The 71,923-nt window shown below is 38.9% G+C and overlaps 4 protein-coding genes across 13 annotated transcripts in view; 3 read left to right on the top strand and 1 right to left on the bottom strand.

Moving 5' to 3' along the window:
- The window catches only part of LOC105041070 (cytosolic sulfotransferase 12), a 16,622-nt gene extending 13,144 nt beyond the window's left edge, over nucleotides 1-3,478 (top strand). The window contains exons 2-3 of one of the 9 annotated variants that reach the window (XR_003800297.2): nucleotides 1,463-1,829; nucleotides 3,090-3,106. Coding sequence is in view for 5 of the 9 variants with exons in the window: in XM_010917862.4 (XP_010916164.2) it covers nucleotides 3,195-3,365 (171 nt within the window). In the remaining 4 variants the exon portion in view is untranslated. Of the gene's footprint in view, nucleotides 1-1,388; nucleotides 1,971-2,016; nucleotides 2,954-3,020; nucleotides 3,045-3,089 lie in introns of those variants that run through there. The other 8 variants (XR_003800299.2, XR_831334.4, XR_003800300.2 and 5 more) reach the window with 8 other exon arrangements.
- A 12,402-nt stretch (nucleotides 3,479-15,880) lies between these two features.
- LOC105041071 (14-3-3-like protein) lies at nucleotides 15,881-19,698 on the top strand. Its single transcript, XM_010917864.4, has 6 exons — nucleotides 15,881-16,050; nucleotides 16,658-17,080; nucleotides 17,183-17,261; nucleotides 17,857-17,979; nucleotides 19,238-19,354; nucleotides 19,460-19,698. Exons 2-6 carry the CDS (start codon nucleotides 16,674-16,676, stop codon nucleotides 19,517-19,519), a joined length of 786 nt encoding a protein of 261 aa, XP_010916166.1. The 5' UTR covers nucleotides 15,881-16,050; nucleotides 16,658-16,673; the 3' UTR covers nucleotides 19,520-19,698.
- A 3,875-nt stretch (nucleotides 19,699-23,573) lies between these two features.
- Nucleotides 23,574-44,947, top strand: LOC105041072 (protein CASP). The gene is made up of 19 exons (XM_010917865.4): nucleotides 23,574-23,792; nucleotides 28,372-28,482; nucleotides 28,696-28,874; nucleotides 29,145-29,294; nucleotides 31,272-31,360; nucleotides 31,534-31,643; nucleotides 31,776-31,870; nucleotides 33,501-33,553; nucleotides 33,828-33,993; nucleotides 35,946-36,038; nucleotides 37,431-37,559; nucleotides 37,865-37,984; nucleotides 38,264-38,344; nucleotides 41,404-41,508; nucleotides 41,598-41,741; nucleotides 41,835-41,936; nucleotides 42,815-42,894; nucleotides 44,419-44,511; nucleotides 44,607-44,947. Exons 1-19 carry the CDS (start codon nucleotides 23,711-23,713, stop codon nucleotides 44,677-44,679), a joined length of 2,055 nt encoding a protein of 684 aa, XP_010916167.1. The 5' UTR covers nucleotides 23,574-23,710; the 3' UTR covers nucleotides 44,680-44,947.
- A 657-nt stretch (nucleotides 44,948-45,604) lies between these two features.
- Nucleotides 45,605-62,138, bottom strand: LOC105041073 (ubiquitin receptor RAD23c). 2 transcript variants are annotated; one of them, XM_010917866.4, is made up of 12 exons: nucleotides 61,947-62,138; nucleotides 59,750-59,911; nucleotides 58,133-58,186; nucleotides 54,311-54,393; nucleotides 54,106-54,168; nucleotides 53,457-53,628; nucleotides 50,534-50,668; nucleotides 50,380-50,445; nucleotides 50,256-50,303; nucleotides 50,058-50,167; nucleotides 49,889-49,967; nucleotides 45,605-45,994 (listed from the first exon to the last, which is right to left on the bottom strand). In XM_010917866.4, exons 1-12 carry the CDS (start codon nucleotides 62,010-62,012, stop codon nucleotides 45,878-45,880), a joined length of 1,155 nt encoding a protein of 384 aa, XP_010916168.1. In that variant the 5' UTR covers nucleotides 62,013-62,138; the 3' UTR covers nucleotides 45,605-45,877. The 2 variants fall into 2 exon arrangements, with proteins under 2 accessions (XP_010916168.1, XP_073110408.1); XM_073254307.1 differs by lacking the exon at nucleotides 45,605-45,994 and adding an exon at nucleotides 49,764-49,799.
- Between the last annotated feature and the right edge of the window lie 9,785 nt (nucleotides 62,139-71,923).

Here is a 71,923-nt window from a genome sequence, read left to right as displayed (position 1 = left end):
CGATGGCAGAGCCCGGCTCCCGTAGGAGTCCGGGCGGAGCCGTTCTGCTGTCGATGGAGGAGCCCGGCTCCCGTAGGAGTCCGGGCGGAGCCGTTCTGCTGAGGATTTCGGCTGCGGGTGTTTTATACCCAACAGATACTATTTTCAGATACTGTCATTTGCGTCCTGATATTTAATCACAGTCCGATATCTATCATTATTCAAATTTGAATCATTTTATTGAAAGCAAATGATCTGTTCCATTGGGATGCTATCTCGATGGCAAACTCTTAGCTGTTTGACAAATCAACGTTCGGTTTATGCAACCCAGTGTCATTGGAGATAAATAATTCTTTGGAATGGGATGCACAACAAGAAGAGTTTGGGCTGTATATTTTGGAAGAAAGAATAATTGATCTTTTTTCATGATATCAGCATTGAATCACGTTTTGCATAGATTTAAAGAGCTCTAAACTATCTCATCATCCGCAACTATTGTGCTACCCAACGATGCACTCACGCAGAGGATGGGGACTTGGTCTTTCCTGCAGGACCTTTCCAACTGTCACGGGGTGAGTGTTTTCTTACTCAAACACCCGTGCGGCACCCCAACATACCACACACCAAGACCAGCCCTCTTGAGTCCTTTCCTCGGACATACCAATAAGCACGCAGCAGTCCAGCCACACAGCCAAGCTTGCACCTCTATGTCCCTACCTGGCAATACTGTTGTACTGAATACAGATGACACCCTCAAGTGCCCATAAGCAATCCGACCCCTCGAATCAACTGCAATGCTCATGCGCACCTCCGTGCCATAACCTAGACTCTTTTCAAGAGTGCTCCGAAGCTCAACACCTCTGTGTCAACTCTAAGGCTTTGCCCCTCAAGCCAAGCACTGCTCATCCCAGATGTCTTGATCCTTAACATACCCTCGTACCAGGACATAACCACTGTGTCACTGATTCGCAATCCATCAAGCTGCCCTTCAGTACTACACATACCAAATCCACATAGCACGACCATGCAACGCCACTACTATGCATGAGGCTCGGACAAATCCATCTTTAATGCAACCGAGCTAAACTACCAAGCTGACACGACCTGCAGCTCCTCCAAGCTACAGATGATCGTACACATCCGAATCTTCTGGTGTTCGACTGTCCAAACTTCTCCCACAAGTTCTTGTGCCACGATCCCGATCTTACATCCTTAATATGCCTTTCCATCCCTGATCATATCGCTTGACAATATTCATGGTCTGTTTGTCCATCACTGTGCATTACCATAATTTTGAGGATACATAACCACACTATCCAACATCTTAGGTCCATAATCTACTCACATATTGAGCGCTACTACGATATCGACATCTAAATCTGTCTCATCAATTAAATATATTTGGTCAGATGATAAATACATCAAATCGGCTTCTTCTCGACACGATCCTCTCGGCCATCTATGATTTTTGGCCATCAATCAGGGTTATTTTCGTGATTTTGTTCTAGCGGGACGAACGGAAGGCGCCGGTGAGATCCTTCTCGTCGATGGCAGCGCCGCCCTCGGTTCTCACCACCATGGCGATGAAGATGGAAGAAGTATGGCGACGCTGCCCTTAGTTCCGACCGCGATGGCAATGAAGAAAGGATGACGTCGATCAGATTCCTGTCGGCCATGGCGACGCCTCTCTCGGTTTTCGCCGCCATGGCGATTAAGAAAGGAAGACGTCAGCGAGATCCCTCTTGGAGTGGCGACGCCGCCCTCGGTTCTCCCCGCCGTGGCGATGAATCTGGACTTTTCTTTCTCGTAACCGTTGGTGATTTTTATTTCCTCCACCTTGGAATCACCTGGTAACCCACTCCCCCCTTCTCTGTCTCGTCTCTCTTTCTTCTCAGTTTCTGATCTATGACCATGCTTTTCTTGAGGTTTTGTTTTGATTTATTGAATCTTTTCTTATTTTCAACTAATTTTTGCGTGATAAGTCGCCGATATCGAGTTCTTGAATGGTTCTTGAATGAATCTTTTAGTATATCTTAGATGCATTCCAGAAGCGTTGAGCTGGTTTTGATTAAGTACTGCCCGTTGCCAAGTTGCATCCAAGGAGACCAAGAAGAGATGAGATCGGGCATAGTTTGGAGTTTGATGTTTTTACATGGTTCGGAGTTCTTTCCATCGATGATCATCAACTAAGCGGGCATGTCTTCTTACACGTTTTTGGGGCTATCTGTGGACGAGATGCAATCATGATGAGGTAAAACAGGATCAGGTTAGAGTAATTTTGGTCTTCTTGCACGCTTCTTAGGGCTACCTGTTGACGAACTAACCGTTCTTGCACAGATTTGCAATCAAGAAGTGGTAGGGAAAACTCTCTAACCTAATATGTCAATTCGAATAGTTGAGCAGCAATCTCCGTTAAAAGCTACGTGTGATAATATGTAATTGGAGAAACTGCCCTCTAGAAGCTAAGCGGCGGGTGGGGTAGTATGTCCCTGAGGAATAAGAGGTAGGAGAGCATCCGTGATTGAGTCATCTTTTTCTTTCCCCTGCCCTGTTTTTGTTTATTAGCATTCAGTATGAAGGACTCATATATTTAAGTGATCCTTGCATCTCAGTGCTTCTTAACCGTCCAGACAATCTTTTGTTTTCCTCTATTCACGACTACTGCTATTCCTTTCTAGTGACATGTTCCTTTAAAATGAATTCTCTTTGTATTGCTAATTTTTGACCCCATTATTTAATATCTGCAACAACTTTAATTTGTATCAAGGATATCTTGTTTATGATATACTGTGTGTCTCCAGAACTGTAACTAACTGAATTTTAACCATTCAGTTCTTACTATTATGCAATTTATGGTCATGTTATTCACATAGTGAACAAAGCTGGATCAGTTTAAGATACTGTTTCATATCTCAATAACCACTACCAGGCTTTTTTAACCCCATTTAAGTATCTAACAGACTAACACCCTTCTGCTAGATAATGGACCAATATATGCATATAATAACTAAAACATCACTGAATGCAATTATTTGGTTTAGATGTTATGACATCTTATGAGAATCATCAAATGTTTCATGGTGTTGCTGTGGAATTTGAATCTGCCGCAGACGCGCGCGCGCACAGATACTCCTCTCAGATGCTTCTTATGCTCCGGTTCGCGTGAGTTGTAAATATATCCCAGCACGGACTGAAACTAGTCATCTCTTTTCCAGGAAGAGCCAAGTCCCATGCTTTCTTGCGAGGCTCGCTGTACGGGTATGTGCCGGTGTGCCATATTATACTGTTGCCGAACCAAGGCTTGCCATAGGAGGTGTATCAAATCTCCACATAACCGATCCCATCCCCACATTGGATGTACTAACATTGTATCAACATGTTATTGATATGGGATCCGGCACCTAGGTAGCAGACCTTGCTTTCTACTCTAGCATGGCTCCGTGCTGCAAGAGGTTGCTTTTTAATTATGAGATCCTGAGTTGAATAACATCTGTCAAATTTTATAATAAAGTTAAAACTTGAGGATTTGGCAAATGGTATTTAGAAGTTCTTGATGGAAGTGCTGGATGGAAGTTCTTGATGTTTTGGAATGCTTCGAATGTGTTAAGTAACCGTTCATCATTTTGTTTTTTGGTAGAAATATTCTTCACTATAAATGTTTCTATCCATATTTGGATATACCCGGTTTAAGGCTTCGTACAAAAAGCATTCATTCCAGGATATTCTTCTCTTAAAAGAAAATTAAGGTGTGAAGATTGAGATTCTAGTTAGCCATCTGAGACTAACCTTCCAAGATTTGTAGAACCCTTTCTATGCTACCTCATGTGCAAATATGTCAATTATGTGACTGAAGTTATCTATGCACGACAGTTATGAATATTTTGTGTTGAATTTGAGATAATAGATCTTAAATTGTGAGTATTACTTTGTTGGTTTAGTATGTATTAATAGGTTAACACTGTGCATGCTCGTGGGACCCTATCCTAAGGGTGTGCGGTGGATTATCATGCTCCTAGTTATGTGCCTATCCGATTCGAGACATGATAGAATCATTTTGGAAGATTGGATTTCTTATCATGTCTTCTTCCTACTTTGATAGCTGAAAACTAGATACAGAGATTTGAAGGTGAGAAGGCTTTAGAGGAAGTCGTGGAGAATGAGGAATAGGGTGAGATGAATTTGTATGAGATAAGTAGCGGAGAATAAAAATGTTCCAATTTTGTCGAGCCAACATGCTACAATTTTAGAATTCTTTTACTTGTCTAATGCCTGCAACATTTGTATCGTAACTAATGTATATTAAGTTACCACATGTATTTTTTATATTCTTTTCTTCAGTGCTCTCAGAGATGGATTCGTAGACAAAACTTTTTCGCTTGTTTGTGTTTAAGAGAGAAAGGGAGAGATATAAAATATAGCTAGCCCATCAATTTTTACTAAAGAAATAAGATTGCTCAATCAAAAAAAGAACAACCTAGATCATTACATTTATGAGGTCAATCTAAGTTTGAATTGTACTTAAACTCAATGTCAAGTACCAAAGTGCTCATCCAAGTTTGGCCTGATTCCAACTTGAGCTTAGCTAGGCCACGTAGCATGCACTTGATTTTAGTGAGTAGCACAAGTCTTAAAAAGCACAGCCAATCAACTAGGGGATGTGCAAATCCATGGCCATAGCAATGGCGGTGGGGAAGGGGCTGGGGCAGTGGGAAGAAGTGACAGATATAGGGTTATTTGGGAGGGGGGGATGATGGAGAGGATACCGATATTATGGGCAGTGATGATAATAGCAAGTGCTAGTATTAATAAGACAGATAAAGAGAAGAAAGAAAGAGAAAAGGAAGACAGAAACTATACGATCGACTTGGTTTGTTCCTCTTACAAATAAAAAGGAGAGAAGGGAAGAACCATAACAGAGGTGAGAGGAATCAAAATTGAGAGAGGTGTGAAGAATAGGTAGAGGAGAGGCAAACGAAAGGAAAGAAAGGGGAAGGGCTTCAAAAAATAGGAGAAAGACTTATACAAAAAAAGGAAAAGAAAAGAAAAAGAAGAACAGAGACTAAAAGGACTTTATATTTGAAATAAATTATTGATGAGAAAAGGATATTAATAGTATGATATAAGTAGTTGTTTATAACATGTTTATTATCCTTGAAACATAATCAAGCTGAATCTATATAATTTTGATTGATTCGAATTTGACCTGAATTTATATATGAATTTAGAAATTGTGCCTGATCGACCCGTCTCCTATGTAGGTTTTACCTAGATTTGGGCGAAGTGGGCTGTGTAGGTGGAAGAGTGGTTTGATTTATATGATAGATAGGCTTATGGAGACTCCATAATTATATGGTGTAACATCCACCGATCCTTACAAGTTGTCCTTGCCTTGACACATTTGGAGATGCAAAACTAAAAAGGACAAATGTGCTTCGTAAAGGTCTCATAGATTGAATCGTATGCATTGTATGGTTTTTAGTTGTTTGAGTTTTCCTGAACTTGCAAACCTGAAATGAATCCAACTCTTATAACTGATCGCCTATGTTTTCAGTGAATATGCTGCACTTCACGCCCTAAACCATAATAGTTTTTTTTGGTAGAAAAACCATAATAGTCAATGTGAAGCTTCTGTGTTAATTGCATATATTAATTAGAAGAACAGTGTTATTTAAAGGGCACATATGCTTAAAAACTTGGAGCAATGCACTTTAATGAATCATTGAGCATATCCAACTGTCTATTTATGTACCATGAGGTACCTACAACTTAAATTGTACCGATGGAGAGCTAATTTGCATTTTACGCACGTATTCGAAGAAGAGTGTTGGTTTGAGTGGTCAAGCTCGAAGGTTGTGTGGCTAGTTGTAGTGTAAAAGATAGTGTACGATGATCTATACTTTGATGGAGCATTGCTTGTAAGGATTAATTTAAAACTCTAAAACTTTAGAAACAAAACTCGGCCATTTACTGTTCTATCATTTCATATTTAGTTTTGACACAATCTCTGTTTTTTTTTTTTTTTAATCACTTGCAAATGTATAGCTAGACATGTTTTTGCGCGTAGTCGTGCTTCTCCTTGCACAAAACGGTACCTATTTTTGAGACAATTTGCACAGGCCAGGGATTGAATATAAAATGACTACTCTAGTTGCCTAGAATAAAATTTTCAATCATTGGATGCTAAACATAAAATGGAAAACATTCCAATAGGCAGACATCAATATTTTGCTCTATAAACAAAACTCAGTCATTTACTTTACTATCATTTCATATTTAGTTTTGACACACCCTTTTTCTTTAAATCACTTGCAAATATATAGCTAGACATTTTTGTGCACACAGTCTCTGTGCAAAATGATACCTATTTTTGAGACAATTTGCACAAGCCAGGGATTGAATATAAAATGACTACTCTAGTTGCGGAGAACAAAATTTCTGATGATTGGATGCTAAACATAAAATGGAAAACATTCCAATAGGCAGACATCAATTTGCTCAATAAAAATGTAACATCAACTAAGATACACTTGATAGTATATTTTCATTTCATTCATGTCTTCGAAGATTCAAATCAAGTGACGGAATGGCTAGCAAGTTATATAATGGGCAAAGTATTTTTGTTTAGAAAGATGTTTTACCTCCAACACTAGCTTTTCTTGTTAAAATTGAATTTTCTATTTTCTGATAAAACACTGTTTACATTTTTTTTTTTTTTTTGTAGAAGCATTTTATCAAACACTCTTTTTTTCTAAGAAGCTCCTCTTTTTTTTTTTATTTACAAAATTGCTTTGATCGATAGAGTTGCTAGCATACTGGATAAAGCAGTTCGATCGATAAGTTTAGAGACAAAGTTTGATTATACACTTTCATAAATTGTAACAAGACATGAATTGCATATATATATATCCAAGCAAAGATGCGAGTAACACTCGTAGTCAAAGCGACATCCAAATAGATCGTTTAGAGACATGGTTGGGCTAGCGTACGAGTTGACCGGATGCATCTAGTTCTATTAAATGTCTATATTCCAACCACTGTGTGCTCCATAGCCATATTTTAAAAAATTAGGGTAAATAATGTGTAATATTTTTTTAAAAAAAAATCAGATTAATATGATATCTCAAGCAGCAACATGAAAATATTATAAAATAAGTTATTATATCAAAAATAAAAGATGTCATGTGGAAATCGTGAAGCAAAGACACGATAGCGAGTGCCCATTTGGGTTGGTGTACAAGCCTTTGTGATGTTTTTGGCCAGCTGACGGCCGAAAGAGTGTCATGGAAATCATAGAAAGAGATGGGATGTAAGAATGACAATTTTTAAGGTAGTGCTACCATCAAAGATAGAATGTGGTCCAAGAAGAACACACGATGTAGAAAGGCATACAGCGGCATGTCACAGAACAACATAGGCGACGTCGATTGAACGAAAATAGATTTGACTGCAGCAGCCTATTGATGGATGCTAGATATTCCAATGTTTTTGTGCATCAATTGCCGGTAAAGCAGAACTTGGAATTGCAAGCTGTTAAGTCGGCTCCTTCATTGACATCTGGATGAGAATTTGGATGACAAAATATTATTAATGGTCTTGCTGCACTTGGCCTGATGAGCAGTATCCATCATATGAAGTGCAAGTTGATTAGCCAATAGGAATTTTCTTCCACCGGTTGGCATCTCTCTTCTCAATGCTTGGACCATGTTCTGGCCTCAATCCTGCAATATGGCACTCTCATCAGTACTTTCGTTGGTGAGTGCATTCCAAAAGCTGGCGTTGGTCCTGATTGTCAGGGTCTTTTTTTTCTTACATTTTTGTTTGACAATAATTTCTGACACAGTCTTGTACATACCTTATAACTAGATGGAATGAACAACCATCGCCACACTATTTTTCCTTATTTTGAGTGGGTTTTGGGATGTTTTCATCATATCGGGACTTCCGAAGGCGAGCCATGAAAACGCAATGTTGCTCGATTATTTGGAACCCCCGGAGTGGGATTTGGATGGATGCCCTGTTTGTATAATGTTGGAAAGGTGGGCGAGAACAATCCAATAGGTCGGTTTCCTTGCGGATTCTTGTAGTGTCCATTGTTGTCTCCCCTGCCTCCTGAGCCCCTAATTGTAGTTTGAGTAGCGGTTGTATAGGCTTGTATTCTTTTGATTTCATTAATGAAAATACTGTTCTTACAGTGCCATATCTGAGCGTGTTGCCGTGCCCTTTTCTTGTATTTTTCTATGCATTTTGCTGGGTGCATTTTAGCTGGCTCCTTTGTGCAGGTGACATCGGGGCGCCGCACAGGTTTGCTTGTCCAAGAGGTGAAGTTTGTGATAAAGTGGTATCAGAGCAGGCACGATCGAAGAAACCTGTGCAACACAGATGGGACGCAAGAATAATGGTGAGACAAGTGGGATGATGCAAGAGGAGGAGGCAATGGTTGCCGCCTCAGCCCCAGTGGAAGGACAAGCCGACATTGAGAAACCGCAAAGCCATTGAGAGCGGATCTCTATGGTGGAAACCCATTTGGCCCAGATTGAGGAGGGCTTGGTGCCCTTGTTCTCCCTGAGAGATCGTCTGACCAGCCTGGAGTTGAATCAAGAGCAGCTCATCGAGATGGTGGACAACCTTAGCGACAACACGCAGGAGTCTATCTAGCACCTGCGGAAGCAATTCAATGATCTGGCTGCTAGAGTCGCAGTCTTGACCCGAGCAGTCAGTACCATACCAACTCCAACTGCTGGTGATGGTGGGCAAAGCCGAATGCGAGCACCAGAGCCTCGAAGTTATGGTGGAGCTCATGATGCAAAGGAGTTAGAGAACTTCTTGTTCGACATCGAGTAGTACTTTCGAGTGGTGCGGCCTGACTCTGAAGATACCAAAATTATCTTGGCTACAATGTACTTAATCGGGGATGCCAAATTATGGTGGCGGACTCGATATGAAGACATCCAAGCTGGACGGTGTACCATTGCCAGCTGGGAGGATTTGAAGAGGGAGATTAAGGCACAGTTTTTGCCAGAGAATGTGGAATTCATTGCCCGACGAAACTTAAGGCATCTCAAACAAACTGGGATGGTTCGAGAGTATGTCAAGCAGTTCTCGGCATTGATGTTGGACATTCGAGACATATCTGAAAAAGATAAATTGTTTCACTTTTTGGAGGGCTTGAAACCATGGGCCCAGCAGGAGTTACAGAGGAGGGGTGTCGCAGACTTGGCATCTGCCCAAGCTGCAATCGAGCGTCTAACGGATTACCTTCTCTCTGACCACCAAAGGAGGAAGCCCACTTCGAATACCTTTAAGAATCACAAGCTATCCAAGGGTAAGGCTGTGATCAATGAGAAGAAGAGAGACTTCAAGATGAAAGATCAGGAAATAGTAAGGGCTCCGAAGTTGGGGTGTTTTCTGTGTGGAGGGCCACACATGGTGAAGAACTGTCCCCAAAAACAAGCTCTAAATGCATTACAGGCTCCTGTGCAGAAGAGTCCAACCAACCCTGATGATAACAGCAGTGATGAGGAGGAGCAAGCTGAGGGCCCTCGCATGGGTGCCCTTAGGTTGCTGAATGCCATCAAAGGTCAAGTGGGGGAGCAGTCCAAGCCATCCAAGCAGCAGCAACAACAGAAGTCACACCAGCAACAGTCAAAGCCACACCACCAACAACAACTCAAGCCACAGCAGACTCACCAGCAATCCAACCGATGGACCAGTGAACTCATGTATGTGCAAGTAGAGCTCAACGGTCATGTGAGTCGGGCGATGGTGGACACGAGGGCAACCCACAACTTCATTGTCGATCGTGAAGCTACCCATCTTGGGTTGAAGCTGGAGAGGGACTCCAGTCGAATGAAGGCGGTGAACTCGGAAGCACGGCCCATTGCTCGGCTTGCAAGGGATGTGCCTATTCGGGTTGGAACTTGGAGTGGGAAGGCCAATTTCATGGCCGTACCTTGAGATGACTTTCCAGTTATCTTGGGTATGGATTTTCTTCAAGCTGCTAGGGTGGTGCTAATGCCCTTTCTAAATGCTTTATGCATGATGGGAGATGAGTCTCCCTGTGTTGTTCCTGTTGCTCGGCAAACTCAAGAAAGGATACATCAAATATCTTCTCTTCAATTGAAGAGGGGAATAAAGAAGGGAGAACTAACATATGTGATTGCCTTGAAGCTGGAAATGGAGCCAAAGGACATGGGTCCCTTTCCTCTTGGGGTCTTGAGAGTCCTACAGGAGTTTGAGGATGTGATGCCCCCCGAGTTGCCTAAGACTTTACCGCCCAGGCGGGCGGTGGACCATAAGATTGAATTAGAGCCTGGAGCAAAATATCCAACTCGTCCGTCCTATCGAATAGCCCCACCGGAGCTTGCAGAACTTCGAAATCAACTTGATGAATTGTTGAAAGGAGGGCTTATTCGTAGCTCAAAAGCTCCTTTTGGAGCCCCAGTTCTCTTCCAGAAGAAGCAAGATGGGAGTCTTCGATTGTGTGTCGATTATCGGACTCTAAACAAGGTGACTGTGAAGAACAAATATCCAATTTCCTTAATTGCGGACTTGTTCGATCAGCTGGGTGGAGCTCGATATTTTTTCAAGTTGGATCTTCGATCTGGATATTGGCAAGTCCGGATTGCAGAAGGAGATGAAGGCAAGACCACTTGTGTGACAAGGTATAGAGCATTCGAGTTCCTGGTGATGCCCTTCGGATTAACGAATGCCCCAGCCACATTTTGCACATTGATGAACCAATTATTCTATGACTATCTCGACAAGTTCATGGTGGTATACTTGGATGATATTGTCATGTATAGTCGAACATTGGAGGAACATGTGGAACACTTGCAGACTATTCTCGGGATACTACGGGAGAACTCCCTTTATGTAAAGAAGGAGAAATGTTACTTTGCCCAGAAAGAAATTCTATTCTTGGGCCATCGTGTTGGGGGCGGTCTGATACGCATGGACCAGGAGAAGGTTCGTGCCATCCAGGAGTGGCAGGCCCCTACCAAGGTGACGGAGCTACGATCCTTCCTCGGGCTTGGCAACTACTATAGGCGGTTTAATGCGGATTATTCCCGTCATGCTGCACCCTTGACAGAGTTATTGCAGAAGGACTGATCGTGGGATTGGTCCTCAAGGTGTCAGCAAGCCTTTGAGGACTTGAAAGCAGTAGTGATAGAGGAGCCAGTGCTGCGGCTGCCAGATCATACACTGCCATTCGAAGTCCACATTGATGCTTCCGATTATGCTATTGGAGGGGTCCTAATTCAGGAGGGCCATCCGGTGGCTTTTGAAAGTCGAAAGTTAAATGACATCGAGAGACGATACACTGTCCACGAGAAGGAGATGACAGCAATGGTCCACTGTCTGAGAGTATGGAGGCATTATCTCCTTGGGTCACGATTTGTTGTTCGGACAGACAATGTGGCCCTTAGCTATTTCCAAACACAGAAGAAGCTATCTCCCAAACAAGCCTGTTGGCAAGATTTTTTGGCAGAGTTTGACATGGTCTTGGAATATAGGCCAGGGCGTATGAATCAAGTGGCTGATGCTTTAAGTCGTAAGGCTGAGCTCGCGGCTCTGATGGTGGATGAGCAAAGTCAAGTCAGCCAAGTGCAAGCAACCCTTCTACCAAAGATTCGAGAGGGGCTACTGAAGGACCCTGCAGCTGTGATCCTGAAGCAGCTCATCGAAGAAGGAAAGACGCGGCGGTTCTGGATCGAGGATGGACTCATCTTCACAAAAGGATGTCGGGTGTATGTTCCTCAGGTGGGCAACCTTAAAAGAGAGCTCTTGCAAGAATGTCATGTCACTCTTTGGGCTGGCCATTCAGGAATGCACCGAACACTTGCCCTTTTGGAGTGGGCATCCTACTGGTCAAAAATGGGGGAGGATGTGGTAGAATATGTTCGGACGTGTCTCATTTGCCAATAGGATAAGGTAGAGCGTTGCAAACCTGGTGGCCTTCTTGAACCCCTACCTATACCTGAACGGCCTTGGGAGAGCGTCTCAATGGATTTCATCTCGAGTTTGTCAAGAGTAGGGGATTTTGGATCGATCTTTGTGGTGGTAGATCAGTTATCCAAACATGGCATCTTTATTCTTGCACCCCTACATTGCTCAGCAGAGGAGGCGGCTCGACTTTTCTTGAAGCATGTGGTGAAGTATTGGGGCATCCCTCAGAACATAGTCAGTGATAGAGATTCCAGGTTCTTGGGATGATTTTGGACCGGGCTCTTCAAACTCCTTGGTTCCAAACTATACTTTTCCACTAGCCTTCACCTCCAGACTGATGGGCAGACTGAAAGAATAAATGCTCTCCTTGAGCAATACTTACGGCACTTTGTGAGTGCCAACCAAAAGGATTGGGTGAAGTTGCTCGATATAGCCCAATTCTCTTACAACTTGCAACGGAGCTCTGCATCGGGCAAGAGCCCCTTCGAAATTATCACTGGTCAGCAACCCTCCACTCCGCATACAGTGGTTGTGGGGTATACAGGAAACAACCCATCTGCATATCATTTGGCCAAGGAGTGGCATCGCAATACGGAGATTGCACGGGCATACCTTGAGAAGGCTACTAAGAAGATGAAGAAGTGGGCTGATAGGGGAAGGAGACATTTGGACTTCAAGCAAGGAGACATGGTGCTGGTCAAGCTCTAACCAGCTCAACTTCGGTTCTTTCGCAAAGTGCATAAAGGACTGGTTCGCAAGTATGAAGGTCCATTCCCTATCATTAGAAGGATAGGAAATGCATCCTACCAGCTGCAACTTCCCGTATGGTTCAAGGTGCATCCTGTATTCCACGGAAGTTGCCTCAAGCCGTACCATGCCGACCAGGTGGATCCCACGAGGAACATGTCAAGCCATCTAACCCCTACTTCTACCTCCTTGGAGAGACGGGTCGACATCATTCTGACAGATAGAGTTCAAGTTTTACCTAGCGGTGCAGAAGAAATCCAATACTTGGTGAAGTGGAGAGGACTTCCTGAGTCAAAAGCCAGCTGGAAACCGGAGGATTCGCTACGGCACGAGGAGGATCAGGTCGAAGCATACAGAAGGAGCACATCGATGGGAACGTCGATCTGATCAAGTGGGGGAGTCTGTCAGGATCTTTTTCCTTGCATTTTTGTTTGGCAATGGCTTCTGACATAGTCTTGTACATACCTTGTAACTAGATGGCATGAACAACCGCCGCCACACCATTTTTCCTTATTTTGGATGGGTTTTGGGGTGTTTTCATCATGTCGAGGCTTCCAAAGACGAGCCATGAAAACGCAATGCTGCTCGATCATTTGGAACCCCCGGAATGGGATTTGGGTGGATACCGTGCTTGTAGTGTTGAGAGGGTGGGCGAGAACAATCCAGTGGGCCGGTTTCCTTGCGGATTCTTGCGGTATCCATTGTTGCCTCCTCTGCCTCCTGAGCCTCTAATTATAGTCTGAGTAGCAGTTGTATAGGCTTGTATTCCTTTGATTTCATTAATGAAAATACTGTTCTTACAGTGTCATATCTGAGCGTGTTGCCGTATCTTTTTTTTATTTTTTTTTATGCATCTTGCTAGATGCATTTTAGCTGGCTCTTTTATGCAGATGATATCGGAGTGCCATACGGATTTGCTCATCTAAGAGGCGAAGTCCGTGACATGGTGGCATGCAAAGCAAAAACGTCCTTTTGTTATGGTGACAATTGTGATTCGGGCTAGGGGTGTGCGTGGTGACATAATGAGTGGCCAGTGTGCACGTTAATTGGTACATTTAAAAGAAAAAACATGTAAACAATTTCTCTTTTTTCTTCTTTTAATCCATTTCCCCTTTTTACTTTTTCATTTTTGTTCCTCCTTTTCGTTTACCCTTCATTGTAGGGTGACCTGAAAATTCTTGGTTAATTGATAAGAGTTCCTATTGCAGTTTCTTAGCAACAAATCAACAATGACGTGTGCTAAATACTAAATATAAAAGTGATTTCAATCGTAAGAAGGATTGTGAGAATGGCGTTTTTGTTGCAGAGCTTTGTGAGTTGCTAGCTATTGAACGGAATGAAATGGCTTAAATATGTAGTATCATGAAAATAACAATCGAAAAAAATGATAAATAGTGTTGATGATAAGCTTCGATGGAGACCTCAGCCTGGAAGTGGGTAAGTGCGTCTTGTTCTCAACAGAGAATATACCTATAAAATTTTTTTTTATCAAAATTTATTTAATAAAATATTTTTGAATGCTTAAGGTAGTTGGAGTTCATGGAATAGATGAAAAATCACTGAAGCAAAAACTTGTTAGGCCAGAAAAAGCTTATCCTGATTCCACTCTTTCCTTCCTTTATGTAGAGATGGGATATGCCATTGGTTTGTAATTTTCATCTCTTGAAGCACGGAAACATGGGAGTTATCAAATTCGATATGAATTTAATGGATAATTAATCTAATTAATAATTTTTTAGTCACGAGCAGTTAATGCCCTCTTCCTGTGTTGTAATCGTTCCATCGATTTCTAATATTTGAAATCATGGATTTCAGTTTCTTAGTAAATACTCGGTTAATATCAGAGTTAGACAGTTGATTCAATGCTGGTGTAGTTGTCGGTCTATGAGCGATCGTGTTGTCCGACTAATTTTCGAGGATTGTCAATAATTATTTGAGTAGGTCTGATAAAGTAGACAATAGTCGGTTTTCAATCGATAGGAAAATCGGATCTCTATTGAGCTCGTAATTTTGAGTAAGTGTCTCAATAAGTAGTATGGTACATAATGACATCATTTGCACATCTCATCATCATTTGTCCAAATTAATTTATCAAACATCACATTCATAGCAATCCAAACTATCTTCATCAAAATCATTATTATTCTAAGAAATTTTTTGTGCATCGCAGACGGTATAAAAAATCCAACGTAGAATGCACCATCTCGTCCAATTGATTCACGTAGCCACCACATTCTAATGCGCATTTAATGCTTATAGATCAACTTTTTCATTTAAAAATTTTGTATGATAAAAATATTTCTATCTTTTAGAAAAAATTATGACATCCTATGATGTAATTTAGTCCAGAATTTCATAATATGAGAGGGATATTTTTGTTCAATTACTTTTCAATCGTATTTAATATCTGCAGATCGATTTTTTCGTTTGAAAATTTTGAATGATTAAAATACTTCTGTTCTTTAGAAAAAAATTATGACATCCTATACGGATACGGACGAAGGATATCATAATATAAACATAAAATGTTATAATTTTTTTAAAGAATAAAGATATTTTTGTTATATAAATTTTTTAAATGAAAAAAATTAATTTATAGATATTAAATATATATTGAAAAGTGATGATTATATGAATCAATGAGATAAGATGATGTATTTTATATTAAATTTTTTATATTGTTTTATGGTGCACAAAAAATTTCACTTATTGTTCTTTCACTTCAACAAGTGAGTAATGGGCCAGCCGATGCCAAAGTGAAATATTTAGCCCAAAAGAATTGAGACGCCGCCTTCCTTCAACAGCTATGACTTTACACCCAGCTGGTCCAAGTTCATCCATTCTGGTGCGTTACCAGCTCGCTGGAAACCAAAAAATTCTTCCTCATGATAATAATAATTTATATAGACCAAAGCTTGCCCGTCGGTGCGAGGCTTACCACGTCAGAAGATCGGCCTACCAAAAAAAAAAAAAAGCATCTTTCTTGTACCCAACGACAAAAAAAAAAAAAAAATCTTTCTACACATCGCTACCGTCCATATCACACCATCACAGACATGGACGGCTGGGGGAGTACTCGCGCGTCCCATTAACGAACAAAAGAGAGTCGTGTGGGGCCCGTTTTCATGCGCAGAGCCCGCGTGGAAATGTACCGCCTGAGGAACCTCAGATGCTGGCCCGACCGACCACGTTTCTCCTTTTTATTGGTGGATTGAATGGAAACTGACGAGCGTTTTTAGGGCTCAGACAGCTACCCGGCTAGAGAAAAGCTAAACGAAATCTTGGGGTCGACCGAGCGGCGAAGTCGATTGAAGAAGAAACAAAAAGAGGGGAAAAGAAAACACAGAGTTCGGGGGGGTTCGCTTCAGAGGAAGGAAGGTAGATTTTCCTTGTTTTTTTTATTGATTCCAACGATTTTTTCTTCGATTTATCTGTGTTTCCGTTCACGGATTGATTCGATCTGACCTTGTTGAGTCTCGATTTCAGCCGAGGTTTGGAAGATTCGATCGTATCTTCGTGTTTGCTTGCTCTTCCGGTCGTTTTGATCGCTTTGTCTTCTTGGCCTATTTCAGGGTTTGATAAGTTTATCTTTATTTTTTGAGAAATTTGTGCATCGATTTATTGAGTTAATATTAAGAAAATCTAATGGTATGACACGATCCGGTGTTTCATGTGGAGGAATTTGAAAGATTGCGCGAAAAAAAAAATGTAAATGGAGTATATCTCCTTTTCTTTTTTTTTCGTTATTTTTAAAATTTTATTTATGAAAAGTAAGTTATTGCATATTTATAATCGTCTTCCTCTTTTTTTTAAAAAATATTCTGTTGGTAAATTATTCCTTTTTATCTCTTTTACCCCTTTCCCCCTCAGTAGATCAGGATAAAGAAAGATACTTTTTTTCCGGTTCATTTTTTATCAATACACTTCAAAAAGAAAAGAATGGGGGTGGAGGCTAGGGTTTGATCTGGATCTGGTTTACGTACAGAGTTTAGGAAGCTACGATGTCGCCGGCCGAATCGTCCCGTGAAGAGAATGTGTACATGGCGAAGCTGGCCGAGCAGGCCGAAAGATACGAGGAGATGGTGGAGTTCATGGAGAAGGTAGCGAAGACCGTCGACGTGGAGGAGCTGACCGTCGAGGAGCGCAACCTTCTGTCCGTGGCTTACAAGAACGTGATCGGCGCTCGCCGGGCTTCGTGGCGCATCATCTCTTCCATCGAGCAGAAGGAGGAGAGCCGCGGGAATGAGGATCATGTCGCCATGATCAAGGAGTACCGCGGCAAGATTGAGGCTGAGCTTAGCAAGATTTGCGATGGGATCCTCAAGCTGCTTGACTCCCACCTCATCCCCTCGGCCACTGCCGCGGAGTCCAAGGTTTTCTACCTTAAGATGAAGGGGGATTACCACAGGTGAGTTGGAATTATTCCATTGAAGAAATGTATTTGTAGAAGGAAATTGGAAGAAAGGTAATGCTTTTGGTCATTGGATAATAATCTATTTTGATGGTACAGGTACCTTGCAGAGTTTAAAACTGGAGCTGAGAGGAAAGAAGCAGCCGAGAGCACACTGTTGGCATACAAATCTGCTCAGGTGGGTCCTTCTGTTCAGATTTGCTATTTTAATCAATTGATGAGAATTTTTGAGTGCTTGCTTTGTTGCCGCTATCTTTGTAGGGTATGTCATTAAAACAAAGATCGTCCTATGCATCAAAAAGTTTTCTCATTTTATTTAGTCACAATGTCAGGTTCCTGAGATAATGAAAAAGAGAAGTATAGAAAAAATATGAATTTTCTCATTTTGTAAGGGCTTATTCTACATAGGAGTTTGCTGAGCCATGCCATCTCTTTTTCTGAAATAAAAGGGAGGGGATATTTTAGGCCTTTGAGAAATAGTTTGGCTCTATATATGTTCTTTTATTTTTAATTTTTTCTTTTGAATGGTGCAAATTGGAAGAAACTTCCTTTCTTCTTTGCATGCTTAACATAGCGGAGAGGCCCTTTTTTTTTGTATCAAAGATATCTGAGTAGATAGAATAGAATTGTCGTGATGTTCCAGAATGAGTTTGTAAGTTATTGTCTTTCATGGGGTTGCAGTTGTCTTTAAGATTTTTGTTTTTAGTTTGTAATTTTGACATATTGTGGTTGTTCAAGTATTTGCTCAAATCTTGACATTTTGTGGCAAATAGGATATTGCACTTGCTGAATTGGCCCCGACTCATCCAATAAGGCTTGGGCTTGCACTCAACTTCTCAGTGTTCTATTATGAGATCTTGAACTCACCAGACCGTGCTTGCAGCCTAGCAAAGCAGGTTTGTTTCTCTACTTGTTTTTGTTTATTTATAATTTTTGGTTATTTAATTGCTTATAGACGATCTCCATTATTATTTTTGATCTGTTGGCTGTAAAGTTTGCATTTTTTATTTATGCATCTTAAGCATTATTAGAGGCACCATCTTTTGGAACTTTGACTGCATGCTGTATGGAATAGAACCTTAATTACATGCTGTATGGAATAAATTATTCTGTGTGGCTAGGCATTTTCAGGCATGTACAAGGATTGCACTGACAGAACATGAACTCTGCGGTGTGTGTTTTGGTTGAGTTCTTTTTGTATATACTGAATTATTGAACATCTGTGGTAATAAACTGGGTCTGAAGCAGAATCTTATACGGTGGTTTTGTTCCTAAACAATCTGACCAGCTGATAGGTTTTGCTGTATGTGCTAAAATGAGTCTTGATGGAAGTAACTTCCCATAGCACTTCCAATACATGCAGTTCTATGTATTCTATGTCCATATACATTTTTTTTAAGATGTTACTTTTAATGAAATCTGTAATTGCATATACATTGTAGAAGCACGTTCTTATATGTATCTATGTGCACATGTCAAGAGCATACACAGAGACCCACAGATATATATACAAAGTGCTGCATATATTGTATTTATAGAAATATATTACATACATAATTGCAATTCTACACAGAATTTGATGCATGTGCTGGTGTATTCACATTCCTGGATATCTGTTTCTGTGTGTACTTGTACATGAACGCCAATACACAGTTAGATTAAATTATGATATCATGTTGTAAAGAGAAATGATTGTGTTCTTCTCCTTCTCTTATTCTATGTTAATTATGGTCTAAATCCGATAATTTGTGTTTATATATTATATAGTCATTGTGCAATGACATCTTATTGGCAAAGTATGGTAGTATCGTTTTCTCAGGAGAGAGTGTTTCCAAGGAAAGAAAATAAGCATATGATGCTTTAGAAATCAAGTCAGACGACTTTAATATTTGGTTGCACCTTTTTTTAGAAAAAAGTCCATAACAAAGTTTATCATTTTCTGTCTGATAAGAAGTTCGAATGAAGTCTTTATTTTTACATTGCAGATTTTTTAAAAAAAAATTGGAGGATTGTCCAATCATTTTCTTCAGTCTGCTTAGAGTTGTTTTGTTGACGGCTTGATGCATTAGTCTTCAACTTTTAGTCTGGTGTTGATCACAACAACACATCCTTAACCATTGCTTGAACCTTACGCCTTTGTTTGTGGATCCACAGGCGTTTGATGAGGCCATCTCAGAGCTTGATACTTTGGGTGAGGAGTCTTACAAGGACAGCACCTTGATCATGCAACTTCTCCGAGACAACTTGACACTATGGACATCTGATATCACGGTATGACTCCCCTCCCGCCCTTTCCCTCTCCCTTGTCCTAGCAGCTGATATTTAGAACTATTTAGTTTGCATTTTGTTCATTTTACCCCGTCTTTTGCCTGCCAGGAGGATGGAGGTGATGAGATCAAGGAAGCGACCAAACGGGAATCAGGAGAGGGGCAGTGATGAGAAATCAGGGATCCGGCCTGTTTGATCCCTTGTGCCCCTGAATATGTATTTTTAAGCTTTAGATGTAGTGATGTTGTAGTGATGTGCTTGGAGATTGTTACTCGTCTAGTTGCTGTGGCTTGTGGATGAACCTCCTATCTGCCCGACAAATATGGTTTAATGGTTGGATTGTTCTAGCTTGTTAGTGTTTCATTGCATCCTTATTTCACAGTGGACGATTTAAGGTTATTGTATGTCAAACAAGGTAGAAGCTAATTAATTGCCATATATTTGCATCATGGAAAAGCTGCATGACCCAAAGCTAAATTCGCGGTTGGTGCGCTATGCTGCAATTGAAGAATCTAAATTTGGTTGAGAAAGTATTTCATTCAATCGTAGTATGAAAGGTCTTCTGTTAACGTGCAAATGTACTTCAAGGTTTGCAGGATCTTGGTTGGCTAGTGATTCCTTTCGTTAGCTTGTTAACTATGAAAGCTTTCTTCAGTTTTGGTGGTCAGGTTCTGGGAATCATGTAGGCTAAGGTTCTAAATTCTGCTTATTGACCCCGACGGTATAGGCACCAATCCTGGTTCGCAGAGACTTGCATGTATATTGTGCCCCGCCGGTCAGGCACCCGATGTATCGTAGGTCGGTACACCTTGCTCGGTTCCAATGTTAAAAGGCTGTCTTATTATTCCTTTTTTATTTTTAAATTCTTAAAATTCCTGTGGAGAATTGGAAGTTGGTGCAGGTTGGGATAAGATTAAATCAAGAGTGATCACTTGGACTCGTATAAATTTTCCGTATCATCCAAATAAAGATCAATTTTCTAACTTAGAGCGGATCTCAGAATTTTCATATCCAGGGTATTGGAGAATTATTAAATTTTTAAATAAATTATGTTTGTAGTTTTTAAATTAAGTCAGATTTTTTAAAATTATTTCTAAATTATAAAATTTTAAACTTTAATTTTTTAATTATCTAAATCTTTTTAATGTTGTTCTTAGGTACGATTTCGATCATTTTTTCTCATCGAAAGTTTGATTTGATAAAATCTAATGCTTATATGGAGTATTTTGCTGAATTGAATTTAAATATTTTAAAAAAATGATGATATGGATAAAAGCACTTCCAACCACCTTTTCCTTCCATCACTCATCGGATTCGAATTTTTGTCACCTCAAGAACTACATCAGACAATTCTCCTTGATGCAATCGTTGCCAATCTTGACTTTCAAAAGCTCACTATGGCGGTCTCTACCCTCATCTCCATCATCTTCACCGTAGCTCCCTCTGCCTCCATCGTAGCCTCCTCTGCCCCCTCTGATCCTGTCATCGCCGTAGCCCCCTCCGCCATGGTAGTTCCCGCCCTCATCTACTTTGCCGTTCGAACCTTGCCTTTGGCACCAAACTCAAAACCGCTGCCTCATCGTTACCACCACAGCCTCTCGCCCAGAATCCAACTCTTCCTCCCCTATCGCCTTCAAGATCTTCATCAACGGTGTCGACATCACCCGATCGGACCTCTTCAATGACGGTCGGATCATGATCCACGACCTCTAAGGTTTCGTCAACCCCCTTTCCTTGCTTTCTTACTGTTAGTATGCAGAGATTGTCAGCCTTGAAGGATGACACCGAGAGCTGAGGGGAGTCGGGATTATGGTGGTGGTGGAAGGAAAATCCAATGTCAGCGATGGTGGTGGAGGAGAAGAAAGGAAGGGCAAGGGAAGCTGGGGCAGAGGAGGAAGTTGATCTTGGCCTTGAGGCCATGGAGGGCGCGGGCGGTGGCGTCGTAGGTGCAAGCCAAATGTGGACTTTCTTCCAAATGTCTCAAATCTCCATGGCGAACCACCCTACGCGGTGAACCATCCTACGCAGAGGGTTCGATCAGCAATGGGGACAGTGAAGGGGGTCGCTCTCCGTGGGCTTCGAGCAGCAACAGGGACGGCGAAGTGGGTCACTCTCCTCAGGCTTTGAGCAGCAATGGGGACGGCAAAGTGGATCACTCTCCGCGGGCTTCGAGCAGCGATGGAGGCGATGAAGGGGGAGTAGGCGGTGAAGGGACATTGATGGCAATGGTTGAGATTAGAGGTGGAGGTGGGTGAGAGGACACTAATGGTGGCGGAGCAGGCGGCCATGGCTGTTGTGGTGGAGGTGGAGGATCCAAAGTCGGAGAGTTGAAAGGGGCCATGATTAAGGTGGACCTGACGATTGAAATTGGAGAAGGTGGCGGAGCTCGGGGGAAGATGGCCATGGAAGGATGGGGCTTGAGGGAAGGGGAAGCAAGAGCGGTAAAAAGAATAATTTTTTTTTTTGCCATGTCATCAAATATTTTCAAACAATATAAGCCACATCAACTTTGATGTGAGCCATACAAGTAAAATTTACTCCACATAAGCATCGAATTTTGTTAGATCAGACTTTCAGCGAGAGAAAATGATTGAAATTGTATCTGAGGATAATATTAAAGGAGTTCGGATAGTTGGAGGGTTAAAGTTTAAGATTTTATAATTTAGGGATCACTTAAAAAAAATTAATTTAATTTAAAAACTACAAACATAATTTATCTTAAATTTTTTAAAAGCCTATAAATCTCAAAGCATTTAGACATTTGTTAGGACCCAGAGATTGGGGAGGAAGCATGCTGTACCGTGCTTTCTAAATAACTGTTCAATTGATATTGGACTAATTTGCAAATAACATTAACTATGCTTTCATATCTTTTTCTTTTCAAATATTCGTCTCCTAAAAAAATTACATGTTCATACCCAAAATAATGAATACAAGTTCTGTGATAAATATTAACAGTTGTTGTTAAGTTAGTGGCAATGCACTGTGTAAATTATCTTAGCTTAAAGAGACATCATGCAGGAAAATGAAATTTAGCATATACATATATAACTTAATGATTGTTAATGATAATTAAGAAAACAATTCCAAGCTACCACAAAGATCCCGTGAAGTTCTATAACAACAATTAAAAAAAAAAAAAATCTATTGACCATCCTTTAACGTAAAGATTTGAAAACATGTAAATTATATAACTACTTTACATTTGAATAAATTTATAGAAATATCAGAACACATATTCTACTTTATAAAGCAAACAGTTAGGATAATATCCTTAAATTTGGATTTCCCACTAGACATGCTTCTCCTCCCCTTCCATCAAAATAAAAAAGTGCTTGCCATGATATTGGTCTTCCATTTTTATGCCTTTTTAAAGTCATTCACCAAGTTTTTCATAGTCTCATTTATATGGTTGTTGACGGCGCTTCGTCTTGATTGTCGGATATAACAAGACAACTTGCAAGAGACCCCTAAAGCGAAGTCTAATACTTGCAAAGTATTTTTATTTTATTTTATTTATTTATTTTTTTATGAAATGGAGCATACAAAAACCTTAAGAATCTAAACTTTCTCAAACACAGCAATCTTGGAATAAACATGTCAATTCTCTCAACGGATACAACACATAAATGTTATCTCCTATACAATTATAAAACATTTGTAAACTGAGACATACATCTGCTAATTTATTTTAAGTAATCTTGATTGGTGAAATAGCAGGTATCCAAACACCCCTAAAACAAAGGATGTAATTTTAGGTTGTTTGTTTGCTGGTTATCTACTGATTAAAAAACAGATTCATCAACTTAACTAACCAAACACATACCGAAGGTGGGAACTAAATCATTGGTTAACACCTCCAGAAGTAATTTGACTTGGTGAAAAGGGTGAAACAAAGTCAACTACTTTCTCTTCTCTTTATCTTACGTATTATCGAAAAAAGTATCCCACTAACTACACAAAAATCAAATAAACGGTTAATAATTTTATTCGATAGTTAGTTGATTTTAAAATTTAAAGTGTGGTCATCGATAAATCTATCTATTTATCGCAGGAAGTCGGATCGTACCAAACCCCACCACCTCCCGGCCCGAAAACAAACCCCCAAAGAAACCCACGAAAACATAAATTGTCCGATAGCACGTCACGCATCAAAGAACACCGACTTCTCTGCTTGCAGGGGAGCGGATCTGGGATGAAACCATTTCTCTCTACCGAAAAAAAAAAAAAAAACCCTAGAAATAATCCCCTCTTCAGGAATACCCATTTCATCTAACGATCTTGGCAAGAATACCCAAAGCTAATCGAAGAGAGAGAGAGAGAGGGAAAGAAAGTCGCAGATCCCATTATTCCTCATCCATGGAGGTGAACCAGTCGGGATCCGAGAGAGACAAAGGGAGCTTGCCATCCCCCATCACCGTTGTTTGTAGCTTTTGGAGAGGTATTTCTGTCGGCCTTCCCCATCTCGTTCTTTCTCTTTCTTCGGTTTCTTGGATGTTTAACGGTGGTGGTTGCTGAGAGAACCTTCTTGGAATCGAAGGCGAGTCGTTATGTGGGTTGATCTCAATTAAAACTGTAGATTTCGTGTGCCAAACACGAATGAATCTGGCGTCGAGATAGCATTCGTTGCTATTCTCTAAGGCAGTTTCTCGACCCTTGAATTGGGGTATCGGAGTCTCTTGTGGTTTTTTGATGGTCATGGGGTCTGGATCTTGCTTTTAGGTGGGGAAGAAAAATATTAAGGGTACCCGTTAGACAATTTAAATAATGTAGACCCCTTTATTCGAGGGTAAAATTGAAATCTTTCGTGGATCAGGGTTATTTTAATTTTATGTTGCGGATGTAAGGATGGACTTTGTTGAGAGGCATTGTTGCTGTCCAATGATCTCCACTGCTGAGGTTTATGTTATGGCTATTGCCAGTGCAGCACTGGAGTTTGGTTGTTACTGATGCAAGGATGGACTCTGTTGAGAGGTCTTGGTGTAATCCAGTGATCTTCACTGCTGAGGTTTATCTTATGGCCATAGCCAGTGCAGCACAAGAATTTGGTTTTAAGAGCTACGAAGTCCTGTAGAAGACACTCTAACTTATTCTTCATTCACAATAACATTGCCATCCATCCCCTTTGATATGGTAGATGGATTCTTTGGGTTCGGACCCATACGTGGGTATCTAGAAATCCTGTGATATCATACATGCATGTATGCTTACTCGTAGTTGTATGAGGGTATTTATGCAGTGGTGGTTATCATTGTATTATGCTCATATTTATTTATGATTTGGACGATACATCTTTTTGTTGTCCCTTTCTTGCTTTCTATGTCATGAACCAGGCAGCTTTGTTTAATTGTTGGAGTTGATAATTTTTCTGATATGGCACATTATATGGGCATATGCCTTGCTCATCATTTCTGTGTATAACTTGTGCGAAAATTTCTAAACAAACACAATAAATTGTAGAGCAGTTTTTTCATCTTAATTGTTCAGTAAAAGTAAGAGAGCATCCTTCTATTCCTATAGTTCTTTTAGAAAATATCTTCATTGTGCAAGTGTAGGATGAGGGGGCTAGCATTGTTCCTGTGTGGCACCAAGAAATGGGATACGCTTATATGATGGGTTTCACTCAAGGAGAAATTTAGCATATTGCCTACTAGGTCCCCAAGGTTTGTGTTCACATGTTACTAGCCCTAAAGGTTTGGATCTGACTTATTTCTCCTAGCACATCACTTCTCCTCTCTCTCCCCAGTATTACTCCATCAATATTATAGGATCTTACCATAAATAAATGGTTCTCCAAGAGAAACATCGAGCAGTACTAAAGATCTAGTGATGGAAAAGGGGAAGTCAATATGGGTTCACCATGATTTCCAAATACTGCACCAAGTGGGACTGAACTATCAATAGTATCAAGTTATGCACTACATGGACTATTTATGGGGCCCTTACCAATACTATATGTTTATTGTGGAATGAAAATGCGTGAACACTTGGTCATATCCATCACTTGTAGGAAAATCTAAGAAAAACACAATCTCTTTCTCCTCCTTTCAAAAAGGTATATCTGTGTTAGCCCTTCGTCCTTCTAGTAGAAGAGAATATTGTTGTTTCAAAACTTTGGGAAATGGGACTAGTTAGTCAGTCTGAGGTACAAGGCTTTGCTTAATGGTGTTAAAAAAATAAAGAAATTCTCCTGACCCATCTGAAGGTGATGTTAAAAAAAGTTGACTAGGCGATGAGGCTAGGAAAACAGGCATCTTTGTGTTATTTTAATGGGGTGCCATATTTCTAGATGAGGCCCTCTCTACTTAGTCCCAACAAGGTCAAAGGGTGTTCAGTGAGATTTGGAATGGGAACTTAGCTATTGGTGACCAAGAAATATGGCATTATACAATCAGGACGATTATTAAGCAATATTTGTATTGATATTAATATTACTTTTCAGGAAAATCTGTTTTTTTAAGGTGGGATGGTACCATATAAGTTTTAAGACATTAGTTGGAGGCCTAGAAGTCATTCTTTATTTTCTGGGGGGCAGTCACACCCATTGGTCCCCCTTGGCTTTGCTTATGGGCAGATGTGTGATTAGTCACAATATTCTTCGTAAATAATAATGCCTTTCACAATCTGCATTGTGACTTGGTAATGTGGCCATCTAAAGAGGCATATCTTCTAGATGATGGTTCATAAATAAAGAATGAGCTAGGAAGGAGCAAACAGAGAAGCAAACAAAACAAAATTTGTCAGCAAGTGAGTATATAAAGTCTATCAAGTACCTGGTTCATCCTTCATTATTTTCCAGAGAGTGCGTGCAATGGTTTTGGATTCATCATTTTTCATTTTTGCAACAATAATTACATGTAGCAACTTCTATTTCTTGGGTCAAGAATACCTGAACTTTAGAATAAGTAATCCTAGTTCAGACGACAACCATAAAATCGGTCTTAAAGGGCAAAAGGAACAACAGGAGATTAAACAGATAAAGAAATGAATAGATTAAAGAATGCTGGATATTTTTTGCTGATTTGGCAGCACAATCTCCATCCCCATGCTGTTGTCTAATCCTTTTCTCATTTTTACTACACTGGACCTGTATATGTTGCTTGTTAGCTGTTTATCTCATTATTACCCTAATCTGTCAGCTAAACATTTGCTTTCTCAAGAAGCTGAGATCTAAATGAGAAGGTCCAATAGAAAAAGCAAGTTACAGAAATGAGAAATGAGACAATGTTTCCTTAATAGGATTCCTTTGAATAGTTTGTCAATTCTATGGCAATCATTTTTCACAGTTGTTGAGTGAAGAGCGTCATGAAATTAAGTCACTGAGCTTGATAGTCCTTTTAAAAAGATTCTACATCTTTCTTCAGTGCAAACAATTTCAGGAAGAATATCATTATTGCTTCTTGATTGTCACATATATGTCATATATGGTGCACAATGTTGGGGTAATTAGAGTTTTAAAAGTAAATGCTGGAAAGAAACCAAATTTATAGTTGTGACAATTCTGGCAATGGTATCTATAGATTGCATGTGATTTCAACAATTGATGGGAGATGATACAAGATCTAGAGATTTTGCATTGATTGAGTTCAGGAAGAAGCATCCAGTCTAGAAGAGTTCTGCTTTTCTGAAAATGCTGTCCTGCCTTCGTGAAAACAAAGAAATTATGAGGTAGAAACCATCAACAAAAAGACAAGTATTGGTTTCCTTTGAACTGAGGAAAGTTTTGTGTTGGAGGAATTCCATCTTCTGCCCCCCTCTGCCGCAAAAAGAAACAAAAAAGAAAAAAAGAAAAAAGAAACACATAATTGAATGCCTCCAATTGGTGTCTTGTATGTTGTACACAGATTCATTATACACATATGTATATTCATAAATCTATGTCTACATATCATTTTTTGCACTTGTTTTGGTAGAATAAACAAGAATGGTGCTCTTCCTCTATTTATAACTCATGGTATAACTCTACATGGTAATGTTGCATAATATTATACTACCTTTTTCCTTGTCTGAAAGAAGGACATAACAGCTATTTATTGTTATATGATGGTCGTTACTTAATATTTGTATTCAGTCTGGAAGCATTCATGCAAATATATAAGTTAAGCTTTATCTCATCCATTTCAATTAATTTTTATTGCAATAATTACTTATTAACAGTGAGATTTTCTCTCTCTTTGTTTTTTCCATGCAAATAAGTTCTCATCTACTCTTTGTGGGATGTGGCTATCCTATTTAAATCCATCGTCCATCACATAATATCTGCTTATCAAACTCCTATGCAAATATCTGCTTATCACTAGAACATCAGCATGCGTTAGGGTCATCTTCTGTGAGTGATCCACATTTATATCTCTTTATCATGATCTGTGCAACTTAGCTAGCCTTCTCTCTGTCCTGTAAGGTCCCTAATGTATCAATGTTCATGCAATGCTTGCAAGACATATATGTTTAAAATCCATTTATATCCATGTTCCATTATCCATATCCTGTACAGATATGACATTTGGCATCCTGGGCTTGCTGGGTGTGACATATCATTGTAAAAAGCACTATCTGCATCAATGCAAACAATGTAAATTGTAGAGTAATGATCTCATCTCGCACAAGGTTGTTTTACCAGTCTTTCTGCTGAGTTCTGACAGTGCGAATTCCATTATAATAAATTTTTTATTGCTACCGTCAAAGTTGTTGGATGCCCAATTTAATACTCTAAATATTTGGAAGTATATGTATTTTATCAGTTTCTCATTTACTTTCTATGCTCACTATATCCACAAACTAATTCGAATGGCATATGTTTTATTCATGTTCGAGGCATTCTACTAGTTAATGATGTAAAGATGACATTTTTCCTCCTCCCCATTTTTTTCTTAATTGCTTTCTCCTTACATTATATAGATGGCTGAATACCAAGTTTCCTTTACCTTTTGCATTCATAGTCTACAATTTTTCAAGTGATGAAGGAGCTGTCATTCTATAACCAAGTTTCTTTACCCTATGTTCTTTTATTGTGGTCACAGAATTTGATTTAGAAAAAGAACGAAGTGGTCTGGATGAACAGGGATTAAGAATTGCTGAAAACCAGGAAATTAGCCAGAAGAACAGGAGGAAGCTTGCAGAGAGTACTCGGGGTATGTTACATGTCTTTGCACCTGCTTGGTGTTATTTGTTAGTACTTTTTTCTGATACTGGGTATGCTACATGTCTTTTCACCTGCTTGATATTATTTGGTAGCACTTTTTTCTGATACCTGCAAGTTCTCAGCTAAAGTGGCATTTAAAATTTTTCCAAATATTACCTGTCATTTTCTGAGGCATGCATGTAATTACATTCTTTTTGCACAGATTTCAAGAAAGCATCTGCAGATGAGAAGCTAAATTTGTTTAACTCCTTGCTTAAGAGTTATCAAGAAGAAGTTGATAATCTTACCAAGAGAGCAAAATTTGGTGAAAATTCATTTCTTAACATTTACCAGAAGCTTTATGAAGCTCCAGATCCTTATCCAGCTCTTGCTTCAATTGCTGTAAGTTCCTAAAGAATTAACTTCGTATTTTTCCTTTAGGAATCATTGCACTTTGTCTTCATTTTCTTCCCTGCTATTACTTTGCACTTATGAAGTTGTTAACCATTGCAGTATCTGCCGATGTAAATATTCTGGTTGGATTATCATGTCATATTTACTGAATTGCATCTCTCCTGTGTAGGATTATATGTTTTGAAGTGGCTGTTTCTAGTTATTAGAAGTTTTGCATTTTGAATGGCTGTCCTGTGCTATAATTGGTTCTTTTTTTAGGAGCAAGACCAAAAACTGTCTGAACTTGAGTCTGAGAATCGAAAGATGAAGCTTGAGCTTGAAGAGTACCGGACTGAAGCTACTCATCTAAAGAATCAGCAAGCTACAATTAGAAGACTTGAAGAGCGGAACCGCCAGCTTGAGCAACAGGTTAGCATCATTGGGAGCACAATGTCATTGACAGTTCTAAGTTTTGTTTTCCCCTAATTCAGTTGTCTGTGGTTTATGTCAAGGCACAAGGTTTGTTGTATATCTTTCTTGTGCTTTGCATCTCTTCCTTTTCTAATGGACTAGATGGTGGGATTTAAATCTGACTTTCCTTGCTCATTTACCTATACATCATTTGGAACATTCAATTCCTTTTTGTCTCTGTTTTGTCTTCTTGATAGTAGAAGTGAGAAATTCCCCCTTGTTCTAAGGATTATCTGGATGCTCATAGATTATCAATTCGTTATAGATAGTAGTCCTGTTTCCTAGTATACATGCATGCATACATACATATTGCCACTGGATTTGCAATGAACTTTAAAAAGCTAATAATAAACCACCTTTACTGAACTCTTGAGGCCATGGTATGGATGAAAGCACACCCACAACAGCCTCTTTGCTGGTTGAGTGAAACTCTTAAAAATCTTTCACCTGTGTTTGAGAAACCTTTTCATGAAAGTTTTTTGCCTCACGACACGCTGAGATTTATGCTATGTTGGTTTATCACAATTAAGGGGGAAAACAGCAGCAGCAACAACAACAACAACAAAATCATAAGAGAGATCATGATATATCTGTGCATTCACAAATACAAGTGATTAGGATGCCAAGCAGAATTAAGACATCAGGAAGGTGGAATTCAGATCAATCTCAGGGGAGCTCCTATATAATTTAGGGATGTAAAGTTTCTGGATTTGGATTAGATATGTGAAGGTCTGAATCAAATTTGTTCATAATCTATCAAGGTTTGAAAATTGTGTTTTCTGACTGGCTTTGACTCAGATTTAGATCTGTTATTGAATTTCAAATAGCTCTTTAATTAATCTTTGGAAAATATTTCTTCTAATAATTTTTCCTCTCTGAGTTCATTGTCTAATCTGAGCATTTCTTTCAATATAGAATAATGTTATGCACTGGGGGACTTATCCAGTGTATATGATGCTGATGCCTGTGTGATTCTGTGTCTAAAGCAATGCCCATTGGGCATCGGGTGAAGGAAATCCATTAAATGCATTCCATATTTCAGTATATTTAGTCGCTCTTCATTTGTTCTCTCAATTATGTTTTAGAAAGAAAAACTAGAAAAAATGGGAGTGTATATCAATCAGATGAATAGAAAAATATATAACATCTATCAAAGTTAACAAGTTGATGCAATTACAGCCATTAAAGTTAACAAGTCAGATATTTTCTATTGAATAGTCACTTGCATGACACTTGCTGACTTATATTGAAGTCATAGTTCGAAGTTTCACGTCAGTAATATTTATTGTTCCCATTCTTCTGATTTTGAGTAATTTCTAAGATCCTGGTCCAGCTAATTACTGGAATTGCGGGAAGTACTTGTAACCTTATGTACAATGTTAGGATTTAAAATCCTAGGAAATTTAGCTTTGAAAGTGGTTCCTCCATTCCCTTTTAAAGATGTACATTTCATCTGGATTTCATCTGCATTGAGCTAGTTGCAAGCCCTAAATAGACCAAATTTTTTTGTAAAAAAAAAATTGTGAGAAAATATTGGAAGTAAAATCGGGCCTGAACCCTGTCTTTAACATCAAGAAAGTCAATAGTTCTATATTAACACATGCTCTTATGACAGTAAATCTTTTAAACATTAAAATGAGAAACTATAGAGGGATAATGCAGATATTAGTAAAATTGGTACTGATTAGTGAAACATCAAGTAATGAATACCAATATCATAGGCTTAAAGGATGTACCCATTTTAAACCATTCTCTACTTAATTCACATTTCTTTGTTTCTCTCTATCATGAATCTTAACCATTAAATTGGTTATTTAGACTAAAGCACATGTCAGGTAGTGGAATGTTCATCCAGTTTTACTGTAACTTGAACGTGAACTGACCATCTATATTTATGTGATGCATACTTACTTTTTAATGAGTTTTTTTTTCTAGATGGAGGAAAAGGTGAGAGAGATTGTGGAAATGAAGCAACGTAGCCTGGCAGAAGAAAACCAGAAAACTCTTGAAGTCTTGAAAGAAAGGTAATCCTGTTCATTTATAACTTTGATAGTCCAGTGCCCCTGTATTTTTCTAAATAAGTTTCTGAGACTTCAAAGAGCTTCATCATTTTGCCACATAAACATGAAATTTCCAATTTACTTTGATGTGATGGAGACTGAAACTAGTAACTTTTGCCATCCTGGCATGGTGTTAGGGAACTTCTATTGCAGGATCAACTACGGCAAGCCAAGGAAAGTGTGTCGAATATGCAGAAACTACACGAGTTCGCTCAAAGACAGTTGCTTGAACTTCGTACGCAATCAGGTACAGTGCTTACTCTGAACAAAATGACAATGGGATCTTTCTTTCTATCGTACCACTATGAGACATTAGTGGCCTTGTAATGTTCATAAGAACTAAAGGATGTTATTTGGCACATTTTTTCAATGATTTTAGAGGAAGAAAGAGCAGCAAAGGAAGCTGAGGTTAATGTTCTAATGGATGAGGTTGAACGAGCTCAGACACGGTTACTTAGTCTTGAGAGGGAAAAGGTACATCTTTATTTGTGCTTAGATTCATTGAGGTCATATTAGTTTCTGATTTAGTATGTGTGCTTTTGGCTTCCTCTATCTTTCAATTTGGCTTCATTTGTATCTTCAAGAGTTGTCAAATTTGTCATTGCTCCTTATAATGGTTACATTACTTGAAACATGTGACCTTATATTGTACCTGCTTATGCAACTAATAGATAACCGTTTTCTGACTGAACCTAGAATATGTTTAAGTAGGCGTGATTGACAATAGTCTAGATCTTGCATTATTACAGACCTTTTCTTGATATCCAAATTCAATTGTTTCAGATACAGATAACTCTTCCCGGGATACTAATCTTACTCAAACTATCGACTTTAGCAGAACCAGAAAGAAATATTGAATATTAAGGGGAAAATTTGTTGTCAGTATGGTATCAGCTCCAATCCTTCCTAGGTTCTGATTCTTCCCATGGCTAAAAGAGGTTGCTATCCTTGTGAGAGCCATGCCACAAGGTCCACAGCCAAGTAAGATGAGCATCAAGCTATCCAGAACCTAGGGACCACAAGGACACATTTAGACATGTATCCACCTTGATAAAATAAAAATCCTGGGCCTTAGAACCAAAACTGCATAAACACTTGGTTCTCCTCCACTAGATGTGACCCATCAAAATATATCAATGATCAAGACAAATGATGACACATAGGCAATAGGAAATTTAACTGTTACATACTGGGCATATGGCAAGTCAATGATGGCAATTTTAATGAATCAAGACCCAATTTTTAAATATCCACTAGCATAAGATTCTATAGTCGGAGATCTAGATGCATTTTATGACTGAAGGTCTGCCAGTTGATGATGTACTAACTGAAGGTCCTATTTTGGCAATCTACAAGTTGGGAAAAAGCTATGGTTCAGTGCCCATAAGTTTAAGTTCTTTATATTAGAAAAAAAGTCATGGCAGAAGAATGATATACAATTCAAATGTTGACTCATGAGAATACCCTCTGAATGATCTGACTGTTAAGCAATAGACAATCGAGATAAGGGTCATCCAGTGGCAAAATAATATGATTCATTGCAAAAATGGATCTGAGCTGATGATCGACTTCAGGAACATCCAAGTCGATGGTTCACTTACCTTTTGATGCGACTTCATTTGATACCATACGTGTGGTTTTTTTCTTTATATTTAGTAAAATGTGTTTTGGAAAGCTTTCGCTGAGGCAGATGTTTCAAGATAAATTTGTTGCAAAAGAGGGTTATCTGTATTGGGAACAGATTCAACTAGAATGTTTAATCTTAACAAACAGATCTGCAACACTGCAAGCTTAGGTTTCTAGGATTTTTAGGTATGAGGCTGTGATTGATCTTTGAGGAGGACAAGACATATTAAAAGTTAACTTCTAATTATAAATTTATTTTTAAAGATGCAAATACGAAAGCTATACAATGAGGCGAGAAGGAGGTTTATGGTTGTGTTATGAACATCTGTGTTTTTTAATTGAAGTCATGGCTTTTAGTACTTCCATCATTAATGCATATTGTTAACGTTATTGTGCTAGATCTTTTTCCTTCAAGTTTTTTGTGGACTATGAACATTTTGTGTTAATAATCTCAAAAAATGTTAATAATCTCATGCAGGGTCTTTTGCGTTCTCAGTTGGAGTCGACTAATGAAGAGGATGAAAATCGGAGGTCTGGTTATATGGATGTACTATGTCTGCCTAAGATTTTATGCATCATCTTTTCTCCTATGTTTTTGAATTCTTCTTCTTCTTCTTCTGCTGTCAAGGTTGTCAGGGCTGCTAAGCAGTTTCTAAGTTCTTTTTTTACCAGATTGCATATGCAAATAGTTGGAAAACTAATACATTGAGTCATTAACAGTAATTTTATTAGATTTTTTTGGTAGGTTGAGAAGTTTTGCTTTCTAGATGGCATTTTCTTGATCTTATCAAGTGCTTGTTTTCAGTGATTATTTGGAGTCGAGCAATATCCTTGAAAGTTCCTTGAATGCAAAGGAGAAGATAATCTCGGAGTTAAACATGGAACTTCATAATATGGAAACTGCATTATCCAGTGAGCGGGAGCAGCATGTGAAGGAGATCAAGAAGTTGAATGCATTACTCAATGAAAAGGTTTTGAACTATTACTAATTCTATGTTTTATGATTGCTTGAGTTTTTCAACTCTTGTTTAGGTTTTATGTTCCTGAGTAGGTTTAGTGTCTTTCATGCAGAACGAATCTGTTGTGCTATATCTGCATTTGATGAAGATTATGGTGCATGACTAAAGACAGAACCGCAAAATTTTTGGTATACCTGTGCATAACCTGCATAGGAGTCTAAGTAGATGATCAACTGCTGTCTACTATGTATTGCATGATAACCTAGGCAGTGTTTTGCTGTGGGTTACTAGAGGATTTAATGGAATAAAGGCCTCTTTGTTCCACTTATTCCACATTAGCCTGCCAAGTGCTAAAAAAGTAGAATTCTTATTTTGAGAGTAAAATGGGTATTTTGAACAGTAAGTAAAATTACCTTTTCTGCTTATCCTGGAATAAACTAGTCCACCCTACATGGTGGAGCAACTTATTCAGGAGTAAGGAGTTAGGAGTAAATAAACCCATGTACTCTGGGTTAGCTTATTCAGCAATGAAATATAGCTTCAATATTTTCACAAAAATAAGTTCAAATTATTAAGTTGACATTTTAAGTATACTTAAAGTTATTTTAATAAACTAGTAAAAAAATATAATGCTATTAGTTTTAGAAGAAAAATATAGGAAATCACTATTTGTCGGTCTTCTCTCTATGAGCGCATAACTTTTTTCTTAAAGTTTTCATGATGCATTATAAGACAGCTTTATTTTACGTATAAATGATTATCTCCATGTGTCTGCAAATTATGAATCTGCAATATGTCAATGCCATTTGAAAATTCACTTATCAAGACTAATACACATACTCTTGCGCATGCATAGCACGTGTTTGTCTCTGTGCATGGAGGGAGAGAGAAAGTCCAAATCTTATCAGTGCAGAATGTACAATATGCCATCTACATATATTGATGCAAAAGTATGTTTTGGATCTATCAAATGGCTGCAGAAGGATCACTTCTAATTTGAAGCTGCAATTACTTCTACTGTTTAAAAGTGCCTAAATCTGCTAAGTTTAGGTTATGATGTGTTTAAGATGCTTCCATCATCATTGGTAGTGTTGGTTGTTGAATTACTAGTTTTTTTTTTTCATCTTGAACTTTTGGTTCTATGACTTCTATCCACGTGAAACATAGATAAAAGAAATCTCCAAAACAGATACCACCCCATTTTTAGTCGTTTAATTATTAGATCTTGATAAATGTTCCGCATCCTCAATTAGGATCATTTATATCCGCAATAGAATTGTGTCCAGAGCATGTTATCACCCTATATATGCATATACACTGGGGACTCAGTCCCGATAGGATGTTCTGTAGGACATCCGGATGGGGTACCATCTTGAGTGTTAGGGTAGGACCATCTTGCCATTGTCCTAGCGAGTAGCATCCTAATCGGCACGTCTTGGGGCAACCCTTGTCCCAAGTGTTGAGATGGGACGGGATGGCAATGCGACCTGTTCCATTGGGAAAATCAGGATAGCTCTGTCTCATGGGATTTGAAGCCCTGGATATACACAGAGTAAAACACATACACATGTTTGTACATGTGATTTGTCTTGCATCAAAAGGTTTCAAGCCAAAATCTTGTTAGCACATTGTAGTTGATCCCTCTCCCGCTCTCTCTCTCCAGTTTTCATATCGCTAGTCTATGCACATGCTAGCATGGAGAGTTCTTAGCCGTACATAAACACATATGTATATAATATACATTATATTTTTTTAATAATATGTATATATGCATGTATATTAGTTTAATTGTAGTGTATGATGATAATGAAAACACTCCCATGTGACCGCAACCTGGACTTTCATCCATTATCTGCTGTTTCATGTGTGCATATTTGGTCAAAAAGTCAGAACCTTCAACAAGTAGATTTTGCAAACTTGTAGCTCCTTCAGTTTTTTTATATTCTTTGTTTATTTGTTGACAGGAGACTGCTCTTATGGAGGTGAGAAAAGAGCTTCAAGAAAGACCCACTGCAAAACTAGTTGATGATCTGCGTAAAAAAGTCAAAATTTTGCAGGTGCTTCTACTAAGTTAATATATTATTAAATTTTTGTTGCCTCTTATTCTTGGTTCTTTCTGGAAGTTGTAGATGTGTTATAATTTCTTGAAATTTTAGTTTGTGCTTGATTGTTGCTGCTGCATTCTGACAGACTGTCAATAGCAAGCCATATACCGGGCTACATAAATGCTAATTAAATTGTTCCTCGTGTTAGAGAAATGCTTGGAGTAGGTATAATTATGTGAGTTTGCAATATGCTGCTTAGAGAAGAGTAAAAAATAGAGCTTTCTATGCATTACATTAGCTGTATCCAATATGTAGTTGAAATTCATGTATTTATCATTATCCAACTAATTTTGATATTGTTATGTTCTGTTTTCCAGGATGTTCTTTGGATATATTCCATGTTACATGTTCATTTTATATATTAGAAATGTTATAACAATTCTGAATCTCTTTCTCCTGATCATAATTCATGACATTGAGACAATATAAAAAACATGTTTGTGGTGTTCTTTAAGGGAAATGGAAAAAGATTAAAAGTGTGAGTTAATTATCAGTATGTAGATAATATACACTTTTTAGGATGTGTTTAGAAGTTTGAACATGGGGTTCATGTTAGAAAGATCTATTTATATGGTGCTATGTAAATGACAAATTTTCTGTTTGTGTTTTAAGAAATTGTATAATGCTTATCTGATGCAGCTGATTCTATATTCTTTTTGAAGAAGAAGTAAAAAAAGAAAGAAAAGAAGGTTCAAGGTATGTTAGGGGGAGGAGGAGAAGAAAATGAGAAGGGCCTGGATCTATTGAATCTAACGTTTCCTAATTTACATTTGAATGAGACTCCTCTTCGAAAGAGAAATCTTTAGATATGGTTTAAATATTGATTCCTCTCAATCATATCTGGATTCTGTGGCAAGTTAAAAGTCACCATACGAGTTTGTTAGAGTCTAAGATCTTTGTGGTTGGTTTCATTTCATGTAAATTATATTTTAGTTGTAAGTTGAAAGGAAATTTGGGTCATTGTAATAAAATTTTGGGTTACATAGATATCCAATATATATCTGGATTTTAATATTTGTTTTTTTCCCCCACTTTAAGTCCTTGTCATACAAAAAGGGTTTCTTCCAGTCTTATGTTTGATATTGCTAAAGTTATGATCTATCCTGTTTATATCTGGTTTATATGTTTTGCTTTGTTTTCTGCAAATATTTTTCATGATTTTCTAATATTTATAATTTGAGTTGGAACTGTTTCATGTTAAAATTGGGCTATTCGGGATGCTCTTTGTACTTCTCTAGATGAGAATGTCTTCCATTCAAAAAATTTTTCATTCTTATTCAATTCAAAGATTACTGCCTTTCCAATTCATTCTGGTTTTCACGCTTAAAGTTTGCCTTTATGTAGGCGGTTGGTTACAACTCAATTGAGGCTGAAGACTGGGAACTGGCTACCAATGGGGAAGAAATGAGCAAGTTGGAGTCCCTGTTACTTGACAAGAACCGAAAAATGGAGCATGAACTGACACAATTGAAGGTCTGGATTAGCTTTGATACATGAATATCATCATCATTTTTTTCCTTAATTTTTAATACATGGAAATGCCTGGCCTTAATACATTGAGCTAGTTACTTATGAATTCTTATATACTCATTAGTCATTACTTTATATGTGTAGTACTACTTCTTTCAGTCATTGGTTGATAGTTGTTGCTATTCACCCAATACTTCATATATGTAAAAAGCAATCCTTTCAAATGTTGGTTGAATGTTGCTGCTATTCGCCATTAGCAGTTTCTAATGGCTGGCTCCATTATAACATTTTTTTATGTTATTGTTAAGGTTAAAATTTCGGAGAAAACAAGTTTGCTGGAAGCAGCTGAAGCCAAGATTGCAGAACTAACTGCGAAGGTGGATGAACAACAGAAGTTGATTACAAAACTCGAAGATGACATACTAAAGGTTTCTCTTTGTTTATTTCAGCTACAGTCGCTTATAAAGTTGCTTATATGCTTTTCCCTTTTTCCAATGTATACCTCATGTTAACATCTCTTGTGAAGTTTCATCTTAATTTTGTTGTCTTAACTTTTTGACAAAATTTGGACATAATTTTCTTTGATACAACTACCATGCATATGTGTGGATACAATTAAAATTACATATCTATCATGTAAATCAAAGAATTTATTTCATTATTAATTAATTTCCTTGAATGTTATCTTGACTCCTTTTTTGATACAGGGTTACAGCTCAACTGACCGGAAGGGCTTGCTTTTGAATGATTGGGATTTTCAGGAGATTGGTGCAAGAGAAGTTTCTGAGGTACCAGTGGTTAGCTTCTTAAATTTAAATTGTTCTTAGTATGGTTTTTCTTGCAGGTTCTAGCTCCGATATCCTGCAAATTTCCATTTTTTTTGCATTCAAGTTTTTCTCATTTACTCTAATTTTTCTTTTAATTATTTATTTTCCTCAAGCCAATGGAATTTGAACACTGCAATCAAATATATGATTATGTATCTGAATTTTGTTGTGCACCATCATAAGGCATTTATATGACATGAATAAGGTATCAATATTGGCATTAGCAAGTCATTTGCTGTTATTTGCTCATATAGAAAGGAAACGTTTAGTTTTTGAGCATGCAAATGGTCTAGGTTCCAAGCTTCTGCTATATGTGTGCTTCTTAAGGAAAATAACTAAAGATGGTATACCACTTGTTCCACAATCCTATATTTTATTCATATCTTTTAAGCATTATGGTGAGCCTATTTTGGCATATTCTTGTTCCTCCTTGATTTGGTGCCAATTCCTCCCTGTGGTGTTCTTTCTGGGTATGTATTCTCTCTCTCATGATCTGCTTGCTTCATTGAAAGAAGTTGTAAATATTCAGAAAAAGTTGTAGATAGGCTGTTGGACATTCAGGATGAAAATTAAGTTATAAGATTGATATAGGTAAGTAATGTACATTTTATATAATTTAATAAGTGACCAGCTCATGTTTATCATAGATTCATTTGATTCTTGGATAATCTAAATAAAATTTGTGCCACATTGTGAGGAATTAAACCATATGTCTGTCTTCCCTTCCTTTTTTTTTCTTCATTATGGATGCTCTCCATCTTTTCTTCTGTCAGATTTTTCAGTGATCACATAAAGGTTTTAAATACCATGGGATGGGGCTGTCCCAGTTTCTCTATGAAATGGACACCTGCATCCCAGCACTCGGAATGGTGGATGTCCCATCCCAACTCGTCCCATCTCGACTCTCGGGATGGTGCCCCATCTCAGCATATGGGATGGCAGCATGCCCGCTATCCCTATTTAAAACCTTGGTTAATTAGATCCTGTTTTTGTCTTGTTTCTGTCAAGTTGGTAACTTTGCTTCTTCTTGATCGATCGAAGACTTGTTCTGTTTTTCTTTTCTGAAGAGAAAAGTTGGAACTTTTATGCAAAAGACCACCTCTTAGTTGTAGTATCCAAGCAGAATGAAAAGAGGACCTAAAGAGGTGCTGCAAATTCCAAACTGTATGTTTTTCTATTGATGTCAGCTAATAGGAAGACACAGTACTGAAATCGAGCTATGATCGGACTTAAAATGTAGATCTAATGTGCCTGTGTTTCACTATTATGCTGACAGAAGCTTGTATTTTATATTTTCTGACCAGACTTTATGGTTTGTTCATAAATCAAAACTCAGTTTTGGCCAAAACTGATCTGGAACTGGTCTCAGTTTTTAAAGCTGTGACTTGCTTATGGGCGAAAGTTATGTGGATGGGTAGTTAGTGCTAATCTGTTGCCGTTTGTTGTTCTATTTTAATTTCAAAAAGCATTTTCTCAAAATTAGGCATGAAATTTACTAGTTTTATGGATATGTAGAAGCATTGTGATACTGCCATATTGGATTTTGAAGATATTAAGAGTTGCGAACTTTTTGACTCCAGATGCATCTACCACAGATTCTTATCCAACAAACATTTTGACTATTACACATTGAATTTTCTTCAAATAATAAAACATTATCGCGCTAAAATGATTTTTGATATATAACGGTGTCCGTTATCTCTTTTAGTGTGCGAAAAGTTTATATACATGGCAATGGATGCATGCATAAGCAGATACAAATGTTATTTTTTATGTGATAATCTTGGCAGGCTTCTTAAGACAGTACTTGTGTCCATGCAACATAAGATGGGGTTCCCAAAATCAAATGATAGGAGAGAAACAGCCACTAACATTCTTGAGGCCAAAAGTGGTAGGAGCCCGTTGATTGCTTCAATATGAAGCTAGGTCCGGTAGTCATCAACTCTATGATATCATTTACTAGCCAGGGCAACTGCTTTTTAAAAAGCTACTAGCCTTAGAGATGGGTGAAGGTACATTAGGCTGTCAATGAAGCTATTGCCAATGTATGATGTGCTGGTGCATTTATCAACAAGTTAGGGCGTGTATTGATTATATTATGTAGTGCCTGATTGTAATAAATCTGCTGTTGCTTAATGATGCGCTAATGCATTAAATACATTTTGTAGTATATACTAGCTCAATTTGTGGAACTTCTAGTCTTATCTGAACATTAGTGTTTGAAACTTGAATGGCTTATCATGCTGAGTGAACTGTCTGTTGCAGAGGAATGTACTCATGCAAACCTGACTTAGCTAACATGTAGAGGCTGGAAATTTGAGGTCCATGTTTGACAGTTGGAGGATAAAGACACTGTCTATTGTTAGTCCCTTTCCTATCTATACATATTGATGGCCAGGTGACTAGCAGTGCCTCAGGCTCAAGCACAAGCCTCCTATACTAAGTGAAATAGTCCAGAAAGTTACTAATGGCTTTGCTATTTAAGAACTTAAGATCACAATTCACTCCAGAAAAAAACAGAGAATTAAACTGTGTCGAAGTTGAAAATGAGAAACCGAATGTACTTTTCTTATAAATGAATTTTTAAGTAATGATATGTATGGTTAATCTCTACTAAACTAATAAAATTGGGATCTACACCTCACATTGATAATCATTGTTACATGGTTGGAAGAGCATCAATGATGGGAAGAACATTTCCTGGCAGGTCTTGGATGCATGCCAACTCTAGGCCTGGAAAACTACAGCTAATAGGAATAATTTGCACTGTGATACATAATTTTAATACACTTTTTCTAGTAGCATAATGTGATATTCGACATTGTCTCATGAATTCATTGCCATTAAATCCATATGCTCATATCTTTGGCAAAAAAATGCGTATGCTTATTTTGCAGTGCCTCTATGACATATTGTGTCTGTTTTATGAGCAGTCAATTAGAATAATGAAATTCCTGATGTTTCATTTTCAGCCTTACATTTTGTCATTTCATTTTTTTTCTCTGTTTATTACACAATAGGGTACAGATCAGAGGCATAATTCAGATCAAGATCAAAGTTCTATGCTAAAAGTAATTTGCAATCAGCGTGATCGTTTTCGAACACGCTTGAGAGAAACAGAAGAGGTATGATTCTGATGCTATACCAAGTGCAGCTATGCATTTAATTCCCTGAAGTTTGTTTTCCATTGTGTTTTTAATGCCATATATTATAGGAAATGAGGCAGTTGAAGGAGAAGATGGGGATGCTAGCTGTAGAACTTGAGAATACTAAAGCTGATAATGTGAAACTCTATGGGAAGATCCGTTATGTCCAAGATTACAGTCTCGAGAAGCTTGTCTCTAGAGGACCGAAGAAGGTTGCTCATACAATTTTATGATCTATAAATTTTTGCATTGCAATAGTTTTTGTTCTAACATTTTTGTTCCTTTTTGTTCTGTGATCCTTCCAGTGTGCAGAAGATATTGAAAGTGGCTTCAGTTCAGATGTTGAATCCAAGTACAAGAAGATTTATGAGGATGACATAAATCCTTTTGCTGCTTTCTCAAAGAAGGTAGAACTGCTTCTTTTTAACTTTATGTGGCAAGCTTCTGTTTATCAGGACCATCCAGCCATGTCCTGATTATTTAGAGACTTGGAGCCAGCTTTATGAATCCTTTTTTGCCAGTCATTCCTATCAAGGGCTACCTCTGATATTAGTGCAAGTTTTTCCAAACATTTTTTAGACTATGATTCAAGCTAGTGTCAGCTTATTCCAAATTGCTAACCATTAGAAATTTGTCAAAAAGAATTTCAAACTCTTTGTTGGCACATGTATCTGAATGCCTTTTGCTCCCATGCCTTCTTTAGATGAATTCTTAGAATCTTGCCTTTTTTTAACACGGGCACAGAAGGATAAATTATAATATGATTCCTTAGTATCATTCCTCTATTATCATCCTTAGATGTCAATTTAGTTTAAGTTGTTACAAATCTGTTCAATCCTGATGTATCCTCCCTTAGTTTTGTCGAGCTTAAATATTTCTCTTGAAACTTAATTTGAAATTAAGATTGTCCTAATATTTACGTGCAGATCATGTGCTTGGTTTATAGTAGATGTTATTAGATCTTGAAGACATGTTCCTCGTTCAAAGCTTATTTAGCAATACAAAAAATAGTTACCCACATTGGTTTTGACCTGGAAGAGATTATCTAGTGTATCAATTTACCATTTTGAAGCATGCACATCATGTTTCATATTCTGTTTACTATTTTGCTTTTACTTTACTGATTCTAAATTCCTGGCATGCCATAACAGTTATATATATGTGTGCGTGCATGCGTGTGTCCAGAATGTAGAACATTATTCTGTTCATTGCTATCATTATTGTTGTACTCAATGATTTTTGTTCCATGAATCTTCTTTTAATATGCCATTTATAATTGATTCAGGAAAGGGATCAAAGGTACAAGGAACTTGGTCTAAGAGATAAAATTACACTTAGCAGCGGCCGTTTTCTTCTTGGCAACAAGTATGATTTTGACATATTCTTTTTTTATGTAAATTTATTTAAATGTTTGCTCAAGTTCTTTCTGCTTTGTATCTTAATCTACTTTTCAAGAGTTATCTAGTTTAATTCACTATTCTGTTGTGTTAGACTTCCAGTTTGTTAACTCTACGAGATGCCTATATGGAAAGCTGGTCTCCATTCCACTGTTTTGTCAACATTTAATCTGTCTTTGACATATTCTTTCTAGGAAATATTCTTGGCAAATTCTGGAAGATCATAAAACAGAAAAGCATCTTAATAGGTGAACCAAATTTGCATGAGGTTGTTAGAAATTCTCTGTGCATGTCTATACCCTAATATATGTCCAGTATTTTCTATCATGGTTTGGTAATAGTCCATGCCACCAAGCAGGTAGCCCTTTGGTGCAAAGTCAACCCATTTGTCATTCAACTAGATTTAATTTTCAAATTTTGTCTACTTTTAACAATCTTAGCATTCAGACGCTGCACAAGGTATATTGGCTGAATTGATTGTATTGGGTACACCAAAGACAAATATTATGATTTATATACTAGACCAATGAAGAAAATATAATAGCAACACTGCTGTCCTAGCTGATTGGTAGAGATTGTTGAGCTTCCCTTATGTTCCAACTCCCAAAGCCTAGGCCTGTGGTCTAGAGAATAAAGGCCTTTAGGGTTCACTTGTTTAACACTAATTATTTTTGTTTTTTCTGATACATCTGTGGGATCAAGGATGATATATTTCACTCCCTTTGAGCATTCATGTGTAGATGTAACCCAGTCACTTCATAGTTCAGGTTGGTCAGGTCCCGGCTTGATATGTTGGATATGATTTCTTGAACTAATTTTTTAGATCCTATGAAGTGGTCATGTCTGATCAGGTTTGAGAAATTTATATTGAATCTAGTTGAAGCCTTGGATCTTGTTTTCACTTCATGACTACTGCAAATCTAAAGTTAAAAATCAAGTAGCGTATGGTAAGATCTGGTTCCTGTAAACCCACTTGCATTCCTAATTATATAGAGCCTGGATCCTCTGCGCCCAATTATATATGTCACCTTATCTGATCATAGCACCTAATTTTGTAACGAAGTGTTTTTGCTTTTGGATTATGTTCAGAAGAGAGGCATTACCAAAAACAAAAAAAGGTAAGAGTCAAAATATTTGTTATTCTCTTTTAGATTTTTCAATGTTCAATTGATTTATTCATGACGTGACTTAGGATAAAGAAGTCATCTTGTTATCACATGTATTCAAATATAGCTTACAGTGACAGGTTGATCCTGTACTGGAAGTTGCGAAACCACCACATTTTGTACCTTCTGTTGTGCATTTTCTCGCTCTTTCTGTGTTGTTTCGGAGATAAAATGGAATGCTCATGAAAATCGCAAGTTACACCTCTCTTCCCTCTCCTCTTCCCCGCCCCCGCCCCCGCCCCCCCCCTCAATCCAAATGTTATGATATCCTGTCTATTCCTGATTAAGATTGATTTCAAAATAACTACTGGGTCTCATCTGTACAGATATGCCCGAACATTTGTATTCTTTTACTCTATTGGACTGCATCTCCTGGTATTTACATGTCTTTACAGAATGTCATCATTAAGCTATCTCAGGTAATTTGAGCTTACTTCGGATCTACTTATAATTTTTCTTAGCTTTGTTGATCCATTAAGATTTTATGTAATTTTTACTTGCATCCTGAGCGCAGCACCACTCATGGCCATGATGAAGTCATCCTTGATGCTGGGAATCACACGCTATCTAATGCATTCTCCAACTAATTGGATGGTGTGCCTTGTATTTTGCGGGTTTAGGTTTTTCTATGAGAAGAAGTCCCGTCTGTGGCTTTGATTTTAAAGGGACCGCAATGTATATAGGATCGGAACAGCATTCCGATTCACTTTCAATGGCCAGGGAATGTACATGTAAAGTGAAGATGTTACAGATACAGATGAGAAAAAGGCATGTTTGGTATATGGACGAGATGGAAATTCGATTTCAACGTTGATTTCACTTGAAATGAAACGACTAAACGCTTCCCTCTGCGAATTCCTTATTTTGCTGAGCATGTGGGTAGTCCTGCAGAATGAAAACTACAGTAGCTGCTTGGGCTAAATGCTTGTAAAAACGTGATTAACACCATTTTATACATACAAAAGAAGTTATAGCAATTTACATCGGTCAAAGATTATCGGATGGTGTACTGATATTTTAAAATTATCCTATCGCTTGATATCACAAAGCCGATATCCAGGCTAAAAAGAAAAAAATATCAAACCTTCCTCCGCCTTGACAGGTCATTTAAAAATATTTGGAGGATCAATTTGATACGTGATTGATGAATTAGAGAGATCGTTAAGTTTCGATGCTTATATCTCACGACGACTTTGTTTTCTATGATTCATAGTGTTACCACGGAGTGATTTTATAATTACTTATATAGAAACTCAAATTGAACGTCCATAACATATTATACAGAGATGAAACTTCGAAGCAGACGGGATGCCCTGCTACACCACACCACCAAAAGAGACCAGCAACCGAGCCTTGCAGAAAATGTAATTTTATCATGGGAAAAAACAATGAGACTGTTCAAAATCCTACTGCAAGAAAATCATATTAGGATTCAACATATCTCCAGCACTCTGCAAGCTTCGGCTTCCCTACTTCTTGATAGACATCATGAATAACAATGAGCTTGACATATGATGAAAAAAAAAATACGAAACTACTCTGATGTGCTATGGTCCAAGATAAAATCATTATACACAAATTGCATTCTCCCGATACTTAAATACTATGTACCCAGATTAAATCTTTATGAAAGAAGCTAACATATAACAAGAGAAAAAACCATATAAGAAGCTTTGATGACCCAAGCATTCTGTCTACCCTGAACTGTAACCCACACACTACACAATGCCTCTGAACTGGGAACCGCACTCCGGTAAAGCTGCAGGCCAAGCTTTTTACTCGAAATCAGTCTTCAAACTCATGCATGTGGTCCAAAAGATAGTTTGCAGCCAATTCCTCATTCTTATTGCAGGCAAAGAAGACCTCTAATACGAGAGCCCGATCAAAGCCCATCGCCTCAAGCTGGCACACCATAGAATGAAGACACAAAAAAAAGAAAAAAAAAAAGAGGTATTTCAAGAACCCAGCAAGATATTATGCAAAGAACAAATATTGTGGATTTCAACATGCCAAAATTTTAAAACCACATAATGCAAATGTAATAAAGGGACAAATATCACCATTTTTGAAAATTTAAAGAAAAAAGAACACTGTTCAAAATCAATTGTTCAGAAGCTTGAATAAAAACACTAACCATATGGGGCCAACTTGAATAGTTTAAATAGCTTTTCCCACAGGTCTAGAACCCAGTCACCACACACTTTCAGTTTTTCGCTCACAAAATTCCACCAAATTTATCTTAGAGGCTTCCTTACTAGTTTCCTCAAAACGTTGCTGTGGATGCCCTAACAATTTAAACATGTTTCAACCACTTCATGAACATTGTATACCATGCAAAATCAACTTGTGCCTCACAACTTCATATGATTTTCTAGAGCATGAGATGATCATACAAACCTCATAAAAACTCTCCCATCCATCCAACCTGTGTATTTCTACAAGATATCAAGATGCATGCGTGTCAAATTACTTTCCATTGGATAATACACCTAGGAAAATTAAAACAGTTGGTGCAGTAGCTTTTGTCCATAAATCTTCCCAAAAGCCTCACCATGATTGTGCCCACTAGAATTTAATGACTAATAAACAAGACAACTTCGTATTAGTTTTTGTCATCTATTTCATATCAATTTTGGGAATCCTCTTCCAATGGGTGCCAATCAGCCAGGTAGCCTACTAGCCTGATAGGCCAAAAAAAAAAAAATACTTTGATTAAAAACAAGTTAGGATTAGGCTTGGACACATGCCAGCTTATCACATCCAGTAGTCCACTAAAGGGAAAAGAATATGACAACTCTCTCTCTCTCTCTCCCTCGCACAAGCACACATGCAGACATGCATGCGCACGTGCATTTTAGGTCATCATGCTTAATTTCAACAATTCCGCATCAATTTTTGGCCATAACCAAAATGTTTCAGACATAATGTTCCAGTTTCAATTGAAACAACCTTGCCTAGCCCCTATTGACAACCCAACCTCTTGTCAACATTGTTCCCATTCACAACAGAAAAATATCCATCAATACAAGCCCTCTTCAAATCTCTTTTTCACATCTTGCCATCTATTTTTATACATCTTGCCATCTATTTCTTCCGCCCTTAGCTTGTGCAGCATGTAAGATCCCATTGCACCAATCAACCTTGATCTCCTACTCTTAATCACTATCTGGTGTTCTTCATGACAAATTTTATCACATGAGCTCTTGCTGAGCACACACCTCAATATTTTTACCTGTAATGTCTCTGTGTTCTTCGTTTGTTGCCTATTTTCCAATATACACGGCATTAGCTCCTTTTAAAGAATTTGATTCCTAAGAACATGATGTCATAATTTCAGGCCACTAGTGCGCAAAGCAGTATGTCAATCAATATTGGCAACATAACATATTAGTAAATAAAATCTTAATTTAAAGGTCTTGCTAAGCTAGAGAACAAGATCCAAGCCAGCTGCATCAACCAGCGTACATGCCACAAATTCCCAGATTTGCCTAACTAATTTGACTGTAGACACCTAGTCTAAATGGAACATATGTCCTCGAAATATGAGTCTATGATTTGTTTAATTATGGAATTTAGGTAGATTTTCAAGTTCTCCGGATGGTACTTCTGGCATTACCTGCACAATTAAGGAGTCTCATATTCCCTCCTCTCTACTTCTTCCATAAATTCTTTCTTCTTCTCCTTTATCAATTGGACCTCCGATCTACATCAATCAATGGGTAACAGAGCTTGAAGGCATTTTTCACATCAAAAACCTCCCATGATGTTTATATCATTTTTGAGAAAGACGAGAACAGAGATGATAAGGGTTTTGATGAACAACAAAAGCCAAAAAAAAGGGCAAAACTTTGAAACCAACGTGTTTTCTTACAATATATATGCATGTGGATGAATGTTATCATAGTAAAAATATCCTCGAGTATCAACGATGATGAAATCTGTTCATTCCTCTCCTAAGGCGTTCTACTTATTTACAGGCCCCCAACTAAAAGAAATAGAAGGAAAAAAAAGACTCAAAGGCACTCTAGAATGCTCTTGCTAGACCAATAAAATTGAAACTAAAGCAGCCTTTTCAGCTACCTTATGAAGTTTTTAAATATAATCCAAATTAAACGACATTATAACTCTTTGGAAAGCTAAAACCAAATTCCTAATTTCTAAACAAGTAAATACATCTAGACACAAAACATGTAAAAAACAAATTATATATGATTTCATTACCATTTAAATAAGTTTTTTCCCCAAAAATATAGGATTTGATAATTTTAAAGGTTTTACAAAAATGAACTTGCACTGAACCTAAAATAAATAAAGTTTTTTTGAATGATGTTCATAAAACCTGTTTTAGAAATCCCGACAGATCATAAAACCAACTAAATGAATTTTATGAAAAAAGGCCTCCCCAATTTGTTCTTTCTTTTGGAGTTCCGGGCTTGCTATCAGATACCAACTAAAAGAAATAGGAAAGAAAGACAGGCCCTGTTTGGATGCTGGATGATGATCTTATCATTCTGATAAGATCTTCCCAGCAGGGTTTCAGGGTTGCAGCGAATTTCTGTACTGAGATTATGACAGAAAGGAAGCAGCTCAAAGTGATAGGCCCTAGATACACAACTAAGCTTTGGTTTTATGGACCTTGGTAACAAGAGTTTTTGTTGGCCAGCAGTACCAACCTTCCAGAACCGTGCCTCCATTGTATTTTTGAAATAAAATCCCGCAAGGGATATTATATCAGACCAGTAGGATCTCCCATCATCCAAAAAAAAGCCCTCAAGAATGTTTTGTCTATACATATAAAATTGAAACTAATAAACCATTTATTTCCTTCTGGACAATCAAAAAAAAAAAAAAACTCTAAATATAATCCAAATTAACCAATCACCTTGATTCTTTATTGAAAATTGAAATCAAACTCCTAATTCTTAAGCAAATGAATAGATCTAGAAATAAGCCAAAAACAAAGGCATGTAATTAAAATTAGAGATAATTCATTGATGACCCCTCTAAAATTCTAGTTACATTATGGGACTTTATGATCATAAGGTTTCCCCAAAATCAATTTGCACCAAACTAAGATAAAAAAGTTTTCTCAAAGCGCTTGTTTCGTTGATGTTCATAAAACCTGCTTTTAGATACAGACAGATCATATAACCAACGAATGAATTCTATGGAAAAACAGGTCTTGCTAACCTTCATAAAACTTTATTTACACAAAATCTGCTAAAAGTCCCAGACTCCCAGAGAAAAAGCCCCTAAATTTGCTACACACACACACACACACACACGAATTTCATTCTGAAATTGCACTTATGATCTTCACCCTATAGTGCATCTCCAAGATCCAATAGAAACCAATCTAACTGCATTAAGCAGATGTAATGTGACATCACAGGCATTACTGATCTGGTCATCAATCATGTCATTCACATCAGTTCAATATTTCTTCCTTGTAAGCTGATCAGAAACTACTCTTCAGACCTATAAGATCTCATTGCCCCAGACTAATGTAATAGATAATTTATACAAACATTTTATCTTACTGCCAAGAAATATCGACAACATGTATAGGACTTCTCTTGTGTGCTCATACCCACTTGTTATTTTATACATCAGTGCTAGTTTGACAACTTCTAAAATCAACAATGTCCCAACTTGTCCAAAATTTGTCAATTTACAGGTTTGCTGCTCAGCAATGAACCTGTCTAGACTGCAGTAGCATACAGTACAGATATAATCTTTGACTATTTCCATACATTAAGAAAATGACAAAACAAACAAGGGATATGAAGAACTTACACGTTCAATGGCCTCGCGTTCCTCAGGAGTAACTGTCAATGCTTGTGGCATTGGACTTGCGAATTGTCCTAGTAGATCACTGAGTCACAAAAATTACAAAAATAAGAAGCGCTGACATTTTCAATAATTCAATAGACAGATGACATACAAAAGCACAACAGCTCAACACCTCTCAGCTCCCTCAGCTGGTTCATTGAGTAAACGAAGAAATTCAGCTTGATGCTCCTGAATGAGCCTCATAACTTGGGGGTTTTGTTTCCCTAGCTCTTGAAGCATTGGCTGTGGAAAAAAAAAAAGAGAGAGAGAATGGGGTTAAGTATAGCAAGAACATGTTATGATGTAAGTGATGTAAGGAATGCCAGGAAACCTGTAATATTTGGGGATTTGCCTGCACCAAAGTCTGCAAGGCTCGAAACTGCACCAGGAAGATAAGTTAATCATAAGATGCAGTCAATTATTTCAGTCTTATTTCTCGTGGAAATTTAAGATACCTGTGGACTGTTGCGAAGAAAATCAAGGCTGCCTGCACTAGCATTGGAACCCATGCTGGGGAGACCCTGCTAGAAGCAACAAATAATGAGATTAACATGAAATGCTGAGACAAAATCTCTAGCAAGGACAAGCCAGTAATTTTCATTTTTCAACCTGAGGGAAGAGGTCCAAAGGATTAGCATTTGGTCCACTTGAAGGAACTGCTGGCTGGGTTGCCTGGGGAGATTGGACTGGAGGGCTCGCTGGAGCTCGGGCCACAGGTGGTGCTTCTGCTTGCTCAGGAATACCCTGGTAATGCATGAGCATAAGAACATACACTGTGAAATGCAAATCTAGAGATGCATTCAGCGAAGCTACTGTGCACTGTCACAACATGATATGGGATGGTATCTGTGCTGGTGCCAGCCAACATGCCACATGTCAATCCATGTTATACATATAATAAACTACATTTTCAAAAAAGTATTAAGGAAAACATATCTAAGTGAATTACGCTTCAAGAATATGCAACACCTGCACTTTTTTCCATCCAACCATTCAAGAACATGCAGAGTCAGTGCTTTTTCATCTAAGGTTTGGAAGAACTGACTGGACTGCAGTAAGTACTGCACCGAACCACCCAGTATTGGCAAACAATGAGTAGATACAAGGATTCCCCCATACTGCAGTTCTTATCTTTTTTTTCTTTTCCTTTTTTTTTTTGAATAAGCCCTTACTGCGGTATTTCCAACCTAGTGGTTAACCATTATTGAATTAAATAATACAAAAGGATGACAGTAAATTGAGCATCCAAAGACAATTTGACTCACTCTAAACCCAAATCAGTTAGTAGTTCAATCAAGATCAGATCCAACATATCTATATATAAAATTGGGTTTGGATCCATAATACACAAAATCCAACCCAACACATATTACAAGAGGCATCAGCCAACTTTTACTTTGCACCAAACCCTCTCTCCTACTGGCCCTTTTACCCTCCACTCGCAAGCACCCTAGACATTGCGTGCACCCCCTCAAACAGCAAGTCCCTTGTACAGCGCTATCCATCCCCATTTCTATGCAAGTAGGCCATGAATCTCAAGTGCATGTTACATGCAATTAGTAACTCAATAACACTATAACCCAGCACAATTAAAAGGTTGACTACATATCCCCTACTCCCTCTCTCTCCGCTAGGTTTAGGGTTATAATCCCCCCTCCCTCCCTCCTCTCCTTCTCTCGCGCCCTCTCCATGTTCCTATCGAAACCCCCCATCAATCATCCTCATCGAAGCCCTCATCCAGCCCTCCCCCCCCCTCCCTCTCCCTGTTTTGGTATACTCCGGCACAACCGTTTTGGTACCAGTTTGGTGAACCTAAAAACCAATATAAGACTAGCCACACCTTATCAGATCGGTGCGAGTAATTTATTAGCTGGAGGAAGAGTTAGAATAATAAAGAAAGAAAATAAGAAGGCGGGTAATATTAAGTCTAAAAAATTATTTGCACAATCAACATGAGAGAGAAATAATGTAATTAGAATTGCCATCAAAATTTTTTCATCCCACTCCGGTGTTGGCTGCCTTTTTAGGGAGCGAATATGCTAAGCCTAATGACAGACACCCAACCCAATCTTTAAAACTTACAATCCAATTACTCGTGGCTATATCAAATTAGATCCAAGTTAGTAAAACAGGTACAGAACAAGATTCAATTCTTTATGTTCTAATTACCTTAAAAATAAGTAGATGACCAACCTTTTCACTTTCTCCATTAGAAAGTATAGAAAGATACAAATCCAAAATTAAGTAACCCAGCTCCTTGCTGAGTCAGGATTTTAGATCTCAATTTGAATATCACTACTCTTGCTGACTAAATTTGAATCTGGATACAGGTTCAGACCCCAGTGACTCTAGCAGCGTTTGGACTTCATCATATATTACAAAAAGGCACTAGTGGATAGAAATGACATTGCAAAAAATTTTATTAGAGTATAGCAGTTCTCATACACATCTTCAATGACCTTTAACAGACCACATATAATCATCATCAAAGATAGAGATTTGATATAAACATGATGTTCTGAAATTGTCTCATGACCTTGCATCCCTCCCAACTTACATTGTCCAGATGGCATACCAGTTTTTGAAGAACTGATACGGTACTTGGTACCGACACACAGTATGGTACCTAGTACCAACAAACGGGGCTACATCCTGTACTGACACTCTTATGCTGAAGGTTTTTTTCTTCCAGAACGCTATTGTACCATCTGTACTATCCCGTTCCATTCAAAACATTGATTTGGACTACTAGGTTTTAGCAAAAACATTACTCCATTTTCTTTTTCAATTCGTACGTGGTAATACTGATGATGATATAATCAAACAAGAGAACTGATATAAACACAATGTTTTGAGTTTTCAAATCCCCATTTATCCATAAAGGAACTTTCTTCCTTTTAAATACATCATTTTATTTGGTTCATCAAATACACAGCAAATATAGGAGTAAATTTCTTATGCCAACATCATCATACACATAGATCCATTGCATCAAACAAGTACAATTAGCAAATTACTAGTAAATAGCAACCATCCAGTTGTGGTAACTTTTCTCTTAGCTACCAGACCTGTAGCAATCTTAGACTAGTTGAAAACATCAACTGAAATATATGATCTATGTTTCTCAGAATTGGGAAAAGATTCTACCACTTTTGAGGTGAAAAAGCAGGTCACAATTTGCAGCTATGGTTTAGCTAACACCCGATCCCAAGTATGTCAGCTGTAACCATCCATTCTAATGTATGATTATATTTTTAAAATGCAAGAACACATGGAGAAAATCACTCCCAAGTACGACCTGTGTGTGTGTGTGTGTGTGTGTGAGAGAGAGAGAGAGAGAGAGAGAGAGAGAGTGCGAGTATTTGTCTGTACCCCCATCCCCCTCTGCGGGAGGGGGTGCGGCGACCAAAAAAAGATTTTGCAGGAGGGGATGGGAGATGGAGGATAGATGAAAAAGAGAAACTAGAGAAATGTGGACCTTTCACAAAAGAATGGCATAAACAATGTGAAATCTTAAGCAAGTGAAACTTACTGAATATAAGTACTCAACAGCTCTCTCAGGGTTGTTATATGCAGCACGTAAAGCACGAACAACAATGTCCCTCTCCCAAGTGCCTCCACCCATGTCAAGAATGTGTTGGATGGTTTGCTCAAGGCCACTGCCTGCGACAAGATTGGATGCTGCTTGACCATAAACATCACCGCTGCTTCCAAATAAAAGTTAAAATACAGGTCAATAAAATAATTGTTTGAAACCTAAATGATTGAAAACAGAGATCCCAGTTTTGCAAAATTATATACCAGAAAAAAAGGTTAATATTACTGACAACAGAACATATAAATTTAAAAATAATAAAAAATGATAGTTTAACTTACTAATTCTCCTGTACTATGTATTTACGAATAATGCTTGCCATATTATCTTATAGTAATCAAGTTTTGATACGAATATGATTTGTAGGTAACAAGAAAAAATAGATCAAATGATTAAACAGTGGCTAAATAAAGTTTGAGGGTGAGCTATTTGTACTAAACAAACGATGATGAAGAAAGGATCCATAAAATGGATAACAGATAGCAAATTACATCAAAAAAAAAAAAAAAATCCTTTTGCTAGTATCCACTTGATGGCAAAAAGATATACACAGCATTAGCTACAGAATAATGGACATATAGCTTACGATGCAGTTACTGCAGAAGCTGGTGTAGCTGTGGTAGTTGGAGTAGCTGTAGTTGTGGGGACCCTGCTCAATGGTCGCAATATCAACAGGAGGGGAGAAGGGAATAAATAAATAACAGAACTTGCATACAGATATGTCTGTGAGATAGTAAAAATATATAAAAGAGCATTACAATGGGAGAAAAAAGAAAGAAAATGAAACTTACGGGGCCAAAGTTGCAGTGGGTGCTGTAGTTGGGGTGGGTGCTGGAGTTGGGGCATCTGGTCTCACAGAACCAGCAGCAGGGGCCTACAAAGAAAAGTAACTATGATGATGCATTGTGAATAACAATTAATCCTACATGCATGACCCATTAAAGATGAATCAATCTAAAAAGTAACTCATGTACATTGCTGAGGAGGTACCCTGGTCAGTTTGAATAAAAGCAGAAACAAGTAAATACAACACAGACAATTCTAGTATCAGAACAATTTTAAAAGTTGACCATCTGCCACTTTCCTTCACATTCCATTATAGAAGACCATTGTTAGGGGAAATAAGCACGGGCAATTTGTACCACCAGTTCTGCAAATTTTTAGTAAAAAATACATCCCAAATTCGGAACTGAAAAATAAAAATATGCATGAAGAATACATAGCTAATGACCTATCTTAAACTATGTTGCAACTTACCTCCCTTTTTCCACACGCATGTTGCTATTCATATCTTACATAGGCACAGTAAATAAGGGGGAAAGATGCCAGAATGGTTTTCCAAAAATAGTAGATTTTTTAGCTACTTGCTTTAGAACAGCTTATTTAACAGTTTATTCAACATACACTTATAGGATTCTTAAATGAGAGGATAACAAGCTGTACATTTTTCCCATTTGTACATGCTTCCGTCATGATGCATTTAGAACATTCACATACTTTTGGATCAACCTAAATTTTCCAATACATCCACACTTAGGTACATAAAAGTAATTATTATATTTAATTAATTACAAGATGTATACCTAAAATACCTTTGAAAAAAAACAAGTTTCGAAACATTCACTTATTCTATCTCTTCAAGATGATTGATATCATCACTAACTTCTTACAGATAAACCTGCTTGTGCAGTGTTAATCTCATGTTTTGGCATAAATTTATATGTACTGACAGCAAAATTCCTTTAACCATGACTAGATGATAGGATGAAAAAATTATAAGCTGAGAAATTGTGTCTTCGTAGCCAAAATAAACGAACTTCATCCCAAGTATTCTGTTATGACCACTTTTCCATCATCCTCCTCATAAAGGCGGCATCACGCATATTGCCAACATTTTTTTTTTCCCACGTCACATCATCAACCCATGTTATATTAGGTCTCTTTTCTTGCTAACCATTCATGACAATCCCTAGCCCTATCCCACATCCAGTTGATTTTTTTCACTCACATTTTCGTTATTGGTGACATCACTGTTTAAAAAAGGGTTATTTGCAGCTTGTATCACATCACAGCTTGAGGCAAAGCTCTCCAAGATCACTGTTAAAAATAGGTTAAACTGCCAAAAGATGCTTCAATTTTCTGTCATAAGACAGCAAGGGAATTTATTGAACCAAACCATAGTTTCATATACCTTTTGGGTTTATCCACCCATACACAGACCATTCCCAATTTACTGTACATCAACAACCCAATCAAAACTAACCTTGTTTATAAAATAGACTTGTGATCAAGATCCTATAACATATTCCCAAATTGACCTAACCATGTTTTCGACTGTAAATATTTTAATTGGGTTAAGTTTGTTCAGCAGGTTAAGTTCATTCTCAAACCAAATACAGTTGGGTTCAGATATTTTTCTAGGCAGAGTCCAGGCCAGATTGGTACTTAACCTGACCCAATCTGCAAACTGCACAACTCAATGTGATGACCATCATCCAATAGTCATATATGGCCAGAACATGCAAGAGAAAGAAAGAAGTAGGGAGATAAGAATCAAGCATGATTTTTTTTTTTTGTTATTAAAAAAAATAGAACTCCAGGATTTCATGTTCTCAGCCACATTTATCACACATGAGGAAGTCTAGTCTTGTAAGAGATCTTCCAACATCAACGAAAGCAGATTTCACATAGAAAATAAGACCTTGTCACTATTCCACGCCAAATTTATTTTGTAGTAAAACCTCACATATTGTAATGCTATCTAGCAACACAAGAACATGTGTGAACCATCAAAGTTCATATCTCTAATTTTCCTCAAGTACTGATACAGAAGCTTCAAATTAATATACCTGCAAACAGTCTGCCACTTGTGCAGTAATAAACAGCCTAAGGACTAACTACAAAGTTATTAGATCTCTCTTACCACACTACTAATTTATCACAAACACCAATGTAGATCCTTAACAAGATAGATATGCAAAATACATATAGGCATGGAAGGATGTAACATCCCGAACCACAAGGTTCAGGGCATACCAAAACATGCCGGTTGCTGTATCAGGGGGCAGACTAGCATTATTCTGCCCCTCGGTTCGAGAAATCCAGCAAGGGAGGGAGAGAGGAGAAGAAAAAAAAGGCAAAGAGAGAGGAAGGGACGGAAGGAGGAAGAAGTAGAGGGAGGGGGAGAGAGGGCGAGGCCAAGAGAAAAGAGAGAAATGGCTTTTCAAGCCCCACAATATAGGAGCTCCGCCCCTGTTTTCATGCCACTGGAGATAGGGGCTCAAAAGCACTCCCTCTCTCTCCCTACCTTCCTCTCCCTCTCCCTCCCCCTGCATCTCTCTCTAATCCTCTCTTTCCTTCTCCTTCTCCCCCTTGCTCACTCTGTCTGGGTCGACATGGGCCCGAAATGGAAAGGCATGATCCATACCATATGCTGACTAGCCAGCATAGGTCTCAGTGCTAGCACAGCATACCATGCTTGAAGGGCCTTGATAAGTTTCATAATTTCTTATGATGATAGATATAAGGTAGAAAATAGAAAGCTGGTCATCTATGCTCAGAGTTGAGGTTTTAAATCCCATAGGATAGGACCGTCCCGGTCAAATTCATATTTTATATAGTCCATTGCCAATGGCTGCCACAACTACAGGCCCTCAATCCCTATCATACCGCAACAACACCTAACCATGACCTTTAACTTTGTCTAAGTCAAACTTGCAGCAAAAGTCTACAAACAAGTCTTTCTAAGGACCTACCCAATGTTCAGATCGAGACCATCCCTGACATTCGCCTCTCCTATGTATTTGTCACTTTCATTCCTTCAATCACAACTACTTTCCATAAATGTTAATAATCTTCATCTATTGCATTCTTAATTCATATGCAAGCCTCCCATACCATAAGTCCATAGCCATAATAACCATACAAGTGTCCCATAATTTTAAAGAACTGCTGATGTTGCAACAGATAAAATAGCTAAATAGTTCAAATTAATTGGATGAAACAGCCAAAAAAAAAAAAAATCTAGGTGATGCTGCATTGTAATGCCCCCTGTTCTAAACCCACGATCTGTATTAGGCATCCATTTCTTGGACCCAAATCACGTAGTGTGAGATATGGACGAACGCATGTATTTCACACACAGCGATAATTATTATATATATAGCAACATATATAATTTTAGTATCATTGTATGCCTTACCAATGTAGTACATCAATCTCTTGCTATAACAACAATGATAGGCCTACTCTTAAATAGAATGCAAAAATGAGAGTTTGATGCCCTCTTCCTAAAAATGAAGAAAATGCCTCTACATTAGCTTTATATGCTGTAGTGGTATATCGTTGACTGGCTTGTCGTTACAAGTTCAAAAGCAACAGTTGGCTTAAGGGCTCATTGCATCTATTCATAGTTGAGAAAACTGGGATGCCAAAATTCTTGTTGACCGAATTCTCATATACATTAACTAGATTCTAATAGCATTCATTTAGCTATCATTTCTAGTTTATACAACAGTGATAAAACAAGAGAAATATGAGAACCAAGTGGGAAAAAAAAAAAAAGAGGCAATAGAAAACTACTATCATAATAAACTTACTGACTGCCTTCTTACCTGACTTGTAGGTGTTGTGCCTGCAGTTGAAGCTCCACTTGACGAACCTTTAGTCTAAAAAGATTACACACAGTATCAAACATATCAAACTTAGGCATACCTAAAAATTATCCGAAAGGATGTCCAATTTTGCACTATGTCATGCATAGCGTCATAGTTTTTCATAATACATTATCCATGTATTCCCACTCTGAAGCAATACCTTGAAAAATAAAATATAAGTCGCAATGATAGGCTAACACATTGCAAATTTCTACTAAAGGAAAATATCTAATTAAAATGTAATAATGGGCCACAAACTGGGACAAAATGATAAATCAACTAACAAGAAAAGCTTACAGGAAAGGGACAGATTGATATTGTTAAGGCTGGGTGAATGAAGTGTACATATGCTTCTGGGTATCATGTGATTCATGCATGCCTTTGGGGCTCATGTATATCTATAAGACAATAATACAGCATAGCTCATTGTATAACACAAAATACTAAGCATTAAGAGGTCGAAGCACACGAGATGAACATGGTGGCATTACTGACAATGTTCAAGATGGTTCATGGTGGAACAAAGTCATATGGTGAGATATGACCACATGTACTTGGACATGCAGCTGTGATGGTGGGGGCATATGCATTGAAGATTAGATAAGGTTAGAGAGGGTTTTTCATGTTACATAGTAAGACAAGGGACATAAGATAGCATGGGCAGTAGTAGTCAGAAAAATTGGGTGAAAGAAATGATGACAATAAATAAAACTCTCAATGGATTGAATGGATAAGGACTCATAACTGAATCCCAAATGATGCAGATGAGGCTTCTTTTGCTTCTATCTATGGTCATACCTTTTTTTTTAGAACAGCATCACCTTAAAAACCATCATACTAAAGAATTATGAAATATGCTTGAATACCAAAAATAGCTACATAAGCTAACAATCACTAATAAGAAAAATGGCACCACAAAAAGCAAATCACCAACAATGAAACATTACATGCATGTGTATGCAGATAGTTTTTTTGCAGCCTGGCTCAAGGGAAAATTCTCACTAAGACTCAATAGGTGGACAATGATGTCAAGCAGATGATCTTCTAATATAAAGTACGAGACCACTTGTTGTGTAAAGGCCTCGAGTGGAAGCATGGAGTGTGTTTAGCTGGAGCGAAGCTTGCCAACTGGCACCAATTAGCATGGTTGATGCATACAGGAACAGCAGACCCTTTTTTCCCTGTACACCCTCAGACATGAGACAGCATGCGGCTGGCAGGAGACAGCTTGATATAGCACAACAGTGTATGTTATCATACTGTGGCAGCTCCTGACCAGAAATACCTAAAACCTTGCTTAAAAGTACATAAGCATCTTCTAGGGTTTGTCAATTTCAGACATATGCTATACGTCACCACAAAGTTTAAAAATAAGTATTTTGCTTCTCTAACAATTATTAAGGTTTTAATCTGCAACAAAGTTTATGAAGTAAGTTGGCACTCATACACAATTAAGTGGAACATCTATGATAAAGAACAACAGCTAGGGTAAACTTTGATAGTGTCCACACAAACATAGGGCAGCAAATAACTTAGCATCAATTACATATTCCCTTAAGCATATCACAGATATACCTTACTCAGCATTATAACAACAAAACTATTCTCAGCAACTTTACTGTCCTGCAACGTTGTTTCATCTTTGAGAATTTTCCCTTGATATATCAGCATTTGTTGTTCAGCTGGGTAAACGCTTTGCCCTTGTGTGGCCTCTATATTCCTTTTGACATCAGCAACCTGCAAAAAGCAAATATGTGAGCGGATGTTGTTGCACACCCTGCATTAATGAAGGGAAAAAAAAAAAGGAACAAATAGAACAGAAAGAAAATGAAAATTAGATAGCCGTAATATCTGTAATCGGCAAAATGAGACATGTTATAAAAGAAAACAATGTTTACATGACAATGCAGACTGGAAAGAAGACCATGATGCTCCATCAGTTATGTTTTCCAAATGATTTGGAAAATCACATCAAGCATGACGCAGTCTTACATCATCCTAGAAAAGATCAATTACTAAACAGCTATCCTTTGAACTAGCCAACTATGAGAATCAGAAAAGCTTAGATGTCATAAATGCATGTAAGTGCAGTATAGGTTAATGGCATGATGTACTTATGGATAAACTTTCATAATTCTGCAAAACATTCATCAAAAAATGCTAACTACAACTTATCCATCCATGCCATCTACAAAGTTTTCCGATCGTTGTCACCACCTCTGTTCAACCAAAGATCAGTCTTTGGCACACTAATATATACATTAATAGTCCATACATGTACAACTGATGAAGCACCTATCAGTCAAGAAACTATGAAGTAAACCTTCACAGACCTAATTGGTTGCACTATTAGTAAGAGGATTAGCTATGATCGTCTGTAACTGAAAGTGCAGAAGAAAAACAAAGTAATTCCTCAATTGGACATAATAGCATAAACCAGGCATGCACGATGCCAAGGCAAGAAAAATCATGGTAGTATAACAATGGTCCTGAATATCTGATTGCAACTAAATGTAGTATAAAAATTAAGTTAGAAATTTAGAATCACTCTTTTTTACAATATTATCTAATATCTAGTTGATTCCATGGTTGGTAGCAACAGTAACTATACCTACCAATTAATTCAGCTGTAAGAAATACCATGTCATAGTCCAATTCATGCTATTCATGTACTTGCTTTGAACTTGTAGCAAAACAAGAAGAGGTAAAATCTAAAACCGCCTTACTTCTATGTGACAAAACAAAAGTAAAATTTTATCACAATTGAAATCAGATGCTCCATGACATAACATGATACCATCCCTAGCCATACAAGCTTCCTCAATCATGTAAGGACTCCTAATCTACAGCTGGATGTTCAAAAAAACATGAGACTCCCTTTGAGATCACATCTCCAATCACAAGAAACAAAAAGGAATCCCGATTGTAAAGGACCCAAAATTTAGATTAGTACATGCCCCAGTGAGCCCTAGAACTGAGTGGGGGGGAATCTTGCTTTTAGACTGAGAATAACAAGAAAAGACCAATCGATTTCACTATTATATCCAACCAAACATCAAGATAAACAACATGACACCGTCCCAAACCCTACAAGCTTTCTTGAAGGTCGCGTGATCACTCCTAATCTAAAGCAGGATGATCCGAAAAAATACAGTTCTTGACGAAATCATAACCCAGGGCACAAGGAAAAAAAGAAAAACAACGAAGAATTCAGATTATTCCACGCCAATTAAGCCGTATAATTGGGGGGGAACCGCACTTTGAGACAAAGAAAAACCAGAAAACATCAATCAAATTCACTATGACACCACACGAAACATCAAAATAAACGACATGACCCCGTTGCCAACCCTACAAGCTTTTCTGAAAGTCGTGTGAGGTGTACCACTCCACATAAGGACAAGAAACAAAAAAAAAGAACCTCCATTGAAACGAACCCAGAATTCACATGAGTCCACGCCCCGCTAAACCCCTCTAATTGAAAAGGAGGGGAAAAAATTCACCAGCAGACCAAGAATAAGAAGAAAGAGCAACGAATTTCACACGAAACATCAAAAGATTCATTTAGATCAATCTACAACCTACACTGCGGCTCCACAAGAGAAAGACAACTTCTAAATATCAAGAAACGGAAAAGCATCCGGTTACCCTCACATTAGGCCCATTCAAATCGCTAAAATACGAACCCTAGTCGCCCAAAAAACAGTGGCAGAATAGCAAAACACAAAATGCTAGAAATCCAGCGTAGAAAAGATGGGGAATCGAAGGGTACGGTGTCTTCGGGCTTCACTTCGATCTCGAAATGGGTGCCCTTGAGCGTCTTGACGAAGATCTTCATCTTTCTATCCTCTCAGCAGCGGCAACGCTACGACGGTTCTTGCCCTCTTCGCCGCAGGTGGTTCCACAGCCCACGGTGGAGGAAGGCGGAAAGAAATAAAAACCCTGTAATTATCGGATAACGACGCTTGGCATTTAACTCTGAGGGCACTAGTGCTCCGAACAGGATACAGATTTCTTGACGAATAATATAGCGACGTGTGTCACGAGAACTTGGACTCTGACACGGTGGGGGAGATTCGATGCCCCGGTTGCCCGGTACCGTGTACGTTCTACCGTTCGGGCTGCTCGGAGTGGAAAAGTCGTGTGAAATATGGAAAGCAAAATAAAAAAAATGAAAACCCGATTGCAAGTAAAGCAAAGAACAATTCTTTTACCCACGAGGCCCCAGCAGCCTTTACAAAAAGAAGGTTAATAAAAATGAAAGGGAAAACTATAAAAATATTATTATTTTCGGTGTATATCATATGCGAAGTTATATAATAGGATGAAAAAATAAAATTGTGTTTCAAATAAAATAAAATAAAATAAAGGCTCGATATAGAGTTACAAACGATGGGTTGATTTCTTAGGAAGGAAGGACTGGTCTTTTTATACTATATAATAATTCACTGTCAACTATTAAAACTGAAATCTTGCCTCTTTTCTCTGCTCCACCTTTCCATGAATGGGGGGGACACACCTGATCGCCACCTACCATTCATATCTCTTTCCAATCACCGCGTCTCGTGCCCACTACCCCTATGAACCGTAATAACTTACGGTCCATGAGCTGCTCAAGGACCTTTTTCTTCTTTTCTTTTCTTTTTTTTTTTCCTGGGGTATACAGCCACAACCACGGGTTCCTTCTGCATGCCAGGTTAGGTTCCGATGAAATGATGGTCCAAAATTTGATTGCTCTGCTCTGGGGTTAGCTTGAATTCTATCCATAATGAAGTCTTGTGACCCATGCACGTGTCCCTTTGTTCCTTAAATTTCCACCATACTTTAAGAGGCAACCCTTAGCTTTCTCAAGGGACACAACAAGAACCTCTTATTGACCGTATAGAGAGCAACAAGAGACAAAAATACTGGATGCGTGGTGACTAGATGTTAAAATTGGATTATGGCAAATATATGACAATAACGGAAATCTAATGCTGCTTGGCTCTTGTTATATACTCATGAAAAAATTCACCAGACGTATGGTGGAAGGAGATTAGTGCAACTTGTGAATTTGTTGCCAAGCACAGAATGAGTTGATCATCGAGCTATTGAATCAATGATTGTGTACTTGATGAATTTTTAACATGCTCAAAATAATAAATCAGAGCATTTTCCATATTAGAATTCAACTTCCTTCGCTCTCTTTTTAAGTATGAATCTCTTTACTTGGAGGTTGAATGAGGAGTGTGCTTCTGGTTGCAACTATTTATATATTACACAATAAATGTGATTGATTGGACCCTGCATGGTTTACGTGACACATGTTGTACTGCATTGGCCTAAGCAATTTCAACTAATTCAACCTCATTTTTTTTCTAACGAGACTTATAGCATTGGATTATAAGATGAGAAGTAACATTCTTCGCTAATCGCTGTATCATGCTACAGTTGATCTCACAAATACAAATCAAAAATAATTTCTCAATTTTTTTCAAGTTATTTACAAATTATTGCCTCAAATCATCTTAATCTGCATCTTGATTCTGCAATTCTTTAATTCCTGTATTTATTCTTAGTATTTCACTCATTATGATAATATGAGTTAGCGGTGTCAAATGGCCAATATGCTCTTCTCATTTTTAAAAATTTTTCATTAAGTCAACTTATGGTTGTTGAGCTCCCACTAACTACTTTTTCAGTCATTATCGATAAACATTTCAATAAGAAGATAGGCGGCTATTTGATGTTTGGTTTAGGAGATTTAAAAGTTTAACCGAGTTCTTACCAAAAAAATAAAAAAGTTAAATCAAGTTAGCTGACTATAAACAAACAAGTCCAAGGGATGCATAAAGTTTTGTTAAAATGATAAATAAGATATTCATTCTAGCAGAATCAAGAGGCATATCCACAATATATCACATACTAACTTATAATCTCATGCTAGGCATGGGATGCGATTTTTTTAAAAAAATATTTATTTTATTAATTTATTAATATCTATATTATATATATTTTAAAAATTATTAAAATAATAAAAAATATATATTTTATACATAATATGAATTATAAGTTATTTTATTTTTTAAAAAAAATTGAAGTTCCCCATGAACCTCTTGCCACCTAGCTCCTTTTAAAACCTTCGTCCTCTTTCCATATTAGTATTCGTTCTTTTCTATTTTATTCTTCACCTTCGGAGCTCGCTTTCTCTTCTTCCTTTTTGCTGCTATGACGGAGTTCAAGAGGCTCTCGGAGAGCGAGGACCTCATCCAAATCATGCATATTAGCATCCACTCACATTCGCAGCTTGGACCTCGACTTTACTCTAGAGGTCCGTATTGTCTTCGAGAGCATGGTCGACCATAGGATTGAGCACAGGTCGGGTTTGGTCAGATTGAGAGAAAAATTTCATCCGATTGAATTCAATTGGATTGAAAAAAATTCAATCCATTACCGACCATTTACCATGTATAAACTATTTGAAATCGAAGTGAATGGTTTGTAGTGGGTTTCGGATGGGTGGTGTCAGTTTGGGCTTCAGTGTTCATCCAATGTTGATTTTAACTTTAATGTTAACCAACTTAAGCTTATTTATTTTTTTTATCAATTTAATATAAAAAAAATAAATCTTATAAATTATAAATTTTAGATTTATTTTTGAATCTATACAAAACAAAACAGAAAAAGATACTCATCTGAAAGCAACCATATCTTACGGGATGGTAGAAGAGAGAGGGGTGACAAGATATTTTTTTAGAATAAAGTATTGAATTCTAAACAGTGCCATCCTAAAATGAAAATGAGTTTGTAAAATACTACATAGGTCAAGTTCGGTTTCATATGAGTTAAAAGTGTAAGAATTGAACAGACCATAAATAATCAATTTTTTTACAAACCCCAATCCGATGCCATCCGATTTGTATCTTTCAACCGACCGAAACTAATATTTATTAGGTCGAATTGGGTGGGTTTCTTTGGATTTCAGTTATTTCCTTAGCCCTAGTCAACCAGTACTTCATCCACAAGGCTGCTAGCCTCATCCTCTAGCTCATTCACGAGGGTAAGATCATCGGCCAGTTCGACATCAACAAGACCATCGGCCAGCCCGACACTGATAAGACCGCCATTGTTATGGGGCCTCACTAAGTCCCTTATCCATGAGACCTTATTCGCCACTATCTCTGACTTCAAGCTCTTCTCCCTTGAGATGTCAAGACCATGGCCATCCACGGCCTGGACCTTGACTATACTCTGGAAACTTGTGTGGTCTCTAGTTTAATATATATTATTGTGGTTCTAATAATGTGGAGGGCACCAATAGTCTTACATTGATTGCGAGTCAAAAGAGACTCGCGCTTATAAGGAGAGGATCATCCTTCTCATGTGAGATATCTTTTAAACGATAAAATTGTGAAGTCCATAAGCCACAGAAGACAATACCTCATATGCTAGGCTGAGCTCTTATCCACAACAATGGTACACCAGGTGAGAGTTGAGATCCAACTCGGACTACTGTGGGCCTTTTTGGACTGTACCCATCGAAGTCTCTCTTGACGGAGGGAGGGGGGCTCTGTTGTGGTTCTAATAATATGAAGAGCATCGATAGCCCTACATTGATTATGAGTCAAAAGAGATTTATGCTTATAAGGAGTGGATCATTTTTTCCACGTGAAGCACTTTTTGAAGGGCAAAATCATGAGGCTCATGGGCTACAGCGAACAATATCTCATATATCGGGCCGAACCCTTGACTACAATAATGATTGATTAGGGGGCTCTATTATGATTCTGATAATGTGAAGGACACCAATGGTCCCACATCGATTGTGGGTCAAGGAGGACTCTCACTTATAAGGAGGCGATCATCCTTCTCACGTAAGGCACCTTTTAAAAGGTAAAATCGTAAGGCCCATAGGCTAGAGTGGACAATACTTTATGTGCAGGATCGAGCCCTTGACCGCAATAATGACGTGCCGAGAAGGGGTCAAAGTCTGCTTCGAATCTTTGGAGCCGAGATCTATCACGACTGACTGTGGAGCTCTTCAGACTGTACACATCAGAGTCCTCCTTGACTAGTGAGTTCTGTTATGGTTTTAATAATGTAGAAGGCACCAACAATCCCACATCGGTTGTGAGTTAAGAGGGACTCACGCTTATAAGGGAGGAAATCATTCTTTTCACATGAGGCATCTTTTAAAGGATAAAATCGTGAGGTCTATAGATCAAAATGGATAATACCTCATGTGCCAGATCGAGCCCTTGACCACAACATATATATGTATATAATTAAAATAATAAAATCTCATTTGTTGATATAATAGGAAATTATCCAATTCATCCATTAAGCACACCCTTGTCTGATATTAGTTATTTTAGTTCGATGCGTCTAGTATAGGCTTCAACATCAATCGATGAGAACACCTGACTTTCTCGCTTTCAATCCATGACTCCATGGAAGCAGCAACCTCCCTCAGCATCCCTCAACGTATATAAGTCTTTGCAGAGATAGACCTCTCCCACCTTTTGCCCTAGTACATCCAGCCCCTCGAGCTTTGGCCAGATCCCCACCGTTGGGAGGCATCGGACTATGGTGGCATCCCCTCGATCCTTTTGTGGACCTCCTCCCGTAGCTTTGTCGCACGTACATGGAATGAGGTGCATTTTAAGTGGTGAATGACGGTGTCCCCATGCAATTGCTGAAGGAGATGAAGGTTGCTGGTCTCGAATTCTTCCGTTTCCTCATAAAGACGAAGCTTTAGTACACGTGTGATCTTGGATCGGCTGCTTTTGATTTTCGAGTATTTTTCTTTTTTTGCACATGTGATAGAGAGATGCCTGCCAATGCAGATGTCTCCATTTTACTATTAGATATATTAAATTTATATGGATTAATATTAAAATTAAAAAATCAAATTTTTTGAGTGCATAAAAAAAATTATTATGTTAAATAATGTAAGAACAAGAACCGCAAGGCAATCTAGTCACTATAAATTATCAATAAATATTAAAAATATTTATTTTAAACTGAGATAGTAAAACGATAAAGACTTACGTTGCACAGATTATATAATTTAAGAAATCAAGAATTTTTTTAGAAAGAAAAAGTTAAAATATATTTTTATGAAAATAGATGAAAAATATTATATATATATTGTTGGGTACAAAATACCCCCCAGCCGAAGTTCGTATCAGGAGTGACCCTCCCGGTACTCAGCCGGCGTCCGATCTTAGGCGACATATTTTCGAACCTCTCCGGCGGTTGAGCTTTCGCAACATTTTCAAGTTCTGCTGACGGATAAACTCCCACAGCTTCTCCCGCAAGTGTCGACCGGGTTTCCCCGACGGACGAACCCCTGCCGCATCTCCCGGACTTCTCCAACGATAAGTTTCTTCAGTCGTCTATCAGGCTGCTCCAAGTGCTCTCGGGATTCTACTGTCGGCCGACCTCCTACAAGGGTCAACCGTTCTCCGGACCTCTTCCAGATTTTTTTTCAATAGGATTCGATCGACTCCAATCCGAATTTCTTCCAAAACTTCGTCAGTGCGTCAGTGGCCGAACTTTTCCAACAGCAGATCTCCACGACGGACGGACTCCATCCAAGTTTCTACGGTGGTCGACCACCTTTCGGATTTCATCCGAGCTCCTACGGGAGCCGGACTCCTTCTTCGAACTCCTACTACAGGTAGACTTCGTCCGAGCTCCTACGGGAGCCAGACTTCAGCCCTGAGCTCCTATTGCAGGTAGGCCTCATCCGAATTCTGACAAGGATCGGACTCCGAGCCCCCACTACAAGCGGTCTACTTCGAATTTGTACTACGAGCGGTCCACATCGGATTTCTACTATAAGCCTCCACCTGAGCTTCTATTGTGAACGAATTCCTTCCGAACTTATATTGCAGGCAGGCTTCGACCAAGCTTCCTCGACAAATGATCCCCATCCGGACTTCTACGAGAATCGAACTTCGACCGAACTTCTGCAGCGGATAGATTCCAGACGAACTCCTATGACACACAGACTCCAGCAGCCGGACCCCTCCAGCGGGTGAACCTCTCCAGCGCCATCCGACATCCACTGCCGGTCGACCTTCTGTCGGATTCTGCATGAAACCGAATTTCATCCACAGAAAGCCCCTAACCGAGCTTCTACAGCAGATGACCTTCGCCTGCAGCACTAGTACCCAAGGCACCCAACGGTAGAAGGCTCGCCAGCAACATTCGAGCTCCTTTTAGACGGAGAACTACCTTTCTCCATCAGACACCCCAACCACGCTTCGGCCGACAGGTCTGGACTCTCTGGCAGGCCACAGTAATGGCCACGACTCTATTCCACTTCCTGCAACGGATCCCACATGGCTCCATCATGCTCTGGTGAGTCACGACAACGGACATCACCCCACTCTCCACAACAGGCTCCACGTGGCAGGCCACGGTGATGGTCACGACTCCACTCCACTACTCTCCGTAACAAACTCCTCATGGCCCCGAACGGCCCACTACCAGGCGGCTACAGACGTCGCTGTCAATCTGTTACGCCCTCCGCCTATAAAAAGGGACCCCCATATACGTTATTCCTTAAGCTCTAATCCCTATCTCAAAACTCTGCTAAAAAAATTTTCATTCGAGCACTCCATTCTTGTTGAGGCAGAGAACTGACTTGAGCGTCGGAGGGTCTTGTCGGAGCACCTCCAACTCCGGTTTAGACTTTCTTTGCAGGTCCCGACGGCGATCGCAACTCCCTCGACTCTAGCTTCTCCGACGCCGGCAGATTTTTGCACCAACAGGATTGACGCTAGAGGAAGGGGCGCGTATCTTCGCAGTACCCTTGTTCTTAAAGGAGTGCTCAATGGGACCGCCTTCGGTCATCTTCTCCGACATCTTCTCCTCCGGTTGCCTGCCTGATCTCCACCTAATGCCTCCCCGAAGGGCATCCACCAGGTGGTCAACGACCTCCACGGCCAGATCTCAGTGAGCTCCGCAAGCCCCGGCCTCATCTCCGGTTTCCCAGGCTCCTCCGACAACGACGACGGCGGTCGGCATGGAGCAGTTTGACCTACTGGTTCAACAGGTCAGAGGCCTCACCGAAGCAATGCAGGCCATGCAGCAGCAGCCGCAGCAGCCGCAGGCATCAGTGCGGCTGGAAAGAGCGTCGCCGGAGTTCCAGAACCCGACGATCGGGTGGGCCACTTGGGCCAGCCGCCCTGTCTTCCCCAGAAAAGAAAAATAGAAGGCAGAGAGTCCTCCGTCCGATCATGATTCAACCCCCGGAGAGTCCCTGCGTCTGCTCCACCAGAAAATCCTCAAGGCCCGCAGTCGAGAGGACCTCCTGGATCAGAGACTCCAGGAGATGAACCGACGGATCGAAGAGCTCCGTCGCGCTCCCATTGCTTACGGTGAGGACATCTACACTGATCCTCCTTTCTCTCAAATGATCATGCAGGAACCAATCCCGCTAAACTTCAAGCTCCCCCAATTCGAGAGCTACGACGGGACCTCAGACCCGGTCGACCACCTGGAGGCCTTCCGGACCATGATGCTGCTCCATGGCGCGTCAGACGCCATCTTGTGTCGAGCTTTCCCATCTACCTTGAAGGGAGCAGCAAGGAATTGGTATTCGGCATTGAAGCCGGGTACAATCTTTTCTTTTGACCAAATGAGTCACCAGTTCGTGGCTCATTTCGTCAGCAGCCGGCGTCTCCGGCGAAGTTCGGAGTCCCTCATCAATGTCAAGCAAAATGAGGGAGAATCCATCTGAGCTTACGTCAACCGCTTCAACGCCATCGCCCTGGAGGTCCAGAACCTGGACCAATCGGTTGCAATGGCCGCCTTAAAGAGCGGCCTTCAAAAGAATGACCTTCTCTTCTCCCTAGAAAAAAAGTATTTTAGAGACTTTGCCGATCTGCTGGCTCGGGCCGAAGGATATGCCCGAGCGGAGGAAGCCTTCAAGCTGAAGGATGAGGAAGCCGCGAAGGAGCGACAGGCGGGTGACTCCGGCAAGTCCGCAGTTGAAAGAGGCCCGAATGAAGCCCGGCCACGTTCTCGGACTCCTCTCGGGTACAAGCGTGCCCAGACTCCTCCTCGAGCACGCAGGCAGAGAAGTCTGGACCGCAAGATTCGGCGGGGCTCTCCCCAAGAAAGATTCCACAGCTATGCCCCCCTCAATGTGTCGAAAATCCAGGTGCTGATGGAGGTTAGAGAGCAGCTCCCAAGATCAGAAAGGATGCGTACACACCCCGGGAAGCACAATCCTAACAAGTTTTGCCTCTACCATCGTGACCACGGCCACGACACAGAGGAATGCATTCAACTCCGAGACGAGATCGAGGAGCTCATCAGATGAGGTCGGCTCGACAGGTTCATTCGACACCGGCCTGAGGGTAGAGAGGATCGGCCAAGGGTCCTGCCATAACCTGAGCCGCTGAGGAGGGATGAGCAGCCCGGAGATCGGCCTCCAATTGGGATCATCAACTCCATCTCTGGAGGATCTTGACGGGGAGCAGACCTTATACAGCCATGAGATTTGAAAAACCTGTTACGAACGACTTTGCTTTAAATCAAGATTCCTTTCAAATTTGCATATCTTTCCCTTTTGGCATGGACTCGTAACGACAGGGGATAACCCCTTCAGACAATGAAAACAAAACCGTATTAGGAACAGGAGGAGAATCCTGTCCTGACATGGGCAAAGTTGAAAGTCCGATTATTTTAAGATCGGACGGGGGCGAGGCCCATATAACGGCCCTTATGTGCCCCCACAACTGTATCGGGAATAGGAGGAGAACCTCATCTCGACACAATCGAAGGCCCGATCCTCCTTAGACCGGATGGGGGAGAGGTCCTACAACGCCCTTATGTGCCCCCACAGCCATGTTAGGGACAGGAGGAGAACCTCACCCTAACATGAGCAAGGCCGAAGGCCTGATTATTTTTAGACCGGACGGGGGGAGAGGCCCTACAACGCCCTTATGTGCCCCCACAGCCATGTTAGGGACAGGAGGAGAACCTCGCCCTAACATGAGCAAGGTCGAAGGTCCGGTTATTTTTAGACCGGATGGGGGGAGAGGCCCTATAACGCCTTTGTGTGCCCCCACAGCCATGTTAGGGACAGGAGGAGAACCTCGCCCTAACATGAGCAAAGTCGAAGGCCCGGTTCTCCTTAGATCGGATGGGGAGAGAGGCCCTGCAACGCCCATATGTGTCTCCACAGCCCTGTTAGGGACAGGAGGAGAACCTCGCCCTAACATGAGCAAAGTCGAAGGCCCGGTTACCGTTAGACCGGATGGGGGAAGAGGCCCTGCAACGTCCATATGTGCTCCCACAGCCTTGTTAGGAACAGAAGGGGAATCTCGTCCTAACCTGAGCTGAAATCGACTACATCAGAAATAGGGAAAGAACTTCGTCCTGACACCAACTAAGGTCCGGCCATTCGATATCTGATAAGAAAAAAGAGAACCTTCTCGACAGCCCCTCTACGCTCCCATGATCCCGTAAAAAGTTAGGGAGAACCCTTGCTTAAAAAGAGGAGGGAGATGTGAAGGAAAAGCGGCGGACTACACCAGTGAAAAATGGAAGCCAAACTATACCAAAGATACAAAGGACCTCGTCTCCATGAAGAAGGAGAAAGAGAGATCTACGGTCATCAACACGACAACGGCTAGGAACCTTCAAACGATGTTGACGTCGAACAAATCAAAAGACACAAAAAATTCGGCAACGACGACCTAATACAAAAATGAATAAGGAACCTTCGGACAACATCGACATCGAACGAGA

The sequence above is a fragment of the Elaeis guineensis genome, chromosome 3 (genome assembly GCF_000442705.2).
Source record: "Elaeis guineensis isolate ETL-2024a chromosome 3, EG11, whole genome shotgun sequence".
NCBI classification, from domain to species: Eukaryota; Viridiplantae; Streptophyta; class Magnoliopsida; order Arecales; family Arecaceae; genus Elaeis; species Elaeis guineensis.
Note: the sequence above shows the minus strand (reverse complement) of the source record. Positions and strands in the feature narration are given on the sequence as shown.

Bases quoted from the DNA above. Each gene is read 5' to 3' on its own strand.
- LOC105041073 (XM_010917866.4), bottom strand. From the start codon at position 62,012: ATGAAGATCTTCGTCAAGACGCTCAAGGGCACCCATTTCGAGATCGAA. The intron at 54,169-54,310 runs GTAAGTTTCATT...ACCATTGAGCAG, and splicing joins CCCACTGCAACTTTGGCCCC to GGTCCCCACAACTACAGCTA. The intron at 53,629-54,105 runs GTAAGCTATATG...ATTTGGAAGCAG, and splicing joins GCTTCTGCAGTAACTGCATC to CGGTGATGTTTATGGTCAAG.
- LOC105041071 (XM_010917864.4), top strand. From the start codon at position 16,674: ATGTCGCCGGCCGAATCGTCCCGTGAAGAGAATGTGTACATGGCGAAG. The intron at 17,081-17,182 runs GTGAGTTGGAAT...TTGATGGTACAG, and splicing joins ATGAAGGGGGATTACCACAG to GTACCTTGCAGAGTTTAAAA. The intron at 19,355-19,459 runs GTATGACTCCCC...TTTGCCTGCCAG, and splicing joins TATGGACATCTGATATCACG to GAGGATGGAGGTGATGAGAT.
- LOC105041072 (XM_010917865.4), top strand. From the start codon at position 23,711: ATGGAGGTGAACCAGTCGGGATCCGAGAGAGACAAAGGGAGCTTGCCA. The intron at 33,554-33,827 runs GTCTGGTTATAT...GCTTGTTTTCAG, and splicing joins GAAGAGGATGAAAATCGGAG to TGATTATTTGGAGTCGAGCA. The intron at 42,895-44,418 runs GTATGATTTTGA...TCATCTGTACAG, and splicing joins CGTTTTCTTCTTGGCAACAA to ATATGCCCGAACATTTGTAT.